The sequence below is a fragment of the Dermacentor andersoni genome, chromosome 5, assembly GCF_023375885.2.
Source record: "Dermacentor andersoni chromosome 5, qqDerAnde1_hic_scaffold, whole genome shotgun sequence".
In the NCBI taxonomy this organism is placed as follows: domain Eukaryota; kingdom Metazoa; phylum Arthropoda; class Arachnida; order Ixodida; family Ixodidae; genus Dermacentor; species Dermacentor andersoni.
Genome location: NC_092818.1, coordinates 80,324,707 through 80,396,795, shown reverse-complemented (window position 1 = coordinate 80,396,795; position 72,089 = coordinate 80,324,707). Strand labels below are relative to the sequence as shown.

The window sequence follows — 72,089 nt, the reverse complement described above, 5'->3', positions numbered from 1 at the left end:
TCGCGCGCAATGTGTTGTTGACCTCAGCATCACATCGATTGCTGTGCGTTTGGAAGGATGGCAGCTAACCATTCAGTATTTAAACAGTTGGCTGCTACTTGGCCAACTCATTTGCGTTCTATAAGAAAATTTTTTCCAGACCCAGCACACACCTTGATATAAATGTAACGCGACGCTTTAGGGAAGCTGTTAATCAGTGCTACAAATTTGTCCATTACATACCTGCAGCTTCGACGTAAATAACATTGGTGCACACATGTGCTCTCACACACAGGTGCTACAGTGTCACACACGCATCAATATTCTCAAAGGTCTAGTAGGTGTTGGCATCATAGAAGTATAAGTGTGGTTTTGACCTAATGGTTAGGAGTTCTGGCTGCCGTATCGAGAGATCAAGGTTCTATCTCAATATCGCACACGCAATTAAAATAATTTTTTTTAATGTGAGCGATCCGGCAAGAACGCAGTAGCATCCACGGTCATTGCAAGAAAGACCTGGGCGATGCGCGCTGAAAGCTTTGCGTCATTGAAGGCAGAACAAACGTATGAAACTTTACCCATAGTCTGCGACACCAGTGGAAACGAAGCACTTCATTTTGAACGGGGAAGATAAAGAATGCGCGTTCCTTACAGTTTTTTTATACCTTCCTCCCGCTCCTACTTTTCGCTCGCTAAAAAGCGCGCACGAAACTTCAACGACATTGCTGTAGGAGAATGCGCATAAAGATCGCACGTGCATTTATAGAAAAAGAGCAATAATCAAATTCAGAAAAAAAGGCTGAAAGATTAGAATATACGGCACAAAGTATACAATCGAACGGCGCTACAGCGAAACGACCTGTATAACGAAGGAATAATTCTGTCCCGGTTCTATCGGGAGCTGTGCGGTCCTCGACATTTAGAATGAATTGACTTGTATAAGGAATGATTTCGGAGGGCGCGAGCCTTTCGTTATAAAGGCTTTCGACAATAAGTTGTTACTAGGTTTTATCTGCGGCAAAACTGTTTCAGCTGCCGGCACGTGACAACCGGCCAACCTTTTCCTTAAAGCTCAGTTTGGAGTAAATATGAGCACGGCTTTCCAAAAGAGTTGACAAGAGAAATTTTTTCACTGCCTCATTTTACAGCTTTAGTTTTTGCTTAGAAGGACTACGGAAACGGCTTCGTGCTCAACGGATTCTGCACAGATAATTACTCGAAAGGTGCAATCTGAGGTTGAGAAATGTTGAATAAATTATCAGGGGCATTTCCTAAAAGTGTTCAAGTAGGCGCATTCTTCACAGTGACATGCTCCGGAAATAAGTCGACATGATACCAAGCAATACGGTCGCATGCACCAAGCAGAGTCCATTAGACGGCAAGTTAGCCGACTATTTTGTATCGCAGTGCATATTAGTAGCTTTGAGGGTGCAATGCCAAATGAGCTAGCCAGGAGCTACCTGCTCCCCAGCTGAAGTTCTACGCTACCAAAATTTCATAACTGCCTTGAAAGACATTTCCGTCCTGGCCGTATTCATCTTAAACGATCTCGGTGAGGCGCTGTTTAGTGCATGAGGTAGAACGAGTGGTCACCCTTTCGAAAATCATATTGCCCCCTTCTTTCCCTTGTAATCCCTCCCCCGGCGATGCAAGACTCCGCATGCTGTGAAAGACTTCGAATTCATGGCGTTGTCAGCCTACCTCGAAACCCCCATAAGGATAAATTTAGCGTTACCGTACTGAAGATAATTTAGCTATCAGGTCTACTAAAAATGCTTAGAGAGTCATTCCCAAGCGCCTCACACCTCATGCTTGACGTCACCGATGTAGGTGACACCACGCTTGCCGCGGAATCCACTCGTTCTCCTTGAACACCTCGTCTTGCCTTTCCCCTGCTTGTACTTATGCATTCCAAATTCCTCAATCGAAGTTCGAGAGCGTCACCACTGATTCAGTATGTCCATCAGTCTAGTTGACGTTGACAAGTCGCACGTTACGGATGGCGCATGAAATAAATTCTCAGCAGTTCACGCAGTGGTGATGCTGAAGCGTTCGCCACTTTGACGTCCAGTTGAAGTCCGTCAAAGACGAGGTCATCCTGAGCGAGTTGGCGCTGGCAATGAGGCTTGACGGGTGATAAGTAGTGATTAATTGCTAAGTAACAAATCACTTAACTTTTAAGCAATTAGTTTTAGTGGGCTCATCGTAATAATGAAATTGAAGCGAGCTCTCCGCACACGCCATATGAACTTTTGTATCCTGAAATATGCGATTACCGGCAGAACTGTGGCGCACGTAGAATTTCGGCCGTCAGAGCGCGCGAAACCGCAACAGGGAAGCTGCAGCGAGCGCGAAGCCGCGCCACTCGAGGGCGACGTTCTGCTTACGCCACCCAGCAGCGGGCAGCTAGCGCACTGTAATTCCGTGCTCCTCGTTATCGCAGCTCGCTGGCTGCCCGCTGCTCAGTGACGAGGGGCGTGAGCCTCCCTTCTAGGGTTTCGCACGCTCTGAAAGCCGAAATTCGTCGTGCCATAGTTCCGCGGGTTAAAACGTTTTTCCACATTCAAAAGTTGATATGGCTCGTGCAAAGAGCTCGCTTCAATATCACTATCACGATGAGCCCGCTAAAGGATTATCCATAAAGTTTTGTTAATTAGCGACTAATTACTTCGTTTCGCCACCACTACGCGGTCGGCACCCCTAAAGCCATGTTTCCGAAGGCGCCGTCCTTTATTTCAGAACGGCCTGTGGAGCTTCAGCGCTGTGGCTCTATCGCTATATTATGCTGGCTTTACTAACGTTGACACAATTTCTCTGGCTTTTTGTCCTTTTTTTAACTTACCCGCAATGCAACACTTACAGATTACAGAACCGACAGATTGCCGGTTCGGTCCGCGCGTGACCGTAAAGTGGCTGAGATACAACGAATTCCGTTACCAGCAGTTCGCCTTCAACGTTATTGTGTGTGGCGTGATTCGGTGGCACTGAGCTATGTTATGCTCATCCGCTGACTGAATTCGTGATCCCCCCCGTCACGTGAACCTCCCTTTGCAGGCATTTTCAGAGAATCATTACAAAGCGTAGGGAAAACTAAAATTACGTACCTTTCATTGCTTGGGAAACTTGCCCTGCCTTGCACCTTGCAGATGTCGGAACACACAGAACACGTCGAAGGTGTATTCGAGCTTCACTGTTTTCATGAAGGATCAGTGGTTCACATTAGTCCCGCGGCAACAAACTTTCACTGCGCGTTGATACTGATACTAAAATGAGGGACCCTGGGATTGGGCACAGGCAACCACCGCCGCCTGCATGCAAGTGCGTCGGCTGCTCGACCAGACGCTACGTCACGGCTGAGCCGGTGCCTCCTGCCAGCTGTCACACCTTGTAAGAGCAGACGCTGCGTCATGGTGAAACAGAGAGCGATAACAGCGAAAAAAAGAAAAGTCCGCTCTCCAGCTTCAAATTGCCTGTCACCGCGAAGCTACTCCAGAAGTTAGGAACCGGGGAGCAGTAAAAACGTGCAATAAACCCTCGAGCCATTCCAACATCCAGAAATATGTCATTCTTTGCGTTAAGGCCGCGTCGGTCAATTGTGTTCTGTGCTCGTTATCTATAGCTGGCAAGCCATGCCAGCTATACCATGTTGCCAGCGGCATACCACCGCTTCACTGCAACTAGAAGAGCACTCAGTGTTACCGGCATTGAGGAAGCATACAGATGCGGAGACTCGCGACTGCTTTAAGACACGAACGTTATTTCCACGCTACAGTTCATTACCTAGTTAAAGAATTGGCGGTGATATCAGAATTTCGTTTGCTTTCTTATGCCTTTTTAAAAAGTTGCCTGCATAGAAAACATAGCTTAGAATGAGAGGATTTACACGACCAGACGTATCGCCGATTCAGTCCGTCAGCGATCATGACCTGGCCAGGACTTTGGCATATCTACTATATCAACGAAGTCAGTAATTCTGTATGACTCGGTGGACATTATGGAGTGTACAGTTTTCTATTACCTTTAAATTTTATACATGAACGCGGAGATACATTCCTAATTTGCAGCTCGGCAAGATTTTAGAGAATAATTCAATATGACCCGCACGTTGATGAAAGACAGAATAGGATCAAGCTTCGTGCAGCTGGACATGCACTGACATGCCATGAAACGACTTTCCAGTGAAAATAAATCATTGTGCTGTGGGTGTATCAGACCGACGGCAGAAGTAGAAAAATAATGTTTTTTGAGATCTTGAATTCGTCTGGGCTAACGTGCTCATAGAAACAGTTCTGTTATTGCGGTATGAATAAAAAGTAGCCGCGAAATCTATCCACGACAAGCACCCTCAAGGGGAAAACGATGGTCATGGAGGGCAGCAAGGAGTTAACACAGAGCTTTATGCTAGGGCACCAAATCGCTGGGAGACGCAAATCGCCAGCCATGCAATAGAAAGCAAGGAGAACCCAATAAACGCAAAAGATTTAGAATGAGGTTTGCACTTTTGCGTACACTAAGCGGTTCGGGCACGCTACTTCTAAGCCTCCTTGACGATAAGAGAGAAGAGACGTTTGCACCTGCTTTAGCCCAACGGAGAAATTCGTTTTCTTCCGTCATCGCCTTTTCCAATACAACAAATTCTTGGCATTCAATTGTTAAAACCAGGATCTCATAATCAGGCGACTGTAGTGAGGGGCTACCGAATAAAGGGCTCCTGAAACGGCTCGGACAAATTTTGTAGACGCGTAAGGTACAGCTAAAGTTAATCATTCGCACCACAGTTTGTGTCAAGCGTCTCATATTAAGAGAGCTACGGACTATTACAAGTTACCCTCCTCCATAGTGACGCATTTTCTCCTCAACTCGTTCGCCGAGTGATCGGGGCTAAGCTCCGCCTTCAATGGCTCTGCGGCATGATGGCACGTCGTGTCGTCGACTTCCGGTTCTCTAGGACCGAGCGCGCGGAGCCTCTTCAACCTATCCGCCGGCTGCTTGGCAGTCGACCCCAAGCGAGAGCTATCGAAGCAACGTGCGTCGCGAGCATTCTGTCGCAGGGCCGAACTGGTGTGGTATTCCGGTAACCACATGCGAGCCGGGCGTTTCAAAGGATGGCTGGAGGCATAAAGTAGAGCTGACGAAGGAACTTTAGCGTAGACGTACGTGAGTGGCCTGATCGGTCTGCATGGTCCAGCGACTTCTTGGCGCAGAGCCTAACCAGCCAAAGAAAAAACAGCTAATATTGCTCTAAACAAGTGTAAAACATTTTAAAAATTTACAAAAACAATGTGGTGACGATTACACTCCTGCGAAAAAATTACACCAGCAGCACAGAAGAATACATTTCGTTACTGCTACTGTGTGTGGTTGAGCTCTGTGCCACCAGGTGGCTGCACCGTGCAGACCATTCACACTTGCGCTTCTGCTCATCCCGTGAAACGGCACGGTAATACGGCCAGGCCATGTCCACTTTCCCTTGCGTTTACACGAATACCGGACTCACGAAACGCTATTGCGGTAGTAATCCTTCCGTGCAAAGTGACGGGCGCAAAAGGCGCAAATCCTGGCGCCGATCGGACAGCGGCAGTCCGATGCGCTGCAGCCAGTCCGCTCGTCTGCTGCCTTGCAGAGGGACACGATGTCGCAGCTTGACATATTGCCAGTCGCTACGTGTGCAACCCAGAACGCAACAAAGTCGAATCATGGTGCTCGCGAAAAGACTGAGACCGACTTTGCCCACGAGCTCAAGTCAGAATGGAGCACGTTGTAACACAAGCAGACGACGCTTACTGTGTGCCGGAAGTGCTTAAGTGTAGTGAAAAATTGTTCTTATGTATTCTCTTTCTGTTACTTTCTTTTTATAGAAACTAATTAACTAACATTCCAACTATTACGAACAACATTTGTTTACCATAACGATGGAAAAATTATTGATGACGCGCGCTGGGCTGTGAATTGAATAGGTCGATCTACTAGCGTCATTGGGGTAAATTACGTCAAATAGGTAGGAGCGCCTTAAAATTCAACCGAAAAATGTGTTGCAGTCGGCAGCGATGTACATTTTTAAGACCTTATAATAAATTACAAGTTTTACGCGGAGCACTTACATGCGTCATATAATGATCAGGGGCAGCTACTCTAACAACTCGGTACGTTTGCGCAAAATCGTCAAAATTTTTTCAGGATCCCTTTAAGTTTCACCACGTAGGGTTCGTTAGCCTGCGCCCAGTGTGCGGTACACGTTTTATTGTTATCATTCATTTATTTTTTTTTAATTCCGGCCTCATCGGAATGCAGGCATTTTCCTAACTATGCATACTTGGTGCCCGAGTAAGTCCCGAGATCTGCCTTTTAGGCAGCCCGGAAGCTTCGCGATTCCTTGACCTTGAGACGTGGAGTCTCTGCTGCTGCAACGGTGTCCTTCTTCTTTGACACTACCAACTCCTTGCGAGGGTGACGCATTCGACGACATGGCCAGCCCTGTGCAGTGATATGGGAGGATGCCACTGTGCTATCAGGTGAAGCGGGCGTATTCGTCCGCATCCGACACCTCCCTATCTATATCCAACCGCTTGACTTATACGCCTCTCTCCGTTTCTCGGAACCATTTTTTTATGACAACAAAATTTATTCTGCCAAATGACTATATAGTTATCTTAATGCCATCGCATTAAAAGCGTTCAATCGAAGAGAGAGATGAAGTCAGAGAGAATTAAGTCAGTGAGGTTAACCCTGTCGCAATGTTCGGTTTGCTACCCTCCACTGGGGAAGGATGAAGTGATAGTAAACAATGACAGAGAGTCAAACACCGTGGTGGAGTGCACAACAGATGCGAAAAATCCCAATACCGCAGGAGTATGCACAAATAAATAGGTAAACGGTGCACAACAAAGACAAGAAAATTAATAAAGGCATACAGCCACCGTGGTTTCTTCAAGGCTGTGGAGTAGCGTTGCTAGGCACGAGGTCGCGGAAACAAATCCAGTTGGTCAAAATAGAACTGAAAGGAACCCTCCTAGTCAAAATAAATGCTTTTAGAAAAAAATTGTTTTTGAATAAATAGTTTTAGAAAACAATGGCTTAGGAACAAATGCGCAACTGTGAATCGGAAGTAGCCCATCTTGACATATTCGCGGAGGAAGTCACGCTTCCGCCGAAACCTTACACAAATATATCGGGGAAGAAAAGACTTGCTGAAGGGAGATGCACATAGTAATATAAGGAAATTTCTAGCGGGGGAAGACGGCGCGCTTCGGCGATGCAAACATCATTCCCTAGCAAGCCCGTTAACTAAAAGTCCCAATGCTTGTCGCTAAGAAAACGATATGAGACCTACAAAGAAAAATGAAAATGGAACACAGAGCAAGAGGGGTGTTATACACTGCTAAAAAGCTACGACAAAAACCTACAAGCGGTTCGCCACCAAGAAACAGCCCTAACAATAGCTAGACTGAAGAAGTTCAGATAGAGCATTCACTAGGGGAAGATGAACAAGTATCATGGGGGTAAATGAAACCTTGTTAAACCTGCACGAAGGAAGCGTGGAAGGGATGGCTTGGTCTCTATTGCTTATGATTTGCCAATCACATTTTTCTTCATTAGCGCAATTGCGATTATCTCATTCGTGCTGGCATTTTGCTCATCTCTAACTCTCGTGTGTGGAAGGAGGTAATTAGTGTGCGAAGACAGGGTTAATGAAAAGCACAAAATAACAGTTCCCAAATGTGTCCGAGAAAGAAAGGGCCGCCCGTGAAAAAGAGGACAAAGTTGTAACTGACTGCTCAAGTCTTTCGAAACTTGAAGGCTAGGCCACAATCAATACGCGTTCTGATTTTCCAATGCCCCAATTTTAGTTTTCATAGTAGACTACAAAATACCTTATCTCAACTTTGCACTCAACCTTGGGTTCCCTTCATTAGTGTTATTTCACTACCGAATAGCAGCCGTAGCTGTAATACGTGGCCTTATTTGGGCGGCAAGTGTACTCCTGCAGAACTACAAAAAATTTATTTGTTTTTTCAGTTTCAGGGTAAATATTGCATTAGAAGAACAAATGGCAATTGGGGATGGATGGTCGAAGATTGTGCAAGAACCACCTAAGAACACATTCTTAAGCCAGATAGGCAAGCACAATATTTCACTAATGGGAGCGAGAGAAAAAAAGAACGAACTAGTTTAATTGCAACGAATCTATAAAATGACAAATGTGCGAGTTGATGAAAGACTTCAGCGTCTAAAGTCATTTCTAAAAGCGCTCTCTACCACCGGTTCTCGCATTGCAACAAAAAAAAGAAAAGAAAAAATTTACGCAGGAACATATATGTGGTTCGAACATAGCTAGCTCCCCGGCCCCATAATGCGTCTATGTTAAACCAATCTTTTTCATTGCCACCATGAAAATGAAAATGATCATCAAAAATTAAGGATACAAAGAAAGAAAGAAAAGTAAAAAGTGAGAAAGGACATAAGTTTTTAATGCTGAAACGAAATGACTGTGCCTAACCCTATATATATAGTCACCATAGTCGCGGTCTTTAACACTCAGGAATGTATTCCTACGTTATTTACAAACCTGCACGCACTGTACTCCCAAGCGTTCGCGGGAAGCATGTTGTGCCGACAGACGCAGTGACCGTAGCTGAGTTTACAGCCGCAATGTGAGGAAGCCAACTTCTGCAGGCAGAGACGCAGACAGACTGTCGCGACAAAAAAGAGGAACCTAACCATGTATGAGAACGACTGGCTCCTGTGGGATGTTCTATGCCACTTGATAGTTTTCTTTTTCTCCACCTATTCACAATACCTCGCGTACGCATGGAGGGTTGCTTACTACTTTGTTTTCAATGGTTTATGTTTTGGCCCATCCATTTCGATTAGTCCGTACAATCTGTTCTCACGTTTCTTCTTGCGAATACAAGAGAGCTGAAAGCGAATCAATTCCGCCACCTCTGCACGCGACACACACACAAAACAAAAACGGAAACACGCAGGAAGTCTCGTTATCATCGTCACTAAACTATAAGGATTGCTCGGGACAATTTTTCCCACTTTTGCCGCGTTCGACGCCATCTAAGAGCGTCGACGACATGGCTTATACGTCGGTGGCAGGCACGACAAAGTGCTCGCTACTATCGGAAGCTTTCTTGACGGAAATACAAACGGAACGAGAGAAATAAAAAACGGCACCACGCAGAGAAGTTTCGAATTGAATCCATTTGTGACAGAAAGGTCGTCGAGGTGTTACGACGAGCATCACTGCCCTGTCTTCCGCTATACTTGTATCCTGTGGACTCTTCTAAATGGAAGATTTCAGCACCGCAGTCAGGCTTCTTTATAATTTGTTTTTTTCATGACACGTTCAAAAAGTTTCAACATGTTTAACGGATGTCTTTGCCAGCGGTATAGAAGTAATGTCGTGATGGATACCCATTTAGGGTCTCTTTCGAATACTTCTGGCTGTTTCTCTTCTTTTATTTTTCATGTTTTGTGCTTTTCGTTTTAATAAAGTTTGTAATAATGTAAACAGAAACTTAAGCTTCTCATGTCACTGCTATAATTTAGTATTTAGTATTTATAGAGTGATATTGCGTTGCACGATATTAAATATTAGTTGCAACAGCCTTTATTGCCAGGTTCCAAATTAGTGAGACGTTGGTGACCTTTATATGATATTTCTACGCACAGATATGTTTTGTTCAATACGAGTATATTCGCGCCATTATGCTTTGTAATGTAATGTATAGTTGGTGCGTAATAACTCAACCGTAAATAGAGACGCAAGGGCATATTCAACTGCTCATGCCATAAAATTTTTGAAGTAACATGGTGGTCAATTCTTGATAACCACGTCATGGCCTTTATTTATAGTCAATGTGGCTTGTCTCTTGTAGCCGTAATCGCGCTTTATCATTTGCTGTTAGATTTGTATCTTTTCTAACGAATCCCAGTCATCTGGCGTCTGGCCTTAAGGATTCGTATTGTTAGAATAATGATAAAATGAAGAAAATAAGGTGAAATAAAATTAAGAAGAGTGAATTACATGATGGAAATTTATTCCTATGACAAAGTTTCACAATGCCTTTTTAATAGCCACCTCCTTATTGGTAATCTTGAAGTCGACAACACTCCAGACAACTTGTCAAAATTATGTGTTCAATGAGTACTCGATAGTCTAAATAATGTGAAATTGTCATTACGGACTGTTTCCTCCTGAAACGGTATCACACAAAATAAACCGAAGCAACAAGTCCATGCTTTTCACTGCATAACAAAGAATTTGTGTCAGTAAAGGAAAGCCCTTGTGGCATTAGGGCTTTGAAAATTTTCAGTTACGACTTCTGCCACAAGGAAATGAATGCCCGAAAACGTTGCCTTAGGAACAAATTCAGAACAGAAGGCTTCGTTCGTAATATCTCGCAGTCAGCACTTTCCACGATTTATAAAATAACAAATTAGGAAAATGGAACGTGCATATTGGAATCTTTGTGAAACAGATGTTTCTAATACTATCAATTTAAAGGTAAGAATGATCTGAAATAGAACAGCATAGAATACACTAAGGGCAGACATTTAACAACATTTATAAACGTGCACTAAAACAAAATGTGGGGTATAAACAACACTATGCAATAATTGTACTACAGTATACACGATGTCAAATGCGATATAAGCATTCTAATGAAGTGTTTGTGTTAAAACGGTGCGAATAAATTGTTAAATAATTTGGGAGTTCCTTAGATTACGTGAAAGACGTAATTACGTGATTACGTGACGTTCTGTTATGGTGTAACAGGTGGTCTATGAAGCTTAACTTAAGCAAATTTAAATGGATGCGCGTATCACAGCGTACTAATACTAATGTGCATACATATTTCCTCAATAATACCCCTCTCTCAGCTGTCTCATCGTAGAAATACCTTAGACTCAACATCACCAGCAACCTTTCCTGGCACATGCCTGTCGACAATATATGTAGCAATGCCAATCGCATGTTGGGCTATTTGCGCCGAAACTTTTCATCCGCACCATCGTCACTGAAACTAACTCTCTACCAAAGATTAGTTCGCTCCAAACTAGAACACGCATGCGCCATTTGCGACCCGGCTAACATTACACTCATAAACAGCATAGAAGCCATCCAAAATCGTGCAGCTCGTTTCACCTTATCAAACTACTCCCGACATGCGAGCGTTACCTCAATGAAAACAACACTTAACTTGCCAGAACTTTCTTTCCGTCGTAGATGCTTCTGCCTTTCGCTATTCCATAAAATCTACCACCACAATCCTTTGTTGAAAGAACAGCTTATCACCGAACCGTCATGCATATCATCTCGCTCTGACCACAGTTTCAAAGTTGGTGTGCCGTCTTCACGTACTAAACTTTGTAGTAATGCATTCATTTCTAGCACAAGCAAAGATTGGAACCACATTCCCGCCACCGTTGCAGCCATCCTGGATACCGACACCTTCAAAACCAGCATTCATGAAACGCCACGTTGAATATGTTTGTATTGTGCACAATTTTTTTGTTATGTTCACCCACTCCTTCTTGTAATGCCTTCCGGCCTTGAAAGTATCTTATATAAATAAATAAATAAAAAGAAATTTCTCAAGTTAGACAAATTTTGCCTTACTAGCACTTCGTCATTCCGAGCTACGACGACACTATTCATTTTTGAATATTTATAAGTTGTTTATGTGCTCTTTTACTAATTGCGAATACCAAACCACACATTTGCTTTATCATAAGAAAACCTCGTGTCAACAAAACACATTATGTATGCATGTATCGAATAAATAATAATTAAGTAACGTGAGCCTGCGGAATGAGACTACATCGATGGAGTTGGTACCAATATCTAATAATGTCTTCACAAAAAGAACGTGAGAAATTACATATAGGGGCCTTGCCACGTCTGGTTTACGTAGCTAAAGTTTTACGCCGTTAAAATTCAACGTAATTTGTGGCCTCTTAATCCAAGACCACGACTATCACCTCATCATCATCATCATCATCAGCCTAGTTACGCCCACTGCAGGGCAAAGGCCTCTCCCATACTTCTCCAACTACCCCGGTCATGTACTAATTGTGGCCATGTTGTCCCTGCAAACGTCTTAATGTCATCCGCCCACCTAACTTGCTGCCGCCCCCTACTACGCTTTCCTTCCCTTGGAATCCAGTCCGTAACCCTTAATGACCATCGGTTATCTTCCCTCCTCATTACATGTCCGGCCCATGCCCATTTCTTTTTCTTGATTTCAACTAAGATGTCGTTTACCCGCGTTTGTTCCCTCACCCAATCTGCTCTTTTCTTATCCCTTAACGTTACACCTATCATTCTTCTTTCCATGGCTCGTTGCGTCGTCCTCAATTTCAGCAGAACCCTTTTCGTAAGCCTCCAGGTTTCTGCCCCGTACGTGAGTACTGGTAAGACACAGCTGTTATACACTTTCCTCTTGAGGGATAGTGGCAACCTGCTGTTCATGATTTGAGAATGCCTGCCAAACGCACCCCAGCCCATTCTTATTCTTCTGGTTATTTCAGTCTCATGATCCGGATCCGTGGTCACTACCTGCCCTAAGTAGATGTATTCCCTTACCACTTCCAATGCCTCGCTACCTATCGTAAACTGCTGTTCTCTTCCGAGACTGTTAAACATTACTTTAGTTTTCTGTAGATTAATTTTCAGACCCATCTTTCTGCTTTGCCTCTCCAGGTCAGTGAGCATGCATTGCAATTGGTCTCCTGAGTTACTAAGCAAGGCAATATCATCAGCGAATCGCAAGTTGCTAAGGTATTCTCCCTCAACTTTTATCCCCAATTCTTCCCACTCCAGGTCTCTGAATACCTCCTGTAAACACGCTGCGAATAGCATTGGAGATATCGTATCTCCCTGGCTGACGCCTTTCTTTATTGGGATTTTGTTGCTTTCTTTGTGGAGGATTACGGTGGCTGTGGAACCGCTACAGATAGCTTCCACGACTATCACCTACAGTGTGTTAAATCCTTACCACTCGCGGGTACGTCGAGTTCCGTGCGCTTGCAGAGCAAATTACGGTCAGAAAAACGCAAAATATGGCGCAATGTTAGTTACAATGAAACGATGTGAGCAACATTACTAAACAGTAGCGTAAACTTGCAGTGAGAAGTACACTCTAAAAACTAGGAAGGGTATCGCAGGAGTGAAGCTGCCGGTTCACTCTTCAAAGCGTCGTTTTACTCTCGCAAAATGTCGAGGAGAGTGAAATGCATTGTTCACTCTGTCACCAAGGAGAGAGTGAAATGTGCTTTTCACTCTCCCCTTCAGAGAGAGAGAGTGAAAAGACTCTTGCGGCAATAGAAAAGAGAGACTTTTGCGGCAATAGAAAACAAAACGTAGCGTAATCTTCTGCTTCAACTGTAGGTGGCTGGCCCCGAACATGGCAATGTATCATTCATGCACGCTGAGCAAAGAACACATCGTTTTGCTTCTAAGAGAATAGGCCGCCTCAGTTCAAAGGAACGCGTAGCGAGCGCTCTACTTTTTCACTCGGAGTGGCTCCGCCGCGCGCGCGCGCGCTCAAGATCGCGGAACAACACAGCAGCGGAGAAAGTAGATCCGTCCGCCAAGCAGCGCAGCAGCAGCAAAGGCCAGCCAAGAGAGATCGTATATCAGCCATCTCGCGTCGCCACGAAAACACGACAGTCGTTCGTCATGCCTTGGATATAACAGCAAATCCTCCACGGTAAGTGAATTCTAACTTAGGTGCACATTGTCCGTATATGTCATGCTATCGCCAGGAAGTCGTCGCTGCGCTTAGCCGACGCGATTGACAAAGGACTAGGCATACGCGCTGTGTCTCTCGATGTCAATCGAAAAAGCCAGTCGTCGCGATAACTGCATGCGATTTTATCACTTTGCCGTCGTCCGTAAGATCTTTAAAAATCGCAAACGCTGCCAGAACTATGGTATGTTCAATAAGACGCCAGGCGAGAGGACGCTTGAAGTGGTTAGTTCACCAGCCCGTGATTCCGAGCCTATGCGGTGCGTGATTAGCGTGCGTTTTGTGTGTTTGAATTTATTCAGTTTGGCAGTCTACTGTGTACGGAACGCTGTTGAACTAAGGAATCACATAATAGAAGGCGTCATTTTGCTGGCAGCATGCTTTTTTTTTATAAGTAAACCGCGCGCTTGACGGTGTCTCGCGCAGGGGGAATCTGCGACCACTGAAGTTACGTGCAGCACCAGTGCTAGTTAGAAACTTTGCCGCAGGCATTCAGCTGCATGCTGCAAGAGGTCAGTTGGGCGCGTTATCTTGAACTTACTGAAAACGCATGAGGAATCCATGTTTTATGCTGAAAAAAGTATAAACCCCATATAAGCGATCTTGCGCGCGGCAGCTACAAGCGACGCGACGGAGATGGCTGTCGCGTTCGCTCATCGCCTACAAGTCGTACTCCGTGCGAGCGACGATTTTGAGCGACGCCTCCCCGGTGTTGCCGGCATGAGGGCTGCAGTCACGCGTGACGCGTGCTTTAGTAATTTACGTGGATGTATTTTACTATAAAAAGTAGCATAAAATATTTCCGGAGGTCTTGCAGTACGTTCTTATCCTTGCACGTATAAAAATTGAATCATTTGCTCGTTCCGCGCGACAATCGGTAGTATTTGAGCGATGTATGTACATCCAGTTCCGGCTTCGCGCTATTGGCTAGTCGCTCATAGCACTTCAGGGCGACGAGCGACGATTTCTAGATTTCCAGAACTGAGCCATCTGTTCAAGCGACGGCCCGTTTTGTCGCTCGAAGCCGTCGCTCGTCGCCGTCGCGCACTAAATCGCTCTCACAGTGTTTATCCCTAAGACTGAACTATTTTTGCTCATGTTGAAATGGTGTGATTATAGGTCTGGTTTTGTCTCCTGTTGAGGTTTTCGTGCACGGTGCGAAACTGAAAGGATGCTTATGTCTACGAACTCGGTGAATTGTCGAGCAGCTAGTTACGCATCGGCATCGAATATAACGGCTGCTGTGTGGAATTACAATTGCGGGGGCGCTTTGCATACGCTTATTGTTTTGGACATGCCTGTGCATTTGCTAATATGAGTTGGCGTGTCAGAGTTATGTCATATGAACAGCTAAATCAGCCTTCCTCTGGGGGTTACAAGCGTAATGTGTGCATTTGGCTATAGCATGGCAGATCAAGATGTGTTTATCGCTTGAATATTTTTAGTAGAGAAAAAATATCAAAATAAAATGTTGCTTTAATTCCGTGTTACCAGTCTGTCGTACACAGAACAATAGGTTGGTGTAATAAACTAATAACTGCGGTTTAACTGCAACTTTTACATGCCTACAAGAATCTAAAATGCTAGATTTCAAACTGCAGCAGTAGTCGGGTCTGTCAAAAATGAACTCCATTGCGCACCTCATGCATGAAAATAAGTTCATGCCTTTTAGTAAGCTTAGATGCAGGCCGCAGTGAACTTGTTAGTATTGAAATGTGGGTAAGCTTGCCATAACAAGCCTTGTTGCCCTTTTTTATAGGCAAATCCATATATCCATTGAGCTGAAGGACAATATTTTCATCCCTACTGAGCATCATGTTTGCAGCTATAATCCTCAAATTATGGCTTCAGCAGTGGCACAACCAGGGATGGTGCGGGGGGGGGGCACACTGGGCACGTGCTTAGGATGTGTCACAAGTGGTGTTTGCGATACACCAGACTCACGACAGATCTATGACGTCTGAAAATGACCAATATTCTATTCATTAGCAGGAGTATTCTAACATTCATGAAAAACAAGGATGAACTGTGGTTTATTTGTTTTTTTGCTTAAATCTAAAAATTGAAGTTAGTTTAGCAGTTGACTGTTGCAGTCATTTGGATGTTTTGCATGCATTTCACTAGGAAGACTAAGAGCTAAGACTTTTTTATTGCCATGGCCTTGACTGTCTTGATGTTTTGCACCATGCCCTTGTGTTGACTTTTGCATACGATATTTTTCAGGCACCCGCTTTATATAACGCAAGAAGGCAGCTGCAAGGACACGAGGATGTGAAAGAGCCAGTGCAGCGCGACTTCACGTAGTGCAGAGGAGCCAATGCCAAAAAATCAAAATACATTGGCATGTTATTTGGACAAGAAAACTAGTATGTGGGTATATTGGGTGTACCATTTGACCAAATGTCAACAAAATCAAGATACAGTATGTTACACGAAGATGAAAATTCTCACGTGCTCCAGGCAGTCATCTTAACATGGTATATTTATGTAATGTCTCTGATTGGAAAGTCAAATCAAGTATGCTCTCTGGAGACAAACACATAGCAGCAAGTGTCATTGAAAAGTTAAAAATGCGTTTTAAGAAAGCTGATTAGTTCTGAGAAGTGACTGCTTTTTGTCTTGCCTCTCAACAGATATATCCATGTGATAAAAAAATAGTGGTACAATGAAATTGCATATTTGCTTAGCGACATGATACATACTTGCAATGAGCACGGTGCCTGTGTTTACTATAAAAAGCAACAGCCCATGCTTGGTTAGGTTAGGCCCACTACAACATGCAGGCATGGGTGATTGGCGCTTTTTTTATTTCTGTGTCGTGAGGTTTATTGACGTGCGTATAGGTGCAGTGGCACGCAGTATGGCTAGTACAAAAAAAAGGGGGGGGGGCAGATATATGTAGCTCACTGTACACGACACAGGGCAAAGGAAATCCGTGTTCAGCAACTAAGTTAAATGCCATGTACATAAATTTTACAACGCTACTCGTTCGAAGCGCGCACAGGTGCATATTGAAGAAAAGTTTCCAGGGTAGATAATTTAGTTCGTAATTTACACTAATTTTGCTCTAACCACGAGACATAATAATTTGAATATACTGCACGGAAAAACCTAGAGCGAATTAAATTGTGTGTCAGCTTCGTGTGTATACATATAGTCTTTCCTATGCATTAGGTTTTTGCGTAATGCATTAACAGTTGACAGCCTATCTTATGATGTGTACTCTGTTTACATTACAGTTGTTTATTAGTTTACTCGTTTGTTTTGCGACTGATGAAATGCCGGCATATATATATTTTCAACATTTGACATAACCCTGTATGTTTTGCAGGGAGAACCCAGGACGTGCATTTCTCAGCACCCAGTCAACTGCCAAAAGTGACTCAAACACAGGCCACCAGTAAGTGGACATCAGTTGCAATTTCACATTATGCAGTTGGCGGCTGCCTTGTACGGAGGCTTTTTTTTTTAATGAGATGGTGATGTCGTTCTAATGTACATTTTGACCACAAAGGTGCGATCATGTCTCACAGAGGCATATATGGTTGCTATTCTCTGCAAGGGACGTGTTCTCGTGTCCGTGAAGCATTTGTGTTTGGCAGTATTGTCGCCCAATGAGTCGGATATAAACACTAACTCGCCACTGCCGGCAAGTAGTTGCGAGAACTGCATTATGACGCTGTAAAGTTATTTCATTAATTCGAAGGAAAGTTTTGCAGCAGGAAAAAAGGTTGCTATTCCAGGTAAACATGTCTTTTTCTCACAGGTTATTTAGCCAAACTGTGGATGCATGAAATTCGTGACTTATGAATAGATTTTAATTTATTCTTTTAGTAATGCTTCTAAAAGAGACTAGGAATAGCATGTGACTACCTCTGCAATCAGCAGACCATACATTTACAGTCATAAGTGGCAGTTCCATGCAGTCTCGCACTTTATATAACCTTTCCTTTCAGCAACATTGGAACTGGTGGCTGCGTTTTCAGAAGGAGAAGTGCACTTGACACTGTATATGTATGTGAATTCGGTTTTCTTTGTATGTGTCGGCTCACTGACAAACAATGCAAAAATCTGTTGTACCATGAGCCTGACGACGCCTTCTGCTGCTAGAAATGCGGCACTTCGTATTTTATAGTACTGCATGACATTTAAATCAAAGCTACCACATAAAATGATCAAGAAAACTAACCGCTGTTATAGCTGTTTTCCTCAAAGAACTCTTGTCCTTTATGGGCTGTGTTAATCTGAGCTCTCCACCGATGTTTCAGTAGTATTATCCCTTAGTGAGTGAGAGATTGGGGGCAATTAATCGTGTTAGTGTTTAAGTGGTGACCTAATTATGTGCATTTGTTCCAACAAAGTTGTCTAGATTACTTTATTGTGTAGTGTAAAGCTTATGAAACCATCAGCAACTACTGAGTTGCTAACACGCATATGGATTTGTCACTATACAGGTGGAACTCGGCTGTACCACTGCAGTGCTGCGGAAATTGCCTTCACCAGCGGCTTTGCAACAGCTGTTTCGCAGCATGTCGGTATGTGTTAATTTATAATTATGTTGGTATGCGCTAGTATTATGGACCACTGCTACTCTGTATTGTGACAGATCCATATGATAAGGGATGTAATGGGCACAGCGAAAACCTTCGAATTTTTTACTATGGTGCATAAACAGGCTCTCCTTTTCGTCACTGGAGCAGGAGAGAAGGGCATGCAGGCACTCCTGAATGTACATATATTTCAAAACATGAGAGAGACATATACACACACACACACACAATTAAACTAAAGGCAGGGACGTTCCATCTTTCATCTTGAATTGAATTGTGCAGCGCAAAAATACAACACAGACCACAGAGAAGCACACATGTTAACAGGTTTGATACACACGTTAGTTCAACAGATTTGATACTTCAAGTGTGCTATTTTACACAAGGGGGAAGGGAAAGGGGAGAAAATCTGAAAAAAAAGTGGAGTGGAAAAAAAGGAATCGTGCCAAAAAGCATGAGAAGCATCGCGCAGCTAGGATCACCAGCAGGACATCTAAAAAGCACTCTGATAAAATTACATACAGGACAACCTTACGTATAGTTTGTTTCAATCAACTCAGATCACATGCAGCCATTACTGCAATCAAGTTGTTTCCTTATGTCATATGAGGGAATGATGTGGGCCCAAAAACTGTTTAGAGCTGAAGGATTATGTTCCATTCTAGCCTCATTGCCTGCTTTTTTATCATATTGTTATCAGCTGCTTATGTTAGGGACAAAAAGTAAGAGTACGAACTGTTTCCCGATTCGCCATTCCACACAACATGTCTTTGTGACTATATGTACATGCAGATGATCCATAGTTGAAAAATATTCAGTACAGTAGAATCTCATTACAAGATGCACTTGGTTGTAAGAGACATCTGAAAATGGTTTGGTTGGTTTTCCTATGTTTGCCACGTTAACAATACTGTATACAAGAGACACCTTTGTGACTAAGGATGACTTTTTAAGTATTCACTACTTCGAAGGGACACAACCCAGACACATTCACTTTGTGCACCTTGTGTGCTCCGAAGGGCGTAAAGATCACGCAATCCTTACACAAGTCAATCGCGCATGTCTCTTTTAGCATGAACCAGAAAAGGAGGGCAACGAGGACAGTGCAGGGCAGAAAGTGTCGGCAGTTGAAGCTGACGAGCGTCTAAGAGCACCTCAAAGGTACTGCGAGCAACAAGGCTTGCAAAGTGAAGTGTTTAAATTCCAGAAGTTGGGAAGGAAGCTAACACAATCTACAGTCACTAAAAAGCTGTGAATGTCTTCTTTAAAGGGCCCCTAAACCACCGAGGTTGAAATTTAGTTGCGGTGTTGCAGTTCTACACAATAAGGCAATGAACAGGTAGCCAGGAGAATTTTTCGAAACGGTGCAGTAATAGTGGAGCTACGTGTGTTTGATTATCGAAAAGTAGTCCCCACTCATTTTACTCTTTCATCTGGTACACGCCATATGGACAGTATCGTCTTTTCCTTGCCTATTACACCTCCAAATGTTACGGGACAGGCCAACATCAACGAGCTCTGTTGCTGCCGCGCTGGCCCGTCGTCCTGCGAGGGGTGGCGCTAATACAACGGAACTGTATGGTGACTCGTGTTGAAGAGCCTCATAGGGAGACCCTTCTGTTGGCGTTTCTGTTCTTTGCCCCCATTGGCTGCCCACAATGGCATCGCGCGCAACGCGACGAGGAAGGAGTGTGTGTATTTGCTTGCAGGCCTTGCTGGCAGTCGTACACTTTCGTTCGACCAATCGACAGCACCGGAAACTGGTGACATCATCAGAGACAGCCTGGTGACGTCAGGACAAACTGGGGGGTGCAGGATAGGTCCAGAGAGGCGCACGGGGTCATTTTCTTCATATTGTGGTGCTCCGGCAGTGCTACGCACTCTGGCATTTGGCTTCGTCGATCGTTACGGCATTCTGATTTCGATACGCGTGTTTACTTGAAATGTTAAAAAAATGTCGAGAAGTGGTTTAGGGGCCCTTTAAGCCACCCTGAGCATTTATTCCTTCAGATATATCAAAATATACTTTAGTGATGATGCATAATAAAGTGATCTAGTCTGGCTCCTCAGTGTCTCAAAATTTTTGGTTTCGAGAGACATGTTTCCCGTGCCTCTTGAATATCTTCTGATGAGGCTTTACTGTAATATACACAAACAATTGTGCAACTCCTCCTGCAAGTATTATTCATTAAGCCCGGTCACTTATGTGCAAAGTTTGTGGTTAAGTCTTGATGTCCGTACTGTTTAGAGCTATGTTTATTAATTCATGCTGTTCTTATTGGTTCTTCGATGCAGGAGACAATGCCTACGAAATTATTGGCCCTGATCATGAGAGCCCTCAAGGGGCAAACAACATCTCTGTTGCAGAAGTGAGCCCGATACCACTTGGAAGTTACCATGACAGATGACACGGCAGCAATAGATACAGAGACTGCCATGTCTACTGCAGCTGCAACAGTGTACGAGGCAAGCAGCAGCACGTCAGCATCAGCAGCAGTGTCAGAAGGAACCACACCAGGCCTGGTAGAGCAACATGTGTGCTATCACTGACTTTTTTTGTAGTGGATACAACTCATTTGCTCAACATACAAAAGCTTTTCACCACGACTGTGAGCCAGTGTTATTGTGCAGCAAGTGCAAGACTAAGTTAGGTGTTATACCACAGTACAAGCATCACTTTAATATATGCAAATGCAAACATATTACAGTTGTTGCCTCCCCAGCCAGCCCACATAGTGACAACAATGTGGAACACATGGTGGGACACACCTCTCCCCCATTACAAGATAGTAGAGACTGTCAGTGTTGTTGCTAGATTGACTGGTCTTTGTAGGCAACTAGAAGGACAACACAGGTGTCATAAGATTGTTGTTGATGTTGTTGTTGAAGAGGTAAAAAAGAAGTTTGATGCAGCTGAAGTGCCAACTGATTTTGAGCAAATCAAAAGCAACCACCTGAGAAAGCAACACTATCGAAATTTGGGTATCTATGTGCCGCCAACTCTGGTAAGAATGGCATAGGACAGAAGTGTGTTGAAAATCACACAGACACTGCTGTTGCATCACTGGCCACAGTGAGCAGCGACTTGTAGGGCAAGAGAGTCAACTGAAACTAACATTATGATACAGTGTCATGCTCCCATGTGACCACTTTTCAAGTTATTTTGCAAGATGCAGCTCAACCTCCAGAAACGAGACTGCAACTTGTCTGTAAAAAAGCTTTCACAAAAAATTATTCATAACACTATTAACATAGCAGTATCTTTTTTTTTTTGTGTCGGTTCGAGGTTCCCGGCTGTCCATTAATGCAAAGATTGAGGAAAAAAAGAACATGTGTCGTACTTACACCTTTTTAACAAGTACGAGGGGGACAGAACTTTTCTAGTCATGCATCTTCATCATACTATCAAGTTTTTAAATGCCTTTTATGATTAATATCACCAGTTATATCTGAGTGCATTGTATGCATGTAGCAGGTGTAAAATCAGGTCAGTTGGATCAGATGCCTTATCTGCAAGCGAGCCCTATATTCAAGAAATTTGAATTAAAATAGTTACGTTAGAGACGCAGTCTTTCAGCCCTTTATTGCCTGTGGTTTAAGCATTGCTCAATACTTTTGTGGGTGGCAATTTCAACTGGCACAGCACTGCGCTTTGCCACAGTCACATTTGTCTTCAAAGCGGTGTTTACCATTTGTGTTGATCTGTTTGTGTATGCATAGAGCAAGTTTTTAATTTATATTTTTCTGCATTCTTGTGCTTGCACTAAGCTTGTATAAGGCAGTTACAAAATGTGCGTCACTATAACGAACTGTTCTGTTGAGCTTACACTTGCAAATAATCGTGTTCAGATGGCCGCACTTCTATGCGGGTGCACTGCTAGCTTTGTGTATGTTCTCATGTTTGTATAAAGCTTATATAAGCTAGTTAGAAAATGTATGTCACTAAGCATTGTGATATTCTTTAAAGAACTGCTTTGTTGGTTTTACACCTGTGAGTAATAGTACTCGGGTGGCACTAGTCATGTGTAGGTACACAGGGAGCATTTGTATACATTATGCTCATGTAAAGCAGTTACAAAGTGTATGTCACTAATTACTGTGATATTTGTTGAATTGCTGTGAAGGTTTTACACATGTGAATAATAGTGGTCAGGACACAGTACTTGCGGTGTATAGTTGAATTTATACACTGCCAAGACATGGGCTGTATACGTACCAAAAGAAATGTATGTCATTATATTGTTGTGATTATTACTGTTTGGATTTTATTAAACTGTAATAAAATTGTTTCTTGTATCTATTGAGGTATGGAAATTTGTCATGCAACCAAACTGAGGACCTGAACTTGTGCATACAAATAAACAGCTAATTTAAGAGTATACTGCTCATATTCTGCTAAACCAGTTTAACAAATCTTGTACTACAATGCTGGAAAAATGACAGAGCTGACTCGGATGTACAGAAAAAGTTCTGCGTTGGCTGAAGGACTGCCCCACACTGGTGTTCGTAATGTTGCGTTTATTGGAGTAGAACAGAAAGTGCACTTCTATTAAAAATGCGACAGTCGTTGCAGAAACATAAGGCAGACGAGCGGATGTGGCACATTTTTTCAGGGCCCTCCATGCCTACTACTGCATTTCTAGTCTTCCTGTGCTCTGCGTATAAGCCCCTGTTCAGCCAAGGTTTTTACTCCATGACAGTTGTTCTACTGGGTTCGTAGCAATATTGAAGAAAAAAATTCAATGGTTTTCAACGACTTTCGAGGCCCCGACACAGTAACTACAAGGACCTCGTGCAATGTGTGTAGTAGTTTCGACAGGCAATAACTTGTTCAAGAACACCGTTAACTTTAATGCAAACTAAAGAAAACAAAACAAATCGCATTTCAGTGATTTCAAACATTTGAAAGACTGCTAATTTGCCTTTCACCGCCCACCACTAAACGCACACAAGGAAGCATTTCAAGAAAGCGCTCAAAGTTTTTCTGCAATAGCACAATTAACTACTTGGACCTGCAACATTTGCAGTTTTTGAATACTGTTTGGTTTGACAGTGTATGTGATGTCATCTGTTGCCTCAGCTTTTCTCACCATCAAATAAGCAATAGTCATTTCTAATTTCTTTTTATTGTGTCTGTCGCTCTCAATTTACTCTTCACGGCTTCTCTTCGAATGCCTCAACTGTTGAGCTTCCTGCTTCTGCTCCTCCAAGCACATTTGTCGCCGGTTCCATGTGAATAAAACTGGTATCTGCAGCTCCTTTGTAATTTCAACTTTAAGGATGTCGCTTTCCTTCTATTACCTCCAGAGACAATTTTCTGTGACATGCGAAAGTGTCACAGAAGGGAAAAAAAGCGCTTGGCAATGTCTGCTAAGTCTAGCCAAGTGTACAAGTTTAAGGACTTTCCAGTACTTCTAAAAATTCAAGGGTTTTCAATGCCTTGAAAATGGCATTCTAGAAATAAAGGATTTTCAAGGATCGCTACAAACCCTGGATTCTAGCACCTAAATAATTTTACAAGCTTATTTTGGCATGGAGTTAGGAAATTCATGCTTTCTAGCTAACGCTGCACTATCTCTGTACAGTGAAGCCACGAGAGCGCAACTATTTTGGAGTAAAGAAAAATACTGAAAGCTTTTAATACCACTCTTCTGTTTTTCTATGGAGCTTCGTATTGCCTAGTTAAGTTTACGAATGTGCCTGGTTTTGGCGGGCGTTTCTTCGACATTTTCTGGAAGAAGCAGATGTCTAGCCCCCGTATTCAGAAATGTATCTTAATACAAAGCTCATGTTTGACTTGATATAAACGACGCCTGGTGCGAACGTCCCCCAAGACGCTCACTGCCTTTCTTTTGGTGCGTTCACGACTTGCGTCGTTTAGATCAAGTCAAGCATGGGCTTCAAGTTATGATGCATTTCTGCATATGGGGGTAAGCGTGCACAATTCCGGGCAACGCACTGTGCCATTGACACTGAGAGAAAACGGGGAAAACAGAGTTAACCACTTATGCTCCTAAACTTTCGCGTACCTGTGGTGTGCGTGTATCGTGGAAGAAGAAACAGCGCAAACACAAGGACGAAAAAAAGCATCAACCATACCAGCGCTTCGTGGTGTGGCATGTTTTTGCGTCGTCCTTGTGTTGCGCTGTTTCTTCTAAAATGCTCAACCAACTAGCCGGCAAGTCCATCCTGTGCATATATAAATTGAACACACGCATGAGTGTAGATGGTCTTCGAAGCTTTTAGAACGAGCACTGCCACAGGATACGAGCAGTGCACGCGTAACAAGTGGACACATTAGTCATTTAAACATGCGTGCCAATGCATTTGACGCGGCTATCGGCATAAGCAGTCTCCAAATGCTGGAATGCATGCGCTTCAAAACGCTAACGATCCGCTGCTAATGCAGGACAACAGCTCACAGCGGACTGAACCAAACTCTAAACTAATGCACTTGAAAAGAACGCCTACACGGCAGCGTGAGGCACGTCGGAATGCCTGGTACTGGCGTCGCAGTTGCTCACCAGTATACGCGCGAATTAAATTCACATACGTGGATGGTTGGCGCAATACGTTTTATCCGCGTATTTTGGAGAACATGGACTGGAGAAGCACTCGATCATGAGCTGAACGGCACATTTGTTATTTTCCTGAGGTGACGACAAGCCGTGAATAGTTCTCACGTTGTCGTCTACGTTCTCTTCCTTCGTTAGTCGTAGCAAGGAATGGAAATGATGCAAACGCACACGTATTCCAGTACACAACAGCACAGCACACTGCAGAGAAACCCCACCCACCACAGCCGATTCATCAAATACGTTAGGTATATATATAACCTTTAAAAGAACACGTCTGGGTGTGACGGCGCTGTGGTGTAATGGTTATGATGTCTGTTTTGAGTTGTACAAATGCGAGTGTACGCGGGTTCGAATCCACATGATGTATAGAGCATTGTGTTTCTTGATAAGTATGTGATCCCCTTGACAATTGTATTCTAATTACATTGTGTGACTCCTGATTGTGAAATTTGCGAAGATATTTGCAGATTAAGTGTTAATTCGCTTTTTTTTTCTCCTCAGTGGCGTTCGTGACGCATACGCATAGGCCGCTTCAGAGCAGTCACGCCTCACGGTAGGCAGCAAATAGCCAGGAAAAAATGACTTTAAAATCCTGCATAACTTTGCTCACGCCTATTCTGAAGGCCGCTTGGAATCGGGCCAGTGTCTCTGAGGAGCCGCCTAGGGAACAGTATATCAGCGGCCCTAATTTGATCTGATTTCCTGCCTGCATGCGTGACCAGGATTTGGCTAAGAGGGTATTGGGAAGAGTACTAGCACTCTGTTCTGAAGGAGTACAAGCACTCTGTTTGGGGGAGTAGAAGTACTCGGTCTGGCGGTGTACTATTAACCCTGCGGGGAGAGTATTAGCACTCTGCGGAAGAGTACTAGCACTCCCTGTGAGAAGAGTATTATCACTCTGCGGAAGAGTACTAGCAATCCCTTGCGGTGGAGTAACAAAACTCTGTCAGGAGGAGTTGACCTACTCTCTCTTAAAGAGGGTCGATCTACTCTCGAAAAGAGAGTGAAATATGGGACAAGCAGCTACTCCCTCAAAGAGAGTGCCCGGCACTCCCTTAGTTTTTAGAGTGTATCAGCACAAAAACATAAACAATAAAGGTGTAAACTTGGACAAGCCCTTACGCGTGCAAGGCCACGCCATATAATCGCCAGTGGTCGCGCTTTTAATGAGGCTTTCGTAGCCATAACCACTGTTCTCTCTGCGATGGCCCCTGGTTCTTTCGTATTGGACCCACCATACACAGATTTTTTTATATACTTTTGAATTCATGCAAAATCCTGCCATATTTTTAGTTACACCGAACTGCACTTTTCTAGGCATCACGTCACCCCTATCTCTTCTCGCTCGCATTATGTCGTAGTTAATTTCCTGGTTCTTCATCTAAGTGACTGGCACTTTGACAGTAATGCACAATAATAAAGAAAAGAAAAATCTCGATTTCCGCTAACACAGATTGTTCATTGGTGTGACCTCTCTCTTAACATTAATGAAACAACAATTGTTCCGAATGCATTTAACATCAAGTTTCTTTCAGCGTGCTTCGTAAGCACGCTGAAATGTTGGAAGAAGAAGCGCTCGTCCCTAGTCAGAGATCGGCTCCGTGATTGCTAGCCAATTACGCAGTGCTAATTACCTCGTACCAAAGTTTTGCTTGCACCAATGTGTCCGTGAAGGCGAGCGGCATCGAGCGATACCAGCTGACCCCAGAGGTGCGTTTTTCTTTGCCACATTTGGTGACTGCATCTACTGCCGCCGTGCGGAGGATTGCTAGGCTTAGGCGTGTTCTGCGGACACTCGGCCCAACAACACCATCGCACCGACAGCGGCCTGCCGTACATCCCGGCGGCTGCCGCTCGTCAGCTCCGAGATGGAGGCGCCCTCTGAAACAACAATGATCGTGGACAATCACATGTGCGTTCAAGTTCAGGGAACAGAGATCTCACCCGAGGAATACCACAGCGACGCCGGATGGACGCTCGCGGGGGAACGCATGTCGAGGCTGCGCCAGCGGACCCCCGCCAGCGGCAAGCCCGACGGACCCGCCGGGAGTCAAACAAGCACGAGGTCAAAATTCTACAAGAACGCCAGAGCCTCGGCCATCAAGGCAGCACGCATGCCAGCCATGCCACTAGAAGAAACCAAGATAGTTGTCAGACCCAGAGGGGGACTGGACATCGTCAAGACCGGCACCACCACCGTCGCTGCGGCCATACTCACTGCGGCCAAGATCACGAGCGAGGAAAGCGCCGCGGACACCATCTGCCCCAACACACAACAGAACATCATGGTCGTAAGTACACCGAACGAAGACAACGCGGCAAGGTACACTAAAATCCAGGAGATATCTATTCAAGGCAAACCCTACGAGGTCAGCGCATATCGCACGGCACCTCACGACACCGTGAAGGGCGTCATCAGAGGCATCCCCATCGACGCGAGCGCCGAAGAGCTAGATAGAAAGATCGTCAACGAGAGGAACCCGCTAGCAGTGGCCTCAAAAGGGATTTGAAGCACGACCACTGCGATTGTGGTGTTCCAGGGGCCCAAGGTACCGAACTTTGTCCGATACGGAGTCACCCTGATACCGTGCCGCCTCTACAAGAAACAGATCGACGTCTGCCAGCAGTGCGGCCGAGTGGGACACCGCAAGGACGTTTGCCCGACCCCCACAATCAAGACGTGCCTGGCCTGCGGACTCGCGAACCCTACAGAAGACCATCGCTGTACCCCAAAATGTCAGTTATGCGGAGGCGAACACCCGACCGGAGACCGAACGTGCAAGGCGAAATACAAGGTTCCCTACGTAGTGCGCAAGCGAGAATGGGAGCGCCGACAGGCCGAACGCCAGCTGCTGTCGGAGAGCGATTTCCCGCCACTCGACAAGCCGCCAGCTGCGCGAAAGTCGAGGACCCCATCGGAAAACCGCGCGCCCAAATCCAGAGACAGCAGTTGTTGCAAGAGAAGCCTCAGCAGGAAAACGTCACCATCACGTGAGCGAGTGAGCTGGGTCGACGCAGCGAAAGGAAACGACATAAGGAACGCGCAGAAAATCACCGAAACCACGAAGAAAGAAGATATTAATAAGGTCCGGGAGGCAAACGAGCTCCTAAGACAAGAAAACGCGGCGTTGCGAGCGACCATCAACAACCTCACGAAAGAGATCGCCGAGATTCATCAGTTGCTGCTAGGCAACGACGAGCCTCTACAGAGACCCACGCCAAGCACAAGCAAGGCCGAGGAAACGACAACGAACATCCCGGAGAAAGCCATAGAGGAACCGGCACCGAAGAAGCGAGCCATCGAGGCCACGCGCACGCAAACAGAAAACGATCGCATCGACAGCCTCGAAGCGAAATTCGAAGCGGCGTTCAGCAAACTCGAACAGCTAATCACGACAAACATCGCAGCAGTGACAGCACTGAAACAAACAATGAAGACCTACCAAGCCGATAACACGAACAGATTCGCCTACATCGAAAGGACCCTACAGCCGATGGTAGGCCACCCGACGTTTGCGCCCCTCTTCGCGCATCATCCACCCAACCAGGGAGCCCCGTACACGCCAACGCAATCATGGCCGCCAACGCAACACCAGCAGCAGCAGGTGTAACCGCGTGGCAGTGGAACTGTCGCGGCTTCGGAAGGAAGAAGGCAGTCATCCAACAGCACATCGTACATGCCGCGCGCAAGCCAGACGTTATACTACTACAAGAAACACTAACCGACGCACCTTCCCTCCCCGGCTACAGAGTGCACAAGGGACCACCCGACGGCAGAGGCCTGTGCACCCTGGTCAGGAAGGGACTCACGTTCGTCGAACATGAGTTGCAAAGCAATAACAAGATCGAGCACACACTCACGGAAATCATCCCGGGCAAGAAGAGGAAAGGAAGCATATTTCTGCTCAACGTCTACAGCAACCCATCTCAGAGAAAACAGAGATTCAAGACATTACTGCACAGAGCCAGCACCGCAGCGGGCCGCAACACGCTGATCGCGTGCGGAGACTTCAACGCGATGAACCCTGCCTGGGGCTACAACAAGTACACAGCAAAGGGCCGCGACCTGTACCAAGACGCCACGGAACTCGACTTCACCCTCATCACGGACCCGACACATCCGACGAGAATTGGTAACTCCGTGTCCCGGGACACCACTCCGGACCTCACGTTCGTCAAGAACGACATCCGGGGCGCGATCACCTGGAGAAACACGGGGATCGACCTAGGCAGCGACCACACCATCGTGGAGATCGGCATACCGGAACACAACGACACCAGCGTCAAAACTCACAGATGGATAGACTGGGATGCCTTTCGAGACGCCAGAAGCCAGAAGAGCGACGGTGACGACGAGATCGAAGACATCGACTCGTGGACGGCCGAAATCACCAAGAGCGTACGCGACGCGACCAAAGAGATTGAAACGGGCGCGGAGATCGACAAAGTAGACAGCCGGCTTGCGCATCTCATCGAGGCCAAACAGTCGATACTCAATCGCTGGAAGAAACAACGGCTTAACCGCAGACTGCGAAAGAAGGTGGCGGAGCTGAACCGAGCGATCGAGGATCACTGCCGCGCTCTCTGCATGCAACAGTGGAACGAGATCTGCAACGCGGCAGACGGGCAGATGCATAGCGGGAAGACGTGGAACCTACTGCGGCACCTGCTCGACGAAACGAAGACCAAGTCGCACCAAAGGGACAGACTCGCCAGGCTCATACATCGGGCGGTCTCAGCACACGGCGTCGATGAAGTCACCAGGCGCATTAACGACAAATACCTGCCGACTACACCTACTGAACAACACGCGCCGTACAGCGGCCTGCCTAACGCGAAGCTCGATCGTGACATCGACGTCGAGGAGGTACGTGCGGCCCTGCACGACCTCAACAGCCGGTCGGCAGCCGGCCCGGACCTCGTCACGAACAAGGCGCTCAAGAACCTCGATGACGGCTCGATTGAAAAGCTCGCAAAATACTACAACAAGTGCTGGAGAGCGGGCGCGCTGCCAAAGCTGTGGAAGACAGCCAAGACCATCCTGATCCCCAAGCCGGGGAAGCCGCCCGACACGGATAACCTCCGGCCCATCTCGCTCACGTCCTGCGTGGGCAAGGTGCTGGAGCACGTCCTGCTCAACAGGTGGCAAGACTACCTGGAACGAGAAGGGCTGTACCCGGCCACTTTGATCGGCTTCAGACAGCATCTCAGCACGCAGGACGCGATGCTGCAGCTCAAACACCAACTCATCGATGATGGTGGCAGCGCCCGCGACAACAAAGCCATCCTAGGGCTCGACCTGCAGAGCGCCTTCGATAAGGTGAAACACTCGGCGATTCTGTCCCAAGTCTCCAAGCTCAACATGGGGGAAAGATCCTACAACTACATCAAGGACTTCCTCACGGACAGGTCCGTCGAGCTACGAGCAGGCGACCTACAGACGCAAGAGAAGAAGCTCGGGAGCACCGGAACACCGCAGGGATCGGTCATTTCGCCGATGCTGTTCAACCTTGTAATGATCGGAGTGGCCGAAAAGCTCGGGCGCATCGAAGACGTCAGGCACACCATCTACGCGGACGATATCACGATATGGGTGACCGGTGGCAGCGACGCTCACATAGAGGGCGCGCTGCAAGCCGCCGTCGACGCAATAGAAGACCAGCTGGAAGGCAGCGGACTGAGCTGTTCGCCGAGCAAATCGGAGCTTCTCATACTCCCACCTACCAAATACAGCAGAGGCAAGACCAGACAACGCGAAAGCGAAAAAATCAGAATCGTGACCAAATCCGGAAACGTGATCCCCGAGGTCGGCAAAATTAGGATCCTAGGCATGGTCATCGAAAAGCACGGAAGGAACGGCGAAACTATCACCCGTCTCAAGGCAAAAGCAGCCAACGCGATTCGACTCCTCAAACGAGTCACTTCCCGAAAGGCTGGCATGAGAGAGGAGAGCCTAATTAGGCTCGTCCAATCTTTCGTCATCAGCCACGTCGCGTACGTTGCAGCCTACCACAGATGGCTGCAACACGAACGAAACAAGATCAACGTGCTCATCAGAAGAGCGTACAAGATGGCGCTGGGCCTGTTCGAGTCCACAAGCACGACCCGCTTGTTAGAACTCGGGCTACACAATACGCTCGAAGAAATAGCCGAAGCGCAACGGACCTCTCAACTGGAACGGCTGTCCATGACCAAAGCCGGGAGGAAGATACTGGACGATCTGGGAATAAGACGCTCGAACGAGGTGGAGATGAAGCTCCCCGTCCCCGAAGAGGTCCGACGCCAGACCAGAATCGACCCCATACCGAAAAACATGAATCCCGAGTTCAACAAGGGAAGAAGAGCGGCGAGAGCCAAGGCTTTCATCGACCAGCATGCCATCGACGAACACGCGCGGTACGTGGACGCGGCCGAATATCAACGGAACGCCTTCGCAGCGGTCGTCATAGAGGCGTCAACCGGCGCCACGAGAACGGCAGCGAGCGTGAGAAGCACCGAAGCGGAACAAGCGGAGGAGGTAGCCATCGCCCTGGCCATCGCCGACGCAGACTGCCACACGGTGCTGAGTGACTCAAGACAGGCGGTGCGAAACTTCGCCAAAGGGCAAATCTGCAGGGAGGCTGAGCGCGTACTGCGAGCGGTAAAACTAGACGAACGAAAAGTACGACTCAAGTGGTTCCCGGCGCACGCGGGCGACGCGTCGGAACGCAATGAGAACCATAATGAGACGGCACACGCCGCGGCGCGAGCGCTAACCGACCGCGCCCCGGCGACAGACCGTCCGACGTGGTTCGGAACTAAGGACCGCATGACGGATTACAATGAAATCGCGAAGGCCTACCGCTTGGCTCGCAGGACTCTTCCACCCCCGCACCCGAGACTGAGTCGAGCGGAAGCGGTGGTACTGAGACAGCTCCAGACCGGATCGCTACCGAGCCCGAAACTGATGAATCGCATGTACCCCGAGACATATCCGACAGATATGTGCAGAGTCTACCGGAGGGAGACCGCAGACTACACGCACATCTTGTGGGACTGCATTAAATATCCAGAAGACGCTAAATCAAGAACACTCCCACCGCGGTTCGAGGCAGCCGCAAAGAGCTACGACCGAGACGAGCAGCTCTGGGCCGTCCAGCAGGTCCTCGAGGCGCTCGAAGGGCACGGACCCAGCGAGCCGGCAACGGCGAGCGGAGACCCGCGCCGAGTAACGGCAACTTCGAGGATGACGTAGGCCCTCGTCGGGGCGCGCGAGCGCCCAACTGCAGGCATAAATAAAGTTTCTCCAATCCAATCCAATCAAATAATGTTTCACCGTGAGAACGCGGAAGCCAAACGTGAGCATAATGTTTCACAGGTATGCGCAACCATCTGTGAAGTGATGCAATGCAAACAGGTAGGCGATACTCCGGTATCTTGTGTGTATTTATTCCATTATAACGTATTTGTTTTTACAGTTACGCCAGCACTAACCACACTTATTGTATATGTTTCACTTGTGTGTGCTGCAGGGAATATATTCTGTTCTTTCACCACCGAACTCTACTTATCTTAGACGATCAACTGTTAGTGTAAAAACTAAATAAACAAGTACTTAAAAGGATAAATACAAATAAAAGTGAGATTGCAAATAAAGGTTAGGTCATGAGGTCAAGTTAATCTGCTGTTCCATTAAAACAATTGTAAAGTGGGACCTGCACTTGGCGCAAATATGCATTCTTACAAGAAACGAGCAAACAAAGTTATGACGAAGTTATGCGGACAGCTAATCCGCTGAAGCCTTGTAACCTATGCATGAATAAATACTTAATCAGCTACATTGCCCCATGCTGAAGATAGTGCATATCAGAAAAGAGGCCTATCTATTCGTAATCTATGCTAAACACGATTTGCTCACCGCCTACAATTTATTTTTCTGCGATAACGTACGCTATCACAAATATTTGTGGTTCTCCTCTCAGAATTCGAAAACTAATATTGTTGTTGAATCAACAGTGTTTTTTGTTTTGTTTTATGGTGTAAACAAAAGTAAAACATTGAAAAGGAGCAACGTAGAAAAAAGGAAAGGAATAAAAGAAGGAAAAATCTAAAAAAGATATCCGGATACTCTGGCACTCTAGTATCCGAACAGAAGATCGAGATCGTCCGTGGCGCCGCCTAAAAGCAACCCGCGCAAAGTATCTGGATACAAGAAATAATAGTAAATAGAGCAAAGGGCACCTATCCAAGCTATACAAAAGGCGGGTCAAGATCACGTGGCTACACCGTTTGTCCAACACCGCCCCGGAAAACTCCCCTTGTGTACTTGTCCCTTCGCGTGCCTCACTTGAGCAGCCAGTGATGTATTCCAATTCTCACCCCCACATTTTCCCCTGGGGCATCAGCACGTGTTTCGCGTAGAGACGCTGCGCGTCCCGTCTTCAAGTCTGGCGTTGCGAGTCGAAAATGCTTCCCCGCATTTTATTTTTTTGTATCCACTTTCTGTACACGTCTCCATCTGCCCAGTCTAACTCCCAGAAACCTCCTCCTTCATTCAAAAAGGCAAAATTGCAAGATTGCCAGGGTGTCCTTCTTGTCACCACTTCAAGAGGCACCTCTAGGTCCGTAAACAAAAGCACGATTGTGTTAGTAGAGCATGCAAATGAAGCTTTCGTCAAGTTGGCTGCAGCGAACATATATTATTCTAGTTGTTAAGGCAGTGATAGAAATGGCGGAAAAGAACTAGAACTGCAAGAGAGCGCATATCAAAATGCACAAACCACTTCGATCTCTGTTCAAACACTACCGTTGAAATTCGTCACAGCACTAATAATAAAACTAAATTAAATTCTGAGTTGCTTGTTAGAACTTGGCCACATGGTTGCATCGGTCATACACTTGTACTACGTTGTTTTGCCGTAAACACGTACCAAATTGCACTGCGGCCGCAGTAACCCGTATACAGAACCGAACAAAGAATATGAAGACTTCACATCAACATTCATGTCTACATGGATGAATCAGGCGGGATATCCAGAAAGCGAAATCGCATCGTTTTCTCTTCTTTCCGTTGTACGCCACCACTGAAGCGGGCTCGCACGTGGAATGCGCGATTAGAGATATACATGAGTTTGTTTCATTAAACCGTATATCCCACGTGGCACCGCAACGGCACCGGCAAGTGCCGTTGTTTTCAAATATTTTTTTAATTGGCATACAAATGCGTCGATAATGGTACTGGGCCTTAGATATGTGGTACACGACAGGAATTATAGCATTCGTGACGCCTCAGCTCTTCTTCTTTCTTGGTCACAACGCGAACGTAGAAAATGCAAAAAAATTAAAAAAAAAGGACAAGCCACGGTAATTGTAATGACGCAAGTTCTGTGCCTTCACATGCACTCTCTGCTTGCTCGTTTGGATTGCACTGCTGTTGATAATGCACCAAAAATCAAGTTCAATAACTGCACTTGAGGTTTTTTTTTTCAGGACTCGATTAGTTTCATTAGTTCATTAATTCCCCGTGGTCTGAGAACGTCGGTAATAATGAACTTCAGCGCGCCAAAGTTCGTCTAAAGCTCATTCAATTTTTGTTTCTCCAGTTTCGGTAATGGCATAAAAAAGCCCATTTACAATACATGCTACTTTAACATCTTATGAGCAAGAATTTTCGATATATTGAGTCACAGAGAGAAAAAAGTGTCTACAATGAGTCTAGGAAAAGTATCAAATTTTCAAAGCAATTCAGGGGTTGAACGTCTTGAAATAACACGCGAGGTCTCAATGACGCCGTGGAGGGTGGTTTTAAGGATAATTCTGACCACGTGTAGCTCTTCAACGAGTATTTCAAGCTACGGGCACGAGTGTGTTTGAATCATGACCCTTGAGGAATGCGGCAGCCGCGGCTGGGAGTGGAACCCTGCACCTCCTGTTCAGCAGAAGAGCGTCGTAACAACTGACCTACCTAGAGTGTACTGGAAATTGAACCTCAGTGCGTGATCTTCACATTCATAAATGAGGAGTTCACAAAGTAATAATAATAATAATAAATGCGTGAAACAGAGGCAGTGATACAAGAAGCCATGCCGAATGCTAATTCATTCACAGCCGGGCAATACGCCGGCTGTATTACTTGCGTAACAGGGCTAGCTTTTAAGACACAAAGCATATCTTAAATAAAGCGTAAATGAAACTAATATCATCATATCAAGTAATATCAAAGTACACCGAAAAAGTAATCATATAGTCTATACTTGGATTGGCGTTAACTACACCAAGGTGTTCGCTTCCTCTACGCGATGCACCGCGTCTCTTGAAAAACTAATACTTATAACAGTGTTGTTATGACATGGTCACCAGACATAAGCATGCAAAATGGTCTATGATGTCTGGCTCTAAGACCAACTATATTTATTCATCAAAATTTATTTTGCGTGCGTTTTGAAAGCACCATGAAAGCTTCTGATGGAATCTAATTCAGCTTATAAGTATCAGACAGTAAATGCTGCAATTAGAGTTATATGCTACCAGGCACCTGGATGTTAACTGAGGACGAAGAACGAATGGGTAGCAGCAGAGAAGGGACCTCTGCCACTTTCCTTGATACCAGTGAATGCATCTGATACGTCGGCTTTCGTGAAACATTTAAAAGGCCTATATAGGCAACTAAATATAAGTAGCGTATGTGCATTCAGGCACATTCCTCCGCGTAAGTGCTCAAGGAGGAGAGAGAGAAATAGAGTAACGAAGAGGAAAGGGAGGGATGTGTGAACGAGCAAATCGCAATGCAATTGAAAAGAAATTTAGAGGATCGCCACCTCAGTATTAACCACGTTTTCCAGCCTGCTGAGTACACGAGCATCAATTTGAAAGTGAAAACGTTGCAAAGTGGTGTGAAGAACATTAGGATCACATATACATCCTCTTTCACGAGCACAGGTAAACCCCTAGCTTTGTAAAAGCTCTTCCGTTGCTTGGGATAGTAATTTCTAGCGCAAAAGCAGATCAAATTCCTAGAAAGGGTGAATCGATGGCTTAGTTTGCTCTTGCGAACGTATCCGTGCTCACCGTCAAGCGAAAGGTAGCTTGTAATTTTGGTGTTATTTGAAAGAGTTCCTTTTCAGGCGTCAATAAACCATTCAATGCGAGCGAAGAGTCTTCGCTTCAGTAAAAAACGGACCACGCTACGCCGGCGAGAAAGAAACTTGCAGAATAGTCTTCTCTTCAGAACCAGTTTCCACAACTTTACGAAGATGCCAGAAGCAAAACGCTTGTCAGAATACCTTGTGTACACTACGAGGAGCTGCACAGTAAGGAATGGCAAAAATATAACCCGTGGAAGAAACAAGGGGGCCCACAATGGTAGAGTCCGGAAGAGAAAAGATAACATTGCTCTGATTTTGGTGAGTTGGTTCATCTTGACAGCGTTCTTAAAGCAGAGCTATGGACGAGGGCTAAAACTAGACAAACGACGTACCCATCCTGTCGCTTGTGTACTTTTCGTCGTCGTCCGTATAGCTGTTTCAAGCACACTGTTAAAGAAGGTGACACACACGCACACTGTTCTTCGGGATACACAATATTCAATAAAGCAACGGGAGCTAGAAAGAGGTCTCCTTAGAGCTTTGAAAAATGTTGCTTTATTACGATTTAATTGCGCACAGCACACATGCGTGGAACATTTTAAAAGAAAGCGTGCTACGCTATTCAGATTTTCATGGAAGTAGCATGAAGTCAAGCATGCATGCCCTAGAGAAAAATCAATGGTTATCTAAAGAAATGCATGGTTTACATAAGTAATCAGCTTTCTAAATTAATAAAGGAAAAATCAGACACCCACCCAATCGTAGCGATTGCTAAAGAGGAAACCCATACGGGTTCCTCGAAAGAAAAGCCTCGCAGTTGAAGAAAAATTCGTCCTGGTTCGGGACTCGAACCCGGGACCACCGCCTTTCCGGGCAGCGACTCTACTTTGCTTCGAGTTTTTGGTGAATTCGACTTCGCCCTACCATCTTCTAGCCGCCTGGTTAGTTCAGAAGGACACTGTTTTTTGCGATCTTACTTACGGGGAAGTGAAATTTAAATTTATTTGTGTCTACGCACCTACAAAGCCGCATTAAAAATGTTTGTTCTTCCGCGAATTGATTGTGTATTTTGATTGTGAGAGGTGTTTGATTCTGTTGGGTGACTACAATTGTGTCCTTAACCAGAAAGATCATTCAACCTCTGCTAGTATAGATGACGAAAGTGTTGTGTATCTTAAAGAATACGTCAGCAATTTCCTTTGAATGGTGTGGCACAGTTCGCAAGAGGTGGAAGTCGCCAGCACTTCACACACTTTCAAGGCACCAGTCACGCACGACTAGATCGAGTGTATGTGTGTTCGCGGATTGCGCCTTTGTGTCAGAACTACGATGTTGATGCTGTTTCTCTCAGTGATCATTCTTTAGTGACGTTTGAGTTCGGCCAAAAGCAAAAAAGGAAACTTGAATGGGAAAGGTGGAAATTGAACGCCAAGCTAATCATGGATGACGTGTTCATAGATAAAACAAAAAGAAGAAGTGGAGCAGTTCTTTAATGACACACTACGCAGTGCCGCAGAGAAATGGGAGTTATATAAACAAAGGGTAAAATTGAACGCAATAGAAAGTGGTGTGCATATGAAGTATCAAGCTCAAAAACAGGAACAGGGTCTGCGGCAGGAGCTGGAAGACTTCGTGCGAATCGAAACAGCTAATCCGGCTTTGATGACGCAAGGACTGCAAGTCATTAAAAGAAAACTAGAAATCTTAGAGAACGGTAAATACAGAGGTGCAATTATACGTGCACGAGCTGAAAAATATCTCACGTGGGAAGTACCAATAAAGCGAGCTTTGTCAGATGAAAAGGCGTACGCTCGAGGAAATAAAATATTAGACATAGAATATAATGGTAAGATATTCAGAGAACAGAAAGTAATCATGACGGCATTTGAAAGTTACTATAGAGAGTTGTTTGCTTGTCGTGAGCCAAATGGCCGGGCTACGAGGATGACTTTTTGGCTGAAATGCACAAGCTACTGAAAAGAGGAAACGAATTTATTAGAAATGAATATTAGTATAGGAGAGAATGATAGGGCTATTGAGGAACTAAGCTCGTGCAAATCTCCTGGTCCGGATGAGATTACCGCAGCATTTTACAATGTGTTCGAGACGGATATGGCAACAGCATTGTATGAAGTATCTTCAGAGGCACTCGAGCGGGAGACTTTACCTCCATCATTCAATCGTGCGCACACAGTACTAATCCCAAAAGGCAAAGATAGAAATATATTACGTAAGGTAACGGGATACAGGCCAAGCACGTTGAAAATTAATGACTACAAGGTTTTCATGAAATTCTTGCAGCAAGGCTGCAGGGAGTTATACGGAAGTTAGTTGGGACGCAGCAGACATGCGGCATCAAGGGTAGGAAAATATTTACAAATACTCATACAGCTAGGAGCATTTTAGAATATTACGATAGCGCTCTCATCAAGGTAGCCATGCTGCAAATAGATCTAGCTAAGGCTTTTGACATGGTACCACATAGTGTTCTCTTTTTATTAATTAATTATGTAGGACTTGGTTCCGTAATGTGTAAAGGAATCAAAATGGCATATCAAAGCTCATGTACCAAATGAATTGTTCATGGTGAACTTACACAACGTATACAAGTACTCTCTTCCGTTCGACAGGGTTGTCCGCTAAGTACTTTACTTTGTGCTTTATTTTTGGAGCCGCTCTGTCGAAAAAGAGTTAATAGTAGACAAATCAGGGGGTTTAAGATAAAATCCTGTGAAGTACGTGTTCTAGCGTATGCCGATGATGTTGCCTTATTTGCTGCACATAGGTAGAAGGTTAGCTCATTATTGAGAACTACTGACAGGTTTACGAGAAAAGTGGCAGTGAAATCAATAAACAAAAGAGTATTGGTCTCTGGCATGGCCATTGGAATGCCACGTCCCGTGTTGTTGAAAATATCTGGTGGCTCACAACACCTTGCACTTACGTGGGGGTACCGTTGGATGGGTATCGTGAGAACGAGTCACTCTGGCTCGAAAAAACGGATGAAATGCGTGCGATGGCCGAAGCATAAGGGGGGGGGGGGGGGGGCGTGAATTGTCGATTTTTGCACGTGACACCATTTGTAACGTTTTTCTCGCAGCGAAAATTATGTATCTCCTGCAGGCACTGTATTGTACACGTGGGCACATTAAAAAATTTCACCAAATCTTTGCCACGTTTATCTGGTGTTCTACGTGGGAGTGAACATCACGGACAAATTTGTTTCGTCGTGTAAAGAAAGGTGGTCTGTCGGTGTGCCACTTATTTCTTCAGCAAGTTGTATCATGTTTCATAATGATAAGGGACGAAAGAGACCCATTCTGTATTTTTTTTTTGAAACCATGTTAACAGTTTCTATGGCTGATTTTTTTTTCTTCAGCCATTGGCCCTCATTACACAATATCGTAGTTATTACGTGAAGTTGTAACATCCTATCGTTTTCTTAGGGCAAGATTTTCCCTAGAGTACTTCTCCAATGTAAAAAGAAAGCGCCTTATGAAGGATCTCATTGAGAGTGTCTTTCCTGTTCCATTGTATCGGTTAATGTTTCAAGAAAGGCCCGGGCAAGACGTACTTAAAAAGGTTAAAAATATGTGGATACCTGCAAACGTTAAAACATTTTTCTTCAAGCTTCACCCGGGAACCTTGCCTGTTAAAATGTGGTTGGAGGAAAGAGGGATTTATGTGCCATGGAGAAACAGATGCTTTCTGTGCAACAAAGATTAAACAATAGAGCATGTTTTCATTGATTGTAATAATGCCACATTCTTTTGGGATATATTACAGAGAACTTTAAAGATAGACCTGCCCATCAATCCACATGGCATTCGTTTTTTGCCACCTGAACGTGATTTTGCACAGATGGATCTTGTCTTTTTACTTGGGCCGCACGCAGTCTCAGAACTATACGCAGTTCTAGATTGAACTGCCGCAGCCATCGCACCACATTTTTAGACTTCACATACGCCCGCAAACAGATATAACCTGCACTGCCTGTGCTATCAGCCCATATTTTTCGACTGCACTGTTTCTGAAATCGACTATTGAACGATGCTGAATGCTTACATACCCATACCGGAAAAGCGAGTGTCTTAAAAACTCAATAGTCCCGTAGTTGGAACAGAAGTCGTACAATTGGCGCCTATGTGGCCCTGCAGGATTGCTTCTTAGTTAACTTGTTTAATTTTCCAATTCGATATTGTTAGGGTACATGAAATGAAAAGTGAAGCTATAAATGCTTTGTTTTTCCCAAAGTGATAGCCAAATGTCAATGCAAAAATTTCTAAAAAGCAACGATAACGAGCACAAAGAATGAAAGATGTCATACTCATGCGTCTCCAGTAGATGATACGCCATATCTTCAAAAACCATACAATTTCATATTTTCGTTCTAACAGTGGCACAATCCCGCATGAACACAGCGACGTTCGAGCGTCTTATCGTGCCTTCGTTCTTCTGGGCGGTCGTATTCGCAGATACATGAAAACCTCATTGCGCAATAAACAACGAACATCTGTGGTGAAATAGATTCTATTTAAAAGAAAATAGAATGCGAAGGATATTCAAGCAGCGAGGCGATCATTTTTCTGTCGTTACTTTTGTGACAACGAGCCCATACGGTTCCGCCAATGAAGAATGCTACTTGGGCTCGAAGTGAATTGATACGCACTTTTTTATAGCATGAGATTGTTCATTCTTCGTCCTCGTTACTTTCTTAGATATTCTCGCATTTACATTTGCGCGTTACTCTGCGAAAAACAAAACATTTACAGCTTCCCTTTTAATTTCATGTACTCTAATAATATCGCATTGGAAAATTAAACAAGTTACCTATGTAAAGTCTGCAGGGCCACATAGGCGCCATTTTCTCTCGCTCTGTACACGCCCTCAGTAACATCAGCTTCGCCTCCCTTTCGCCCAGGCGAACCAGCCACATCATCATCATCATCAGCAGCAGCAGCAGCAGCAGCAGCCTGGTTACGCCCACTTCAGGGCAAAGGCCTCTCCCATACTTCTCCAACAACCCCGGTCATGTACTAATTGTGGCCATGTCGTCCCTGCAAACTTCTTAATCTCATCCGCCCACCTAATTTTCTGCCGCCCCCTGCTACGCTTCCCTTCCCTTGGAATCCAGTCCGTAACCCTTGATGACCATCGGTTATCTTCCCTCCTCATTACATGTCCTGCCCACGCCCATTTCTTTTTCTTGATTTCAGCTAAGATGTCATTAACTCGCGTTTGTTCCCTCACCTAATGCTCTTTTCTTATCCCTTAACATTACACCTATCATTCTCCTTTCCATTGCTCGTTGCACCGTCCTCAATTTAAGTAGAACCCTTTTCGTAAGCCTCCAGGTTTCTGCCCCGTAGGTGAGTATTGCTATGACACAGCTGTTGTACTTTCTCTCTTGAGGGATAGTGGCAACCTGCTGTTCATGATTTGAGAATGCCTGCCAAACGCACCCCAGCCCATTCTTATTCTTCTGGTTATTTCAGTCTCATGATCCGGATCCGTGGTCACTACCTGCCCTAAGTAGATGTATTCCCTTACCACTTCCAGTGCCTCGCTACCTATCGTAAACTGCTGTTCTCTTCCGAGACTGTTAAACATTACTTTAGTTTTCTGCAGATTAATTTTCAGACCCACCCTTCTGCTTTGCCTCTCCAAGTCAGTGAGCATGCATTGCAATTGGTCTCCTGAGTTACTATAAGCAAGGCAATATCATCAGCGAATCGCAAGTTGCTAAGGTATTCTCCATCAGCTTTTATCCCCAATTCTTCCCAATCCAGGCCTCTGAATACCTCCTGTAAACACGCTGTGAATGGCATTGGAGAGATCGTATCTCCCTGTGTGACGCCTTTCTTTATTGGGATTTTGTTGCTTTCTTTATGGGGGACTACGGTGGCTGTGGAGCCGCTATAGATATCTTTCAGCATTTTTACATACGGCTCGTCTACACCCTGATTCCGTAATGCCTCCATGACTGCTGAGGTTCCGACAGAATCAAACGCTTTTTCGTAATCAATGAAAGCTATATATAAGGGTTGGTTATATTCCACACATTTCTCTATCCCCTAATTGATAGTGTGAATATGGTCTATTGTTGAGTAGCCTTTAGGGAATCCTGCCTGGTCCTTTGCTGGTCCACCCACATACCGTTTGCTAAACCATCCGGGTGGTTCTGCATTCGCCCACTTCGCTTCTCTGGGCACCGACAGCTTCTTTCATGTCGTTGCACTAAAAGATCTCGTGGGAAGCCCCGAAGGACGCCACGATCAAGATCCAAGGGAAGCGCGTAACCGACTCCTCACCTGACTTTCCCTCACTTGGCTATATTACCATATAAAGCACAGCACTTAGTACTGCCGAACGTTTTCCTACCTCGATTCACTTTCACGGCCGCTAACTTTCTCGAAGAAGGTTGAGATTTTGCTCACGTGAGTGAAATTCGTTATTCATCTTTCACGACCGAAATAAAATTGTTTAGAAGGCTCTCTCAGCTACGTTTAATTGTGTAGGTCGTGATGTACCACCAATTGAAATATAACGTAAAAAACAGTGCGCTGAACATTTCCATCGTATCCACAGATATATAAAACTACCTCAAATTGATTTTGCCGTTACTTTTTTGTCGTTATTTTGGCCTGCTTTGGGCTACTCTTTATCTTGATTCGCATTACGCATTGCAATGGGTAATTTATAGTGTTTTAAAGAAATCTGTTTACGGATCGCTACTGTTCATTTTACGAAGCACAAAAAAACATAGGTAAAGTAATTTTATATTGGCTTGCAGTGGCACGAACTTCACAGCAGATGCAGCTTTCTGTCCACAGGCGCAGGGGTCCACGAGTACACCTTGAACGAACGTCCTTCGAAATAGCGAAACTGCCTCTTTTGTCGTTAAGGCCACTCATGCCATGTTTCTATTGCAACATGAAGCATTCCACTGCTCAAACTTTCAACTGTAGACGATACTCGTGCAGATGATTGCGAAATTCCTCTAACGCTGAGGAAACCGGTACCGGCCACTGACCTCTAAATATTTCGGTCATATAGAGTTGAAAAAGAATTGTTTAGTGAGTTGTTTTGGTGCACTCTTCCTACTGTTCCCAGCTACAGTTATTTGTAATATCTTGTAGATTTGTTTCCTAGCTATAGAAATAGAGCCATAGGTTCCAACAAGCGTAGCTTTCTCAATATTTACAAGACGCTTATAAACTGTAGTATGATTCAGAAGTAAAGCTTTGCAAAGTAGAAGTGAATTTTCTGGCTATTTTATAGGTTACCTACTACTTGTAGATTAGGAACATTCAGATTCGGTGATATTGAGAACATGCTACGAAGGCTGAAACACGTATGACATTAAGTCGACGTAAATGCGTTGTCTATAGTTCACAGGGATTTAGTATGATTCACGTTTTAAGTCAGCGATCTTGCATAAAATGCATTATTTCCTCTTATTTTTTTAAAGCATGATCTTCTTGCAATGAGTGAATAAAAAACACTGCTTTCAGGGTTGTTACACAGGTTTTGACACTGTCCTGTGTCCCCTTAATCAGCATTCTGCTGCTACTGTAGTAAGGAAGATGTATATTAAGACGATGATCAGAAATATATAATGCTGGCGCGGTGTTTTATGAACACCGGCTTTCAATAATATCCATCTGTGAGCCGATGCAGAGCAACACCCCTGAACGATCGTTACTGTGAGTAGCAACGCCACCTCTACGTACCCGTGTTGATACATCAGTGTCTGCAACAGTATGCTGCTCAGCTAGAAATTGTAGGTTAGATTTTTGGCCACGCCAATGGCATTCACTCGAGATAGTAATGCAGAAACCTTTTTTTTCCGTTTCTTCTTTCGGCAGACTTTAATGTCAACAAAGTTCCCGGAATTTACCGCAACCCTATTCAACGTAATCGTTCATAACAAACTGTTTTTGCATTGCTTTCAACACTGATAAGCGTAGATGCTGCAGTTTGTGTTTTTCGTAATATATCGAAATTTTACCAAACCTTAACAAAGTTTTGGGTTTGGTTCTGGTAGCCAAACTGTCCATTTTGTAGTAGTTATTATAGAAGATGAGTTGTATATAATGAAATTGATGCAGCTGTTTTTAGAACCGCGCTAAAGGCCTTCAATCTCTGCAGAAAAGCTGCGAATAAGATAAGCATTCAGCTCTTCCACGCGGCGTGCAACTGAACGTGTGGCACTTTTTCATCGGCGCCTTACGTTTTTCATGGCGCTGTGACTTTCATTGATGGCGGCATCGTTTTCCACATTAGGCATGAATGAGAGAAGTGCGCTGTTTTGTTATTTACTCACTGTTTGGTGTATGTGGGACTTCTATGCAGAAAATGACATTTGATGTTAAATCGAGACAGCCAAGATGTCATTCAGAAGTCCTCGCACCAAACGACCCAGATACAGCAGCTTACAGAGACTAGGTAGGCACAGGAAATTTGACTTGTGGCTTTGAAAGCTGTCAAGAGTTGGTGCATTATGGGTTAAAAAAATAAAGATGTAAAAATATTAGTATTCTGCGGGACTACACACATCATTGTTTAAAGTATATTTGCAGTGTGTTTTAAATCACCTATAGTTTTACTTTTATTCCACGCACTATTGCAACATGTATGAATCAAATTGCGGCCATGATATATGTCATTATTTCTTTAGCCGCATTTTTCTTCTAGTTAGCAAACTGGTAAGGGAGTCTAAAGTCTTCTGTCTAAGCTTACAACATCACTAATCTCTAGTCCACAAACATTTCCGCTGGCGTCTTATTAATTGCAGTAATGTTAACATGCTTGAGTGTTTCCTTTTTTTCGTAGGCACAGAGCAGGATTATATAAGTGTGTATTAAAATGTTATCCGCGGGCATGCATGTCGGCCGAAAAGTTCAGTGAATGGCATTTGCCGCGTACAAGTTTAGTTCGTTGAGTATTTTCTTTCATTCTATTAGGTACCCGCTACTGCTCTAACTCACCTCTCCGTCTTTCCTCGAAATATATTCTATCTCCCTTTCCCTGCTACTTAGGTCGACAGAATCGGGCATTGCCCAAAGGGACACCATCTAGTTCCCCCATTCAGAATGCTTCCGTCAAATAGTTACAATATAAGGGTCAATTAAACACATACGCAAAAATAATCAAATCTGTTCATTCTTTAAATTGTGTTTCTCAGCCATAGTTAGAAACTCCTAGAGGCCTCCACACAGGTTCTTTTCGACTTGCAAAAAATATATAATGCATCTTTCATCTTTCCAGCAATCCTACCATTTTGGCTGGTGCAACTGCCAAATGAGGCCAATTCAACTGGTAACATTTACCTAATTATGTCTATGCAACAGCCACAAGAATAAAAACTGTAGAAGTTACAGCGAGTGGAAATTTCGAGGAAGCTTCAAGAAGGAAGAAATGTGAGGAAGAAGGGGGATGTTAGTCTCTTGTGGTGTTCCTCTGCTTGCAAACTTATGATTTCATATCAGCAGCACAAGACAAGAATTGATGTCATGCAGAATTCCTTGTGACATCTGTTTGTACACGCTTGCTGCACCCATACGAACGTATTCAGAGAAGAGCCTGCTTGAAGTGCACGGTATAAGAGCGACGACTAAAAAGAAACAGCGAGGTTTCGGCCATCAAAGTAGTTCCAAACAACATCAATACCCCGACCATCTCGCATCTGATACTACTCCGTGGAATGGAAACTAGTTCTCTGAAATGGATAGGAGTGATGGAATGGGTACGAGTGAAATATGGTGAGCGTTACTGATCTGAAGACAGCTAAGCTGCCGGGCTATAGCATAAAGATTGAAAAACAGACTAACAGTTTATTTTAGTGCTTGTGCTTTCCTAAGAACTGGGGCACAATTTGAACCCTATGTTCGTGCCAAACCTAGGCGTAATTCATTTTAGTATGGCACTGACCTATCAAGAGAATACAGTAAACTAATTCATTCCAAAGAATTAAACCAGATAAAAGACATTAACCATTTTATAGTTCAATCTTTCTTGTTTTCCGAAGAAAGGGTGTAACTCTAGTACACTTACGCAGCAGATGGGGTTTTTCTTACTACGTCGTAATGTCCCCCTCCCCCCTTCCCTAAATTGGCCGCCATAAACCGTGCTTTGAACAGACATTCCGAAGTGTTCCCAGAAGGTCAAGGAGTAATTTTTGCCCGTGCGGGGCAACCTGCCTTGTGCATTGTACAAGGTTACAGTCAGTCACCTGTTCCATCTGCAATGCAAAAGATTGCTCCACATGATGTCATATCACTTATTCAGGCTCATTAGAGAGCGTCATCAATATTATTCCAGTCTCCTGTATGAAACGCACACATTTACTATGATTAAATACCTTGCGCGAAAGGTTGACTGTAGCAGGAAAAGTACCTGGAAGAATTGAGGCTTCCACTATTGCATTTTCAATAAGGTGTGTGTTTTTCTTTATTCTTCATGGGTGCCATACCATGAAGCGCGTGTTAAGCACATACTTTTCACTACGATGGCGGCGGATACGTCCCGGGGCTGCTCGTTATGCATCACTGCCAATGGAATGGACAAATTGAACAATGCTGTTTCATGCTGTGGTGTGAAGTTCCGTGGGCCGTTTGACAGCCAAGAGACGCCGTCAAGAAGTGGAAAGGTGTACGTGAATTTTTATTTATCTCTCTTTCCCACTCTAAACAGGGCAGTAAACCTGGTGCTGACTACGGCTTTGACAAGTACGGATGCCTTTGAACACATTGTGACGCTTTACACATTGAGACGTTTCGCGATTTCCGGCCAATGCGCTACAGCGAGTTGCACCTTACCTTCGACGATTAGTCTGCCACAATAAGGAAATACATGGGAGGCTTTGAGAATGGTGCAAGAAGTCAATATTCCTTATTCCAACGCTCCATTTATCACAGACAGCCTATGCCGCCTTCCGACGTATGACCCCGCTACATTGCTCTTATTGAGGACATAGACGCGTGCGCTGTGACATGGAAGAGTGGAAGTATCGCCAAAGCTATTCAAGTAAATGACGGTGGTGCGTTGTGAGTCTTAGTATAAGTGTCAAATAAGCACCGGGTTGGACATTCGTTACAGAGCAAAAGGAAGATCGCACATGGAATGCGTCCGTGGGAAGATACTGAAAGGAAGATATCGAAAATAAAGAAGGTGATGTTGAGAGCACTTGAATTCTGTTGAGTGTGCCAGCATTATGCGTTAGATAACATAAAGCCCTACAATAACCAGCCATGCAAGGGACATCAGACACTTTCCCTCCTTCAACTGTCATCAATTAGTAATACACAGTTAATTTACCACCAAGTGGGTCACTGCTCCTGTTAATTTATCTGTCATATATGGTCAGACAGTTCAATTCAGTTTTATTTTCCTACAAGAAACAGGAGCAAGAGCTAAAGGCCATTTCGCCTGAGAGAGACGCTTGCTCCTGTTGAAGTTCGGCATACTGGTACGTTTCTCATTCAATACAGGTATGTTTACACGTATTCTACGCACATTGTGTTAAATATTTTCTTCATTCACCTTGCATGATAAAAATCGCTGACGTAAATTTTACATCTGCTACACTAGAAAAGCAACACAAACCTATACAGTTTTCAAAACCACATTTTTTTCCTAAGATTGTGGTACAGGAAGCACATTCATTTGTAGGAAATGACAAGATTCAACAAGTATATTTTCATATACTGTTTCAATTGGGGCGCATTAAAATCTATTTCTGGCTCAACAATATTAAATCGTCGGGGTATTTGATAGTCTCGTTCTTGACGTCCATGATTTGTGTGCTTGAATGGCGGTGTTTTCGAGTGTTTGCGCAATGACTAACGTAATGGAGAAGTAGGTGCGCTAACGATGTAAAGGCTATTGGTTTTTATACGCAAAAGTAATCTGTATTGGTATACCTGAATGGCTCGGAGCAATGAGCACTTGCGAAACAAGTTGCATGTCGGTTGATCTCGCGGCCTGCCATGACAGTTCTCAAACACTCGGTTACCTTAACCAGGTGAGTGTCCCAAGAAAGATTATCTTGGAAACAGACCCCCAGGAACTTTTGGGTTTTACTTGCTTCATGCAGTTCCCTTGAAATAAAGTAGTTATATTACTAAGCAATTTCTTGTTTCATGGTTTGGATATGATATACTTCGTTTTAATAACATCTATTTGTAGCTTGTTTATGTACAAGCAGCCAGCGAATAAATTTAAATACTCATTAAAATCTTTTTGAGGGAAAGTAGGGAAGCGTTCTCGATAAAGCTATTTGTGTCATAGGCGTACATGATTACGTTAGGTGTGGAAGGAATGCTTGGTAGGTCGTTTATGTAGAGGTTAAATAATAAGGGACCAAGTAAGCAACCCTGCGGGACACTAGTCTTCGAGATGTCAATGACAAAAAGTCGAAGAAAAGAAGGAGAACGCTTATGTCTACGGACATTGTGACCACTGTCAAAGATTGTAGATTGGTGATGCAAATATCTAACAAAGTGGTACTGTGTGCTGTTACACGTGTATGCAAGGTTATAATGTTATAACATGCCTAATATCGTAGCGATTGGTTAAATTTTCTAGGAAGTGTGCTCTCAGCCACATTTTTATGTTCACGTTCCTTAGTAGTGAAAGAATTCTGTCTGTTCTGCAGAGGTAAAATAGCAGCCAATCTATTTAAGAAAGGAATTCCCCTTTGTTTCTACAAGGTTGTCTGTAGGATACTGCAATTCTTCTTCTTTTAAGATGAATCGTAAGGCATTCGATATTTTCATCTATTAACGAAAAATAAGTAATTACCTCCGAACCAAGATTTTTCCGCACAAAGGCGGCTACCCTGCCACCGCGTGCACGGGTTGTGTTTAGTCCGTCGTCCGTGTAATGCTCGAGCCTTTAAGGATTGTCGGCATCAGATTACCACGTTTCACTAAAAAGGGAGACGTCCAATCGATCATCGATCTGTCTGGTTAATTCATCTATGTTATGGATCTTATTCCTTATACTTTGGACGTTTAAATAAAAAAACTGAAATATGCTTTGGAAACTGAAAAATTTGTTTAGAATTCAAACGTGACCATAATATAGGTATTAATAGTTGTCGATGGAATCCATTACTGAACAGCAGCTACTGCTGTTACTGACATCGCACAAGCAAAACCTAGAAAGTGGGTCATTTTTAGGACTCCAAGGCAGCCCTTCGAAGTGTTCAGTGAGCCTTACGACTCAAGATTCATGCACAACTGGTGTTTGAAACTAGAGAAGAGCTCCGTCAAGCCCTCATGAAGGGAAATAACATCCTCCAATGTTTTCCGCAGCACTGTGGCATTGCCGGAAATGACCTTACTGATGACGCCGGCCAGTCAGCCCATAAAGGAACGCACACAGTTCCAATTCCTTTGTCAACGACAGACGCTGCGAGAAGTTTTCGTTTACTTGCTCAAGCCAGGGCCCAAACTTTGTGGAACAGCCTGATTGTCTCGAACTGTTGACTCAGCGGCAACTATCAGAATTAATGGGAAAGGGTGTGTATAACAGCTACAGGTGTAAAACAACACAAAAGAATTAGCATAATACTTACAAACAACTTTCTCGCGAAATGCATGTCTATTTTCATCTCTACTGGAGAGAAACCCTCAGCAGCCATGTCTATGGAACGTTAGAAAGCTGCGAAAATGATCTATATGGGAGAGCGAGGGCATCAATCATAAAAATATGCAAGCATCGCCCGAAAAGTACTCAGCTGCGCGTACACGCTGGACAAAAACGTATGGCGAAGAGATTTGGCAGAATTGTTTGCCTTTCCTCTTTAAAAGAAGGAAATCGCTCGAGGCATTAAGAATAAGGTAAACACCTGCGAGTGCGAGACCGCAGCATACGGCGTATCCCCGTCGCTTTCAGGTACATTCAGGCAGGAAAGTAAACAACACGGGCATTGCATATTACAAGCGCAAACAGAGCAAGCGCTGCGAACAAGAACGCGATGGATCAAAAATAGCTGTACCGCGTTCAGGTAATCTTTTCTAGACGACAAAAAAGCATTAGAATCAAATACACAAACGATTGTGTCTTGCAGCACATAGTCGGACGGCTTTTGTGCATGTATATGCTAGAAGCTCGAGGAGGTAGATCAAAATGATTCATTGTTGAAAACCACTTAGGACAAGTTGGCGAAACACTGAATCACTTTGCTGCTGTTGTTTTTTGTAGTGGTTGTTGTCTTGGAGTTTATAAAGCAGGGAGACATCCATCCAAAATATTATGTTCTCTTTTCACCCTAAACTACATCGAAGCAAAGAGGAAGAAAGTTGGGGCATATTTTTGAGCAAAATTTTCTTCACATGCCTTGGGAAGTGTAATCCTTCAATTTATTACGTTCTCTTGTTTTTACTAAGCTTGCTACGTCATCTCTCCTCTACACGCCCTGTAAGTCTTGTACTAAGAAATTTGAGCACTGATAACAAGTTTTTCTTTTAGGCTGAAGGAGGTGGGCTAGGAGGAGGACCAGGAAAAAAAGAACGAAAAGTCGGGGCGTCGATATGACGCGCCTCCGGTTTGCTATCTTATGCGATGCAAGGGGGTTAAGAGGAAAGTTTAGCATGGGCCCACCGGCGATGGCGCATATTCAAATACGTGGAAAACGTATAAACGTGTTTCTGAGATAACTTGCGGGCCGATTCGAAATAAATTTTGGTGCATCTGAGAAGGAAAGTTAAATTATAGGGACTCTTCAAGCAGAATTTCGATTTAGAGCCTGAATATATTAGAAAGAATTTTCAGAAATTGGTAAAGTTAGAAAAATAGAATCCCGAAGATTACAAATTCGTGTCTGCGCACTAAGAACCGATATTGTAGTTCTGCATACTGCATTCCTTAGAGCATTTAAACCGGACAAATTTGATATGTCAATTAATAACTTACGTGAAGATGTTACATTGTGTACAAGGGCTTCGCAAAAGTTCTGCTCATATATTAGTGACGAACTCGATGGCTATGTATAATACATCAAGTTTGTCTGCTTTGGATGCACCAGCATATGTAATTTACAGAATGAAGATGTAGCTTTTTATTGCTGGAGTTACAGAACTGTAAGCTTGATAACTTCGTTTCCTTAAAATTATAAATATTTGCCAATATTTATTATAAGATTGACTACCTAAATAAAAAATTTGCCACCAAAACTCGCTAGATTTTGTTTTTTTTTTAAATACAGCCAGCCTCCCCAAATTTGGTGCAGTGGTTGCCGTGAAAAATGATTTCCTTTTTCTTATGTCTTTAGATATGCGCTCCCGAGCTCAATCTTCCTCTTAAGATATGAAAAGAGAGGAGAGAGAGGGAGAAAGCTACCATCGCGGCGAACGCGTCCGTATGTCCATCACTTCACGCCTACTATTGATCACTGAACCCAGATGATTTCATGAATCGCAGCAATGTTCGCGTCGCTTTTTAGGCGCGCGACGCATGGGGACATGGTCCAAGTATCTTTATCTCTCAAAATGGCCTGCAGTCTCTACGGTTCAACACACTCCAAAGAATATCGCATATGTCGTAATTTTTTATTTCTCCTGCTAGTAATGTCCGCCTCTTATAATACTCAACCTCTATGACAATACTTACGTTTTCTGCCACACGCAATGTTTAAAAATTCGAGAAAGCTTAAAAATGATGCCCCCCCCCCCCCCACCCCCGTATATCTAACTATATTGTCCACAATATATACAGTGCGCCCGCCATACATTCATCATTTGAAACCTGAAGACTGGATTATTGACAGAGGAAAAAAATGCACTGAATGACACAAAGAATGAGTGTCGTTTGACAAGTCGCGTGATCTGTCCTGCAGTTAGAGCGTTAGTGATAGTACCCTGGACGTTTAGTCTCAAATATTTGATTGAATAACTCAGCAAGGGAACAACAGTTCAGGATCGCCAGTCAGCCTCTAGAGTCTGTGACGGAGTACGTTTAAGTAGGTCAATTAATCACAGGAAACCCTGATCACGAGAAGGAAATTTCTAGAAGAATAAAAATGCGTTCGATCGCATATGGCAGACATTGTCATCTCCTGACTGGAAGCTTGCCATTATCATCCAAAAGGAAGGTGTACAATCAGTGCATTTTACCGGCGCTGATATATGGGGCAGAGACTTGGGGACTGACAAAGAAGCTTGACAACAAGTTAAGGAATGCACAAGGAGCGATGAAACGAAGAATGCTAGGCGTAATCTTGAGAGAAAGAAAGAGAGCGGTTTGGATCAGAGAGCAAATAGGTATGGCCGATATTCTAACTGACATTAAGAGAAAAAAAATGGAACTGGGCTGGTCATGTATTGCGCAGGTTAGATAACTGTTGGACCATTAGGGTTACAGAATGAGTACCCAGAGAAGGGAAGTACAGTAGAGGACGGCAGACGACTAGGTGGTACGATGAAATTAGAAAATTTGCCGGTGCTAGTTGGAATAAGTTGGCGGGGATAATAAGGTGACAGGGATAATCGAAGATCGCCGAGGGAGGCTTTCGTCGAGCAGTGCAGATCAAATGGGCTGATTATTATTATTATTATTATTATTATTATTATTATTATTATTATTATTTGATTGCAGTGTACCGCTAAACGTATAAGACAGTTGGAACGCTGAATTTTCGTTAATAGAGTGAAATCCCATATTACTTCTTGTTTTTCATTGCAAGCGAAAAGGAGGGAAACAGCAACTATAAAAAAGCTGCCAACAATGCTTGCAAGTCCCCTTAAAACTTTATGCCCGGCGTACCTCTTTTCATCTGTAGCAGCATGACGAACTTATAAACGTGTTCGCTATGCAAGCGGCAACGCTGAGAGCGGAAAAAAGGGAGCGTGCCACGCTGCTTGATAAGGTTGCTTCGTGTGCTCATTAGCCAACCATAGGCCCTCTTAACGGCGTCATTAGTCGCTTGCAATCGAAAGCACGCAGTTCGCTTGATTGATGCTGTCGTGCCGTCATTAGTGCTCGAAACCGACGGGATATTTCACTTGCTGTTTGCATATTTTCCTCTCCGCAGACTCTCATTCGCGGTTTGTCTACTGCGGATAATGCTGTTTCTTTTCTTCTTTTTTTCTGCGTGTGTGTCCGTCTGTGTGCGTGTGTCATTTCTTGCCCCTATTAACACACTCTGCGACGGTGTGCCAAACATTCCATTTTTCTTTACCTTTTAGTTTCTTATCAGTAACTGGTGTCGCAAAAGTGGGGGCGAAGTATTAGCTATCTTAACATTATTTATATCAACATGAAAACGTCTTTCTTTAACATGAGCGTATTAGTCGAATAATATCACATATACGTATACACAGCTATTCCAGCAGTTGGATAAGCGTTTATCAACAAAGTAAAAAAAAATACTGAAAGCTTCCTGTGCGCTTACTATACGGTAAAGTCATCCCTAAAGCTTCATTGTTGGGTATAGCCAGCTTAATGATGAGGACCGTGAAATATGCGAAGCGTAATTCAAACTTTTTCAGTCAATGCACACGTGTATAACCAACAGCATATACAACGCATTACATACACAACAATATATACAACGCAGTATTGCTTGCGATCCCGCAAACAATACTTCAATACTTTGCCTGATTAGTAAATTTTTACAAGTATAATACTATACATAAATGGAATGCAGCCAGACTTAATACAGCCTTGCATGGAAGACAAAAAAGATATAAGAGGTATAAGAAGATATAAGAGGTACAAGAGGATACTCAAGTGAAAATAGAAAAGGTATGAAGGGGAAGTAAAACAGAAACACGGATGCTAAACAACAGCATATTTTTGCAGCCGTTGGCGTTAGCGCATGATTACCACAATCAGGGGCTTATGCAATCAACATTCTATGCACGGCCGACACCGTATTTGTTTGCACGCCTGAAAATGGAATGGTCAGGCAGTAAGCTTGGAAACTTGCTTACCTTGGACTCGGAGGGAGAGAGGGCCAGGAAGGAGAGGCAGGGAGGTTAACCAGACTTTGTCCAGTTTGCTTCCCTACGCATGGGAAAGGGGAGGAGGGAGAGAAAAAAAGAGAGATAGAACACACGAGTCTTGATCGCACTTTAACATACACTAAGCCAGGCGCAGAATGTCTAAAGTCGGGCACACAAATCTGCACTTATCAGGTACTGTAGAAGAGATCGAATGGCTTTCTGGGCTGATGAACTGTGAGGCCAGGCTCCTAAGACCTTTGCTTCTGTAAATGGCTTATCGTCCAGTCTATTCAAAGTACACTGGACAGTGTGGCGTTGTTTATGAAAGTGACAACACTGGTAGAGAAGCTAATCGATGGTCTCTTCACATTTGCACTTAGCGCGCACCGGTGAGTCCGCCATTCAAATACGATAGTCGTAGGAGTTAGTGAGGTATACCCGCTGACACAGCAGTGTTGCGTCACGTCGGGAAAGGTTTGTTGGTAATTTAAGTTTCACGAATGGGTCGAGGCTATATAATCGATGGGGAGAGTTCGGTGGAGTATGCAAGTAAGTCAAAGTGATGGTACGCGCTAGATTGCATAGCTCTCTCGCAGCGTACACTGTCGATTAAAGTATAAGGAGTGTCGGTGCATCAGCCTAGGCACCTCGGGAAGTGTGATCGGCGAGCTGATTACCAACGATGCCACAATGGCCCAGCAACCACTGAACGAGTATGTCACGTCCTCATTCAGAAATGTAATTGAAAATTTCGTTCATTTTGAACACAAATTTGTCGTAATTTCCACGTCTTAAACCTCGAGTGGCTTTGGAGGGCCGCTTTCGAGTCATATAACATTGCTCATTTGCTAGACGATTCTTTTTCATTGCATTCAACAGCAGCAAGAAGAGGGGCCAATTTGGAACCTGCAGATGTCGTGACATGTGAAGTCTGAAACTTAATGACGACCGATCGACATGGTATGACAATGGCGCCCGTCGAACTTCCCGAGACCGGACCGTCCGTGCAAGCATGGATTCAGTTAGCGCACGATCAATGCAAAAGTTTCAATTTGGTCTGCTTGAGAGCCGGGGAGGTCAGGCTAGCCTTCTTCGCAATTCCTGGAACAGCAAGGTACACACGAGACTTTTTCAGGCACAACAGAGAGGATGGCGCTCTTGTTGTGGGCGAGTATTTCAGTGACAAAGTGTGCTGGTTAGCCGCAACTGATCTGGAAAACGCTGCTGGTTGGGTCCTTTCTCAGGCAAGCGACAGATATGACGGTCAGGAACACTGGTTATATGGCGAACATGCACCCGGAGTGCGTCGACAACCATATAAGTCGTTATTGGGTATTCTCGCGATGGCAATGCTGCGGCGGATGAAGTACATTGAAGGAGCCCCAGACATGTACGAAGGGCTTGCCCTTGAACGTTCTCTAGGACATGGATGTTAGTTTTGTTAGCATTGGGCCGCATAGGTATGCTGTATCGCTAGTATGCTAGGAAGACCGTCCTGTATAGTTGAGGCACAGATGTTACGGATGTGCGCCACGTTTTATAGGCAAGAAACCTTAGTACATGGGTGATAGAGCCAAGCCATTTCTTCAAATATGAGATGTGGGGGCTCCATTGTCTCAAGAACAATACTAAAGACCTGTTAAGATGCGCGACATTGCTGGTGAAATATGCATGGCATTCGGGCTCACATTCCGGTGAATTCAAAGTTTTTTTATGCTTGGCCATATCTTGCGCAGCAGATGTTACCACGAAAATTTTCCATGATATCGTTACAAATTGTTCCTGTTGGAATTTTTTGTTGCGTTCTTCGATCTTCGGTTTAAATGCCACGTTAAAGAAATTATTCGCATCTTTACCTTCCAAACGACTGGCAGTCGTCCCAAGAAAGCACCCATGGCAGACGTTTTGATCAGTTTAAATATGAAACGTCTCGCCGCATACATACATGCATATATAGAATTATTTGAAGAAACGTTGTGTCAGCTGTGCCGACGGGAAATAAGTCGTAGCATCACAGTCTACTAAAACAAAACGTATTTAGTTATCCTTAAGAAAAGACGCAATTAGCGTTCACACAAACACACACACACACACACACACACAAACACACACGCACGCACACACACACACACACGCACGCACACGCACACACACACACAAACACACACACACACACACATAATTTTAAGCATTACCTGCATCGAGCAGGCTGCGTCAGAAACTATGTTCATTAGAGCACACAGCCATCATTACTACTTGCCTTTTGTTTCCCAACTGAGAGTCGAATAAAACCCTCCATGCGCTCTAAATTATTTGAAGGAAAGTTGTGTCAGCTGTTACGATGGGAAATAAGCGGTACCATCACTGTCTACTAAAACAAAACACATATAATTATCCTTTAAAAAAGAAGCAATTAGCGTTTATTCCTAAGCTGCGATATTGCGTGTCACCATTCCATATTTTAACACGTTGTCCGTTCTTTGGACGATATCTCACTTCCACCAGAGTTAAATTACAATTCATGAGAGCGGCTTGTTGGCCTAGTTGGTACATGGTTATACAAGGAGAATGCCAGCAAACTTGAAAGTAGAAAAAATCGAGAAGCAGACATAGACAAAGAGACACCACCAGCCACCTTACTGTCTCTTTGTCTGTCTGCTTCTCGATTTTTTCTACTTTCAAGTTTGCTGGCATTCTCCTAGTTTAAGTTAAAAGATCGTTTTCCACTATCCCAAACTTTCCATTGTTTCACAATAGCAATGTTTCAGAATGTTTCGCAAAATTGTTTCGCAATATGACCATTTGCTGACAGCATACAAAATACTAATAAAGGTATCGATTGCTATTTGGAAGCGAATGTAGCGTGGTAACCTTTCTTCTAATTGTAGTTTGCGCTGTGGGGGACACTATACACAACTGAATTCGGGAATGAAGTTTCCGTGGAGACGCTTTCTTATACCCACCACAGTAAAGAACGTATAAAATTGCAAACGAAAACCATCTGTATCTGTGTGGTTAGCCCGTCCAGTGTGTCCTGCAGCGCAATAAATAAAGTCTCACATGTTTCGGTTTATGTTCTAATAGCAACGAGAACAAACTGCCGTTGAGTAAACACAAGAGAACTGAAAGATTGATGACGAGCTCAATGAATACCAAGTAAATGAACCATATTAAGCACGCCTATTTCTTAATGTCAATCACGCTCCATTGTGCCATGCCGCAGACATGCTTAGCAGCGCTACCTTGCAGTGCTAGTTCACCTGCAGAAAACACAGCTTGCGGTTTCGGCAGAAGAAACAGGGTCCTACTCAGAAATCTTCACATGCTGTGGTCGACGGTGGTAGATATGATCGTTCGGCTTCTGATTTTCAATGTGAACATGTTGTAATGTTATGTTTGTGGCAGCAGCAGCGCTAGTAGATTTATATGACCACTGCTAAATACAAGCTGTTTTACATAGTTATGGAAGCAATGATGAAAACAAAAGCCGGAAATAACGGAAACGATAGTGGAAGCCAGCCGCATCCTATATCATATGCAGACTTTCTCGTTTACGTCGAATAATTACCTACTTAGCCGCAACACATGCAGGGACCCTTCGGTGATCAATCACCGGAAATTCATATTCAGTTGTGCTTCACGAAGTAATCCAGTCTGCGCAAGTGGCGTGCCAGATTTTGATGTATCAGACATGTTTAATATATTTAAGATATTTGAATATAAGCGTGCAGTTTAACCGTCAAAGTTGCAGCGGCATGGCGCCTTATTGTTTGAAACGTATATCTCACCACATCATGGCTCTTCAGCACATATTTCCCGCTATATAAAGCTGGAATCCCATGTCACACTCAAAGCGTAGGCTAAAGCAGACGAATGGCTTGTAGGTGGGTATTTAAACCTTTACAATCTGAAGACGTCTTGAAGACTGGGGGTACGTTTATTTGCGTGATCCAGACTACAGATAGAGCCCGATGTTAAGATATCTACCAGTACCGCCACTGCATCCTCGAGTATCTTGGCAACAGCCGCAGCTTTGCCATCGCACTAACAGGCTGTAAAGGTAAAGTTTTCCTCCCGTAGGAGCTCCATAGGAAAGTCTTTACTGAGTAGTCCCCTGAGCCGCACTGGAATACCAAATGATCTCGTTGGGAAAAAAAAAAGGAAGCAAATTGCAGCAACTGGGTTGGAAAGCCACAACTCTCGAGCAGCGTTGTCGAGAAGGCAGAGCCACAGTTCCTTGTCATTTGGCATGGGTTGACAGCTACGCGCCCGAAGTATGCAACACGACGACTGCTCGGGAACGACGCAGCTGAGCAAGCACACTGGCAGCCGTAGGGGCAGGAAAGCCGTGCATCTTCCAGACCGACTCCCTCGACGACCTGGTGCCGAGAGGCGCTGCCTGCTTGCTTTCAAGGCAGGCCATTTATCAGAGAGTCATCCGATCGGCGGCCCTTGTTGGGAGCAACCCAGGATCCTTTCACAGCCGCTGTCTCCAGCAGAACAACAACAGGCTGCGCCTCGCCTGGAGGAATCAGGGGTGGCCACGAGGCACCCGACGTAGCAGGCGTGGATTCGCTTTTGCGAACAGAAGTGGCGGCCTTTGTTGCAGAGGCTTACAGAACGCAGCGGATGGAGGTAAAAGAATAAGTATGGGAGCTTCCTCGGATGCTGTCATGGCATTTTTTGTTGCGTAGGAAGGTTGGCAGAGATAAGACAGAGCGCGTGTGCTGCGTGCTCCCTTTACTTTCCTATCAGACGAGCGCACCTGGCGTCGACCTGGTCGTTTTCCCTGACAGTAAAAACAAAATGCGTACACATTGAACGGCGCTTTCTTACTTGCCTGCTTCTATGTCTCCTAGCCGCCACTTTAGACAACTGTTTATGCAGTTGCTGCTACTGTGCTTCGAAAGGTATTGAAGAATAGCTGTTCTTGTTTTATTCCCCTCGTTGCTTTCTTCTGCCCTGTTAGTGGTACTTCAAGCGTTCTATCGCCTACACCTAGCATATTGTTACAGCCTACGCTCTTGCGTGCAACTGACCCTATGTTTCTTTCCAGTTCTTTCTGTGGAAGTGAGATTACTTTTCTCATGGCTCCGCTTTTCGTCTTTTGTTTTTTGTAGTTTCATTCAGCGCCTGCATTTGTTTTAGCGTGTCCTTTCCACAACCTCCTTTCTGTTGGCAAATTTCAGGAACAATTATTCCACGAAACAAAGCGGTCCAAAATCCGCCGTTGTGAGTAAGGTGTACGAGTTCGTGCACATGCAGGGATGCGGGGAATTGTTCTGTGCTTCGTCCTTTTTCGGTTGTAAGTCTCGGCTAACGGCGGTACGCGATTTTAAAGTGATACGTTCGAGACTTCCACAGCGTTTGGCCCTTGCCACACTCGTATTTCCTTTGGGCTAACAATTTTGTTACCACTATAGGTTCTGTCACCGCAACAGCCTTGTCATCACACGCATTTGTTTACGTAACCTTTCGTGGCGATGCAACCCACTATGGATTTTTTTCTTCTGATCAAGTCGGCAGTTTTAGTAAACAAAGAGCAGTGTTAGCAAAAAAAAAATATAGGCGCAAGTGGTTAGAACTGCAACACGCTTTAAACATTCGCAGGAATTGTTATCCTATGCACACGGCTCACACATCAAGATGGGTGCGTATGGGAGTAGGCAAGTTGATGAAGGCACAACATAGGAGGAGGACGAGGAAGTGACTTTATTGCGTGCCCTGCGCGTTGGTGGGGAGGGCCAAAGGCCCCGCCTAGGGGACGAGGAGTTCGCTGGTCCTGGCGGCATCCCCGACCCGCTGGACGGCCCATATACGCAGATATTATGGGAATGCCAATATATATCGACATTCCCATAATATAGGCTCCAGAGTTGCTCTGGATTCACATGTGTTGTATTTGTCCGTTTGATATATATCCGGATATATGATGTGCGAGAGCGCAGGATTCAGATACGTCCTAGTTTGTAACTGCCGCCATGCGACAGAGTGCTTTTTTGTCAATTTTGGAAGAGGTCGCGGGAATATGCCCCTCTGTAACCTATGGTGTTTCGTGATGTCATTATATGAAGTCATTCTGGCCTCTCACTCCCACTCATTTACCGCACCGTCACGTCCGGAGGGTGCCGGGGCGTCACTTGCGACTACTGCTCGGTCCGCAAGCCCTCGAGCCGCGTCGTGTGCCGCCTCGTTGTAGCCGTCCTCCACGAGGGTGTGAGCGGGTGTCCAGGTGATGTATATCTTTCTTATGCAATCTTGACCTCCTGCAAGAAGAATTCGTCGTGCCTCCGCGGATATTCGGCCGTTGGCAAAGTTTCTTACTGCCATCTGAAAGTCGCTGACTATCACGGTGCCGTCAGCCTGAGCTACTGCGAGCGCTTCGACTACTTCTTCCATTGTCTCGTTACTTGTGGTGCGTATCGTCGAGCACGTCTTACACTGTTCGTCGCTATATATTACGGTGGCCGTAAACCCCCGCCTGCGACTGTATCGAGCCGCGTTTACGAAGCCTGCATCGTTGTCGGTGCCGAATTTCTTGTGTATCTCCTTCGCTCTGTTCTCTCGTGTGTCCTTATTGTGTTGTAGGTACATGTTCTTTGGTATTAGGGGTATTACCATTGTTTCCTTCGTCACTCTAGGAATGTGCACCTTGACACCGTGCTGTGTGTGGTAACCTATGTCTAGTCTCTCTAGGATGTATCTGCCTGCTCTAGTCTTAGAGAGGCGTTCATATTGTACCGTACATTGCGCTTCAATGAGCTCGTCTATCGTGTAGTGTAGGCCTAATTGTAGCAACTTGTCCGTGCTGGTGCTGATCGGTAGCCCTATGGCTAGTTTGTATATTTTCAGAATTAGGCATTCTAGTTTGATTTTTTCCGTGACCTTCCATTTCAAGTACGGCGCTTCGTATACTATTCTACTAATTACGAAGGCCTGTGCTAACCTGACCGTGTTTTCTTCTTTCATCCCGCTATGTTTGTTTGCTATCCTTCTAATTAGCCTCATGAGTAGTTGACAAAAAAAACGATAGTACGATAACGTTCTTCTGCTCGAGGGTGCGCGCCTCGAATGATGAACAACTGAAACCTCTGCTTTGTCTAAGTACGAGAGGCTAGTACCAGCTTACACTATGCTTTACAGTTCAAATCAAATTGATGAATAGTGTGGTACTTTATCGTGCACCAGATAATACATCGATTGTCGACCGATTAACGAATGTGAGCGCTTCTTCTTCAGAAACTATTTGAGAGGGAGACAACCTTGCAATGCTGAATGCTGTTAGCCTCTTATTTCTAGCTGCATAGTCGAGGCATCGACCACGTGTGGTCTACTTAGGCTGTTCACCACAAATGTCCTCTGCTTAATCGTTTAAAATTTTATTTTACGCGTCAGGCAGAAGGTCATTGAGACACCACAACTTCGAAACGAAACGCATGCAAACATTAAAGAAAAAAATGAGAACCCACCGCGGTTGCTTAGTCGCTATGGTGTTGGGCTGCTAAGCACGAGGTCGCGGGATCGTATCCCCGCCACGGCGGGCGCATTACGACGGAGGGGAAAAGCGAAAGCACCCGTGTACTTAGATTTAGGTGCATATTAAAGAACCCCAGGTGGTCCAAATTTCCGAAGTTCCCCAATACGTTCCCCAAATGGCGCGCCTTATAATCAGAAAATGGTTTTGGCATGTCAAACCCCATAATTAAAAAAAAATGTCATTACAGAAATACACGGATCCAACCTTTAAAAAAAATGGATAAGAACTCTGCTGAAGCGATAAAATAAGAAAGGTCACAATCTTTATGGTATAGTTTACTAAATACTCTTGCCCTCTTGACTCGATGCTCTTGTGAGACTTTTTCATTATTGTGTGGCACTGCACAACATTCGTGCATCTTTGGCAAGGAAAATAATATAGGGTTACATAAATAAACTAATTCATTACACATTAAACAGCTTTAGCCGCTTCTTGTCATCCTTATCTCAGTCAAAAGCTCTTGCCTCCATTCTCCTTGATTAATAAGGTGTCGTGGATTCTCAAACCTTTGTATTCTCTATTCACCACACGTTTACATGGTTACCAGAATAAATTATACATGCCAATGTGACATCCACCACAAGCAGCCATTTCCTCATACTGACACAGTCAAATGATATTTGTTGTGATTATAAAGCAATGAAAGAAAATATGCGGGCACTATATGCTCACAACCATTCAGTTGATTTTAGTTAAGCCTAGTGCCACCTTTTCTGTTTTTTAAAATGCACTCATCATTTTCTACTATGTTAATCTTGAATTGTAACATTTTATTGAGCTATCCTATGTAATAACTCTACCAGTAGCCACAATAAACCACCGTGACATGTTTCGAATCTACCTTTCTATAAATACAGTTTACTACTAGTAGTATGCTTTTTACTTAAAATGAAGCTACAATGATGGAACATCGGATACAATGAAGCAGTTAAAATCGGACACTGCTAGCCTGAGCACACGAAGAGAAAATGAGCGCGTGGAGACGTGAAGGAAAAGTAGGCAAGTGTTTAATCAGAAGTTGCGATGGAGCAATCTCATAAAGTACATGAAATATACTACACAAAGCTTCATCTGGCGTGTCATCGCATGACATGACATTTGACGCTCAAAAATTAGGGTGTCTTAATCTTGGAAATTATTTCAGGAAATAATTTTAAAAATGCATTGCACCTAAATGACCCTTTATGTGGATGATTGCATACTGCTTCAGTGACTGCCTAGTCTTCTCTTTTGAGATACGCCAACTTGGTGCGGGCACCAAGTGGCGTAACTGATCGCTGATCTGAGTCGCTGACGAGTAATTATTTGCATTTACTGTGGCAGCAGTTGAAAACTCAAAACACGGCTTGCTCTGTTCATTTCTTCCGTTATGTTGTTGTCATCGCGTCACCGGTGTTGCACCGACGTTAGTTCACTTCCTCATCCCATGCTTCACCCTTACTGTAGAAGGAAGAAAAGCAAGACTCTGCCTACCATCCAGTGAGGATCAAACTGAATGTACAGTTGGTAGGCTCAAGAACTAGCTACTGATGTACCAGTAAAATTCATGCTGGGCAATGTTTGTACGGGGTTCTGGGTGCCGGCCCCACACATTTCAAAAGTTGTAGCATCCCCAAGCTTCGTGCGATAGTATTACGGTCACATATAGCAGTCAGTGAAAGCTGCAGCACATCCAATAGACAAGCCAGTTACAGGAAGTCCAGCAAGACGCCCTGAGAGCGTTTCGACTTTTCGAATCGCCTTCATTGCGCAACGTTACACTCCTTAGTGTTCAGTCCTTAAGCTACATTCTTAAGGCGCCAGTTTTGCTTAATTGCTGAAAAAGTAACAAAACCCTTCCTTTTGTTGTTAAACCAATACATTATTCTCATTCTCAACTGCGCGGAAATCGTAAGGAAAATAATGTTCTAAAAATGCAACAGTAGTAACGTAATATGAAGGAGAAAACTGAAGAGAAAATATTTATGCAAGGGAACATTGCCTGCAGTGTTGTTTGTGTAAATATTGCCAAAAATGGAAAGTTCTCTTGGCGGGCAAGTGTTCCCTAAGATGTTGCCAATATTTGACGTTGCCTTTTGTTGTAGTGCTTTACCTACCGTTGAAATAACAGCGCTTATAGACGGGTCTCAAATGAGAACAAACACACACACACACACACACTGCGCTGGATGGGATACTTTTCTCCTTTTTTTATAGATTGTTGTTATCTACGATGAGAACGAATGAACGGATGCACTTGAGGCGTACAAAATGACGAAGACGAAGGTCGTAATAGCGGAAAATTTCCCGCTAGAACTCATGGCTATCAAATGGGAGCAACCGTGTCTTCCCAACTCGAGCTAGTTCCGACAGTGACACAAAGCAGGCTGTTCAGTCAAATCGATGCTCCTGAGTGCCTTCCCTTGTTTTAAAGTACCACACAGTAAAGTGACTGCAGTTAGAAAGGCGTAGGTAAGTGCTTTCCCGTATCCTCCCTGAAATAGGAGCACTTATGGAACTAATGCGAACGATATTTCGAATGCCCGCGGCAGTGGCTATTTGCTCATTTGCCCCTCGAAGCAAAATATAGAAGGAAACCAGGATAGGCCGAAGCTGGTTGCGCCTGCTAACGATGAGGGTCCCCCTCATGGGGCGAATATCCCGAAAATATTCTTTATACGGAAGCGTTTCATACGTCTACTTGTTTTACTTCAAGATGTAGTTATGCCAAGGAGAAGGCGGAAACACATCATCGAGTTCGGTACTCATAGTACCGCCGTTCCGGGCCTAGTCACATGATAAACCGCACTTTTGAGCACAGTCAGTGACGGCAGCTTTGTAAGTAAGTTAGAGCAGGTAATCGTTAAAAATTGAACACAAGACACTTCTGGCTCTGGAATTTCAAACAAAAAAGACTAATACTATTTCTCCCAATTTAATTGAATGTTCTTCCATAACATCACGTCTCAGATGAAAAAAAAAAAAAATGTAACTTGCGGCTCCCCATAATAAAAGATACTGAATTAGCCACATGACTTAAATCGATACAGGTTGCACTGTAACAACAGTTTCTTTTTCGGTTCCATTTTTGTACTGCACGGTGCTTCTAACACGGAGGTCAATGGCTCGGGTCCAAGGATGAGTTTTAGTGTGACTAGCATTCTGTCCTATATAAGTAGCATTCTGCCTACTTTATATGTTACAAGCCTATCAATCTATCTGCCCTCTTACGCTTGCCCGTCGCTGTTTGTCCCTGTTCCCTCCGGTGCTCCTCGCACGCATGTTGTTCTTCGAGTGTACGAACTATACGTGTCTGCCCCATCGATAACGCAGCTGCTTTTCGCGCCGATACCTCTCCTGCTTCTATACTGCGATAACTTTGGCGTCACGCTACTGTTCACGGCGAGCGTTGTAATTTGTTCCGCATTTTGACATTTTCGCCGCCGCACGGCACCCGTATGGGTTTGTTAGAAATCGCTATATCCGTTTCTGTTACCGGACGCAACAACAACAACAACAACAAAAAACGTTCATACCCTTGTGCCTGGGACCTCTTTGGGTCCCACGTATGACAGGCGGCGTTCAAGGGCGCGTTACAGGTTCCCGCGCCCACAGGGGTACGTGCCATTGAGCTTGGACCCTTTCTGCACTGTCACCAGGATCGGCTTACATATTGATTTATTTCTGTTGCCGGGCGCCGAAAAAACTACGGAAGATTAGTCATATACAGCTTTCGCTGTAATAAACGTGATTTCCTATTTACCGTTGGTTCGACCAACCTCTACGCTATGTTGTTGTTTAACGCAGTTAGACTTTCCCAAATAAAACACAAGATACATAGGCATGCCGTTGTAGTTGTCCGATGATTGAAACTTCAAATAAAAAGACGATATATCCCCCGAATTGTGGACACTTCAAAACATAAATTGATGTCTGCGCCTTACATACAAAGTTCTGGCTCAGTGCTTCTCTACGAGCCCAGTTCTAGGACATACGTGCTTTTCACCAAGTCCCAGAAGAATGAAAAGAACAAAACAAAGACTAAGTCAAGCCAGCAAATAGTTCGTAAAGGATACCCAGCTTTCAGGTAATAGTACTTTCTTCCCTTAGATTAAAGGCAACATATTCAAATCGCAAGCCGCTTTAAGAAAAAAGTTACCTGAATATTTAGGCTACACGCATTGTACGTTGCTTTTCTTTCTCCAAGTTACCTTTCAAGTAGGTTCCTTGCCCAGTTGAATAACAGTGACACTGTTCACGCAGAACTGCATTCGCCTTTCAGCGATGCCATCTTTATTTTTTCCAGCTTCAGTTAATGAGGTCTCCAAACATATGCGCTCTTTTCTACAAAGTTCAAGAGAGCTGAAAGCACTTGGAAAATATCGCGATGAAGCAGTTCGTTTAGAAATTCAAAGAAGAGAGGATGGGCGCGCGCTAGTGCAAATCTCTTCAGGTCCTCTGGACAGAGGACAATCACTTCTGTAAATCTAATGGAAAGCAAAAGGAATTGATCTTATAAATACGAGCTGTCCATTGCCCTTCGCATTCTGTTATCTCTGGCAGCACTGTACTACACTTCATCAAGCGACCCTTCATCAGACAGCACTAAAGCTATGACACAACGGCAGGGCCAAAAACTGAACCGAGAATTCATTAGTATAGTTTGTCCATAGAAATTAGGAACAAACAGAAATGCTTTTCTGCCTGCATGCCACAGGAGGTGCTGCTCTCAAACACGCTGTCAACATAGTAATTTGGCGAGCAAAGTGGCCTTATAGATGGTGGTGGAAATTGCTTCCACTGGGCTATCTTTCTTATACATGCTGTCTTTCTTAGAAACTACCGTTACATGCATGCACTAGACGCAACGCTTCACAATGGCATATGTTTAACGGCCGCATTAGGCATGAAAGGCTTATGAAATTCGTGCAACAGTCTCCTATATTCAATAACCTCATATTCAATAACAGAATGGTTGAGAGCCCTAAAGTTTTGGCGCACCTTGACATTGTTAGCAAACTTTTGTGGACGTGTACAAGTGCGAAAGAAAGCTATCAATGAATTGCAAATAGATGAACGTCGGGTTCTCAGTTTTGCTGTAGAAGCCTAGTATGGATCTACGGTGGTGAGTTCAATAATTAGAAAGTTAGTTTATGCGTAATGCTCGTTCGGTCGAAAAGAAAAACAGGAATATTCTTTGAATAGGCAGATGTACGCAAATTACGGTCCGTTTCATCCCAGGCCAACGGTACTTTTTTGTATTTGCTGTATCATTGCTCGGGCGCTGAGTATGTAGCTCCTGTTCAAGTATGTATAACTAAGAAGAAAAGCTGTGCAAAAAAATATTTGGTATACGAAACCTCAACAACGCATGACGATTTCATGGCAGTTGCAACTTATTCGTGTTGATCTTATTGCATATAAATGCGTCATTTTGAATAAGCCGATAATACTTTGTGTGATCATTCAGAGAGCAAGGATCTGTAGACAAGTTTATTCAAATAATGCGATGTAGTTTTGCCTATATTCACACTCATCTCAGAGACTGCGTAACCTAGGTTAAAACGTTGAAGTTCGATGCACAGCTGTGCATGCTACTGATGATAGCCTTGTAAAACGCGCAACTTGTCTTTACGTTGTCCCCGTCAGACGACGAAACCGCAGACCTTTCATAAAAGATACTAAGCCGTGTAATATGTCAGGTACTCAGCTCTTTCACTGCCGGCATTAAGCAACCTTACTGTATGTCTTTGTATTTTCGTGAGAGGGTATCGAATCTCAAAATGTGGAGACAATTTGCCCAGGGCGACCATTCATCCACGTGCTTAGGAAAAGCGCAGAAGCTCGTAACCATGCTTTGTTAACATGTGGAATTTACGATCCGGATGTAAATGAGGACTTAGTTACCGTGTTCTTGCGTGAGATGTGGACGAACCTTCATAGCATAATTGGTAAAATCCGGCTGGAGTCATAGATCTATTAGAGATATTCTAGCGTGAGAGCGGCCCCCGTATTATCCTGGTTATCCTGCAGTATAACGTAGTACACTATACATATATAGAAGGTCACTCATGCTGTAGCCACTATTTTTCTCACTCATGGTGCGCGGATCCGTTCAGATGATTAAGTGCTTGCCAAGTTCAATGCATCTGCCACTCAATGTCGTGGCAATAAGTGTCTCTGTAAATCACTTTGCTTCGAAAACAACTGCGGTGCACAGGGATATCTGCATGCGCTCTACTTCTATCCCTGCGACAGCTGGGAACACGTGATCGCGGACAGCGGAAGGCGTACAATGAAGAAATTCTCGGGTATAGCGCCATGCTTTTGCGGCTTCCAATCAAATTACGGGCGCCTGTGCTGGTATTAGGCAGACTGGAGCGACTAGAGCCATCTGGGGCGTAGCTCGTAAAGTGCTCATTACTCAAATACGCAGTAGCACCGATTGCTGTTTTAGTTAACATGTTTCATCAGTGCTGGGAAAGGCAGAACGGAAATCTGTTAATTGGAACATAGATGCATTTCTCAATGTATACCTTGTCCACAAAGCGCGAAAATGTTTCCACGCACAATATGTCTAGACAAGGGTATGCTGCATGCAAGCTACAACATATTCCATGAAGTTAATAACTGAAGCATTAATTAGCAATTTTGAAAATTATTATTATAATTGAACTTATAAGGTAAACTACGATGTCCACCACTGCTACAAAGCGTGGTCAGCCACAACGACAATTAGACCTCAACTCTGTTCTATTTAATAGCCTAAGTCCACTGTCGAAGAAACACATGATACGCAAAGTGTCCTGAACTATGCCCTAATCATTATCTAGATTAAGCTCATTGTTCATAAACTCCTTTACCACTCATAATCGTTCTTATTTTTGGTCATGTTTCATGTTTGATTCACAAAAATGAACGAACATGGAATGGCGACGTCATAGAATAGGCTCAAATTTGTGTTACTTCTTCATCTTTTGTGACTCTGGGCATCCTTGAGAACTTGTCATTAAATGTATTCCATATCTCAAGATACACAATACCTCAAGTAATGTATCGAAAATACACATACTGATACGCACATTGACAAATGTACCATGACAAAGATTCGAGATGCCCAAACACTATATTAAAATAGTACCTATGACATGCGTCCTGGCATCTTTGTATGCACTGTACCTCATAAGACGCTCATTACGCTACGTGGCCATGACCACAAGCAGCACACATTGTTTCTTTGCGCAAACATGACTATACTCTTGAGCCAAAATGGACGCCTCACTTTCCTAGGTAGTGCAAGACGTCAAGGTCAGCGTCATCACGCAGGGAAGAATGTTAGAGAGGAGCGAGAGGGGTGCAAGAAATTATCACCACCAGTCACGTATTTTTTTCTCTTGCTATGGCGAAACGACGTTATCGCTTCACCCATGCTCAATGCATATGAATAGCCTGAGCAATCGAGAACATTTCTCCAGTACGAAGAGAGGCGGGGAGTGTGGTGTCATGGTGGGGCGAGACTGATCAGCAAGACGGAGGACAAATACGGCAGTGTGACATCTCTCACTACGGCACAATGGCTGATTGCGACACTGAGCTAAGATGTTTCATACAGAACGGTTCGACTAATAGGTAGAGCCATAGACGAGTACACAGGACGCTGATAGTATCAGTTTCGCAAGGAACGAAGTCTGCGTGGACTATCGCCGTGTCTTCCCAGAACCATCCATATATATATATATATATATATATATATATATATATATATATATATATATATATAGTTATGTCTAACGAAATCACGCTGGCCCCGGTAGTGAAACGAAGGAAAAGAGTACGACGTACGTTGAATAAGCACAGTATATTTGACTGACGTTTCGGCTGGTGGGCCAGCCTTTGTCAAAGTTATCGTGTATAAATATATATATATATATATATATATATGTAGTCATATCATAAGAAGCCAACAAACACAGACACCAAGGACAACACAGGGGAAATTACTTGTGCTTAATAAATGAAATAAAGAAACGATAAATTAATGGAAATTAAAGTAGATGAAAAAACAACTTGCCGCAGGTGGGAACGGAACCCACAACCTTCGCATTTCGCGTGCGATGCTCTACCAATTGAGCTACCGCGGCGCTGTTTCCCCATCCACTTTCTGGGGTATTTATGTGTACTAGTAGAACCCTGGGAGTGTTAGCCAGCACCACCACTCACAGACCTTGGCGGTGGACGTGGAACGTCTTTTTTGCCGCAGGCGTCATGAGAACGTGATCTTTTTGGGTGAAGGCAACTGGTCAATAAACCCACACATGCTACCTGAAGGCATCAATGTTGCCGGATTCGAGACCCTCGTTATGTAATAAACGAGTAGAGAGGGGGGTTAACCGAGGATCCCGATTTTTATTAGTCATATCATAAGAAGCCAACAAACACTGACACCAAGGACAACACAGGGGAAATTACTTGTGCTTAATAAATGAAATAAAGAAACGATAAATTAATGGAAATTAAAGTGGATGAAAAAACAACTTGCCGCAGGATGGGTTCTGGGTTCGGTTCCCATCCTGCGGCAAGTTGTTTTTTAATAACTTGCCGTTGTTGTTTTTTAACAACGCTGCTCGCACAGCACATCAAGGAGAGCACAGCGTTTCAATTCCGCTTTCGAGGACTGACGCTGCAAGGCAGCTTCGACACCTGGCACGCAGTCTCACAGTGACCGAGTAGAACTCGCCAAACTTACGACTTACGGGACTGCATCGACTAAACCCCTCCCTGCAACTCCGACCTCCACTCGGACTTCCTCGACGTGAAGCTGCGCTTCTCTGCCGCCTTTGGTTAGGAGTGGCCTTCACAAAGGCACGCTCTACATTAATTGGAGTGACTGACAGCGCAGCATGCGAGGTCTGTGGCACCGAAGAAAACATCGACCACCTGCTGTGCCACTATCCAAGGTATGCCCCAGAGAGACAAGAACTTGCTGCATTCATAAACCTCGACAGCAGCTGTGCAGCGTGTGCCTCTCCACGGGTCATCGAGCAGATGTTTGCCCAACCCCGGATAAACCCCGGTGTGCTGCGTGCGGAACTTCCAACCCCTCCGAAGGACATGATTGCACGCTGAAATGTTTTCATTGTGGTGGTGAGCACCCCGCAACTGACTCTCGATGTCCTGTAAGGCAACGCAAGCCCTTTAACAAGAGCCACGTGTTCCGAGAGCAGCAGAAAATGGCGGAGCAAAAACTTCAGCACGACAAGTCCAGCAAGGTAACGACATTCAACGGTGCGGCACCTGCGACTACTGATGCAACACGTGGTCGTCCTCGCTACCGATCCCGGGGTCACAGCCAATCCCAAAGTCGCAGTAGGTCCAGGGTCCGCAGGCCGTCCAAGGACCAGAAGCAACCACGTGGTCGAAGCCGATCTGGGAGCCGCAGCCTGACGCAGCAGAAACAGCCACCGAAGGATCCTCAGGCCGCGTGGACGAAAACGCCCGACCATCACACCAGGAAGACGACAGCGGTGAGTTGGTCAGCGCAGTTTCCCCCTCTTTCCTCATCCCTTCCTTCACCTCCGTCCGCACAGCAAACAAACAAACAAAACAAAATGTCTCCCACAGCGACGCTTTCACTCACCCAGACACACACACTCGCACCTGAGAAACTCTCACAATTCCTGCACCAAACAAGAAGTGTGCGAAATGATAGAGGAAATGGCGACTATTTTAAGAGCGGAGATGCAAAAAATGAAGGAAGAGATCATGGCTGATGTCAAGCACATGCTACAACAGGTCATACAACAAGCCATGACTGACATGAAACAATTCATCAGTGCAACTTTTAGCTCAACTTTCAGCCATCAAAACGACTCACTTCCACATGACACTAACGCCACTAGAGAACCAAGAAGGTCACACCCTTATACCCGTCCGGCTCGTACAACAACACCTGCCCTCACCGGCGAGGCGGTATCCACCAATCATGGCCAGCAAACCTAAGAGGCGCACTACCACCACCTTCCGGGTGTGGCAATGGAATTGTAGAGGGTACCGAAGGAAGAAGGGTTCCCTCACACAGTTCCTAGCCACACGTCCTCACCTACCGGACGTTATAGCACTTCAAGAAGTACATTGCACTCCCACACTCAGTGGATACAATGCATACACCGACAAGCATGACACCACCAAACAACCACTAGCTGCCACCCTTGTGTCCAAACAAATCACAGTGATCGAGCAAACGCCCGACAGCTCCCACATTCCGCATGTGCTCTTAGAAATTGTACCTAGGAATCGATATGAAACCAGCTTGTTTGTACTTAATATCTACAGTGCACCCAAATCGCGACGAGACGACTTCGGACAACTTTTTTCGGCCGCCAGTAAACAAGCCAAGAAATTGATTATTCTGGGAGATTTCAATGCGTCCCACCCAGCCTGGGGGTACCAAACAGAAACTCCAAAAGGCCGCCGTCTAGCCCACGCCATGAACCTTCATCAATTCACTCTGCTGACAGAACCTGACAAACCAACCAGAACGGGTAACAGTGTAAGCAGGGATACCTGCCCTGACCTAACAATGGTGAAGGGGTTGACTCAATGCTCCTGGAACAACCTAATGGAGAATCTCGGCAGTGACCACAGCATTCTAGCCACAGACGTCCAACTGGTGGCTATACGCACCCCAGAACG

General features: G+C 44.5%; 1 protein-coding gene and 1 pseudogene across 1 annotated transcript; both read left to right on the top strand.

Moving 5' to 3' along the window:
- Positions 1–13,615: 13,615 nt before the first annotated feature.
- LOC129385019 (uncharacterized) lies at positions 13,616–22,593 on the top strand. Its single transcript, XM_055070815.2, has 5 exons — positions 13,616–13,700; positions 15,963–16,105; positions 17,071–17,139; positions 18,194–18,274; positions 20,585–22,593. The coding sequence occupies exons 2-5, from the start codon at positions 16,057–16,059 to the stop codon at positions 20,695–20,697; spliced, it is 312 nt and encodes a 103-aa protein (XP_054926790.1). The 5' UTR covers positions 13,616–13,700; positions 15,963–16,056; the 3' UTR covers positions 20,698–22,593.
- A 4,112-nt stretch (positions 22,594–26,705) lies between these two features.
- On the top strand, positions 26,706–58,442 carry LOC126530812 (uncharacterized; annotated as a pseudogene).
- The last annotated feature ends 13,647 nt before the right edge of the window (positions 58,443–72,089 follow it).

What these genes read in the sequence shown, in the direction of transcription:
- LOC129385019 (XM_055070815.2), top strand. Translation starts at nt 16,057, where the DNA reads ATGCCAAAAAATCAAAATACATTGGCATGTTATTTGGACAAGAAAACT. An exon ending in GACTCAAACACAGGCCACCA is followed by an intron (nt 17,140 to 18,193) that starts GTAAGTGGACAT and finishes GTCACTATACAG; the next exon opens with GTGGAACTCGGCTGTACCAC. An exon ending in AGCTGTTTCGCAGCATGTCG is followed by an intron (nt 18,275 to 20,584) that starts GTATGTGTTAAT and finishes TCTTCGATGCAG; the next exon opens with GAGACAATGCCTACGAAATT.